The 72,089-nt window shown below is 32.9% G+C and overlaps 2 protein-coding genes across 2 annotated transcripts; both read left to right on the top strand.

Moving 5' to 3' along the window:
- The first annotated feature begins 1,363 nt into the window (after nt 1–1,363).
- On the top strand, nt 1,364–1,890 carry LOC125831842 (agamous-like MADS-box protein AGL29). Its single transcript, XM_049510977.1, has 2 exons — nt 1,364–1,562; nt 1,607–1,890. Exons 1-2 carry the CDS (start codon nt 1,364–1,366, stop codon nt 1,888–1,890), a joined length of 483 nt encoding a protein of 160 aa, XP_049366934.1.
- Nucleotides 1,891–16,320: 14,430 nt separating this feature from the next.
- LOC125831841 (protein fluG-like) lies at nt 16,321–39,208 on the top strand. Its single transcript, XM_049510976.1, has 19 exons — nt 16,321–16,500; nt 20,729–20,839; nt 21,024–21,287; nt 22,485–22,549; nt 22,656–22,771; nt 22,846–22,951; nt 23,163–23,319; nt 23,496–23,591; nt 23,724–23,772; nt 25,158–25,513; nt 26,792–26,964; nt 31,678–31,798; nt 31,867–31,919; nt 32,033–32,162; nt 33,368–33,513; nt 34,256–34,444; nt 35,407–35,633; nt 36,602–36,747; nt 39,077–39,208. Exons 1-19 carry the CDS (start codon nt 16,321–16,323, stop codon nt 39,137–39,139), a joined length of 2,748 nt encoding a protein of 915 aa, XP_049366933.1. The 3' UTR covers nt 39,140–39,208.
- The last annotated feature ends 32,881 nt before the right edge of the window (nt 39,209–72,089 follow it).

Below are 72,089 nucleotides of genomic sequence, written 5' to 3'. Positions count from 1 at the left end.
TGACGATCAAGATTGGGAGAGGGAGGAGAGAGACGAGTACGATTGGGAGACGGAGGAGAGAGGCGAGCGAGAGAGAGCAATAATTTGTATAATTCATATCTTGTTTGTATAATTTGCGGGTATGTTTGAATAATTTGCATATTTTTGTATAATTGAGTAATATAAAGTTTGAAATTATACAAATATGATAAAACTCAAAATAGCGAATCGATACAAACAGAAACATAGGATCTTTAAACAGTTATACAAATTCTATTACACAAATTACATTATATAAATTATATTATACAAAATACGAAAACTACACGTTTATACAAACTTTAAAAAGTTATATACAAAAAGATTGAATGTATATGGTGATAAAACTGAAATATCAGTGGAAATCATCATATACAAATACAAATCATCGTATACAAATATAAATTAAACAAAAAATGGCTAGTTGTGAATTATACAAATGTGGTGAATTATACAAACGTGACTAATTATTAAAACTCAAAGTCAGCTCATGTAATTAATGGTTAATGTTAGTCGCGAGTGATAATTATAGCAAACTATACTATACTGACTAATTAAGTAATATAAGTTTTCTTAATGATGTAATTTTCTCTTTTTAAAATAACTAACATCATGTGTTAGTGGAGTCCAACACAAGGACTGCACCTAAGAGGTAGAAGGTAGGCAACCTATCTTAATGCAAGTATTAGTGCCTACTTCGAAGATCCGAATCTGTGTCCTATAGGTCACATAGAAAACCATACCAATGATTCAAGACTCCCGTTCTGAATGAACATTTAAATTAAATCATTGTTATTTTTTATTTTTCTTTAGATTTAATTTGACATTATTACTTTGCAGTTCCAGTGAAAAAAATGAGTAGGCAACTTTAGTTAGAAATCATGGTAATCATGTAATTGACTCATAAACGTGAAACTCTAAATAAACGTGAAAAAATACTTGACAAATTGACTCATAATATGAAAATAATAAATAAATATCACAATACACGTGACGAAATATACTCATAATATGAAAATATTAAATAAAAATAACAAAAAAAAATTCCTTTAGATTCAATTAAACATTATAAATAAGAAGACAACATTTGTTAGAAACCATGATAATCACATAATATATTCATATAATACAATAACACCGAATAAACGTGACAATACACTTGAAATAGAGTCATAATATAAAATTGATAATACATGTGACAACAATAAGACTTATGGTATGAACATATCAAATGAATGTTACAATACTCGTGACAAATGCACTTACACACCTACTATAAATTATACAATTGCTCCTCTTAGAATTGCTCAACCTTATACAAAAAAATATCTTATTTTCTTCTGTGATGGAAAATGAGCCCAAAAAAGGTAAGCAAAAGATTGAGATGCAGTTAATTAAGTATGAGAGAGCACGCGTTATAAGTTTTTCCAAAAGGAAAAAAACCTTGTTTCAAGATGCAGAAAAGCTTGCAACTCGGAGCGGAGATGAAGTTGGTGCTATGCTCTTTTCACCAATTGGAAAACCATTTTCTTATGGTTCCACAAGTATAGAAGAAATAATTGATAAATTTTTAAAAGTGAAACTAGAGCACGTGATCATGTTGAGGGAAAATCTGTTGGATTTGAGGCATTTGAAGATCTTCGCAAAGAATTGCAAGAACTTAACGAGAAAGAAAGAAGACGAATATTAATGTATAAGATTATGCACCCTGGCTCAGAAATACCTTCGGATAAACACATGGAGGAGAAGAAGGTGGCAATGTTGTTGCAGGTAAAGGAAATTTTAAATGAAACAAAAAGTGCTATTTTGGGCAAGCATTTCAAGTTTGATTTAAATGTTGTCCCTGAGCCAGAAGAAGACGAGAGTTCTTGAACTCATAATTCTCATGGAGTTGGTAACTGAAAATCTTGATATTTGAGCTATACTTGTAGAAGTTCTTATCAGTGATCGAGTATGCTAATATGATTTTCTCTATTATTAAGTCACTTTTTAGTCTTCAAATATCCATTTATATGAGGTTTTAGGCCACCAAATAGAAGGTCATGGAGCTTTCATATTATTAAGTCAAATATTTTTTTGTTTGTTTTATCTGTAGACTTTAATGATGCTTTGTGTTGTCTAGAATGGTAAATCAATTGAAATATTTTATTGAAGTCGTAAATAGTGTAAAATTGATGGATCAAAGAAAACTCTAGTATACTCATTTTTTTTTTTATGTTTCCATCTTTGTCAAGTTTAGTGCATTTACATTTACATCAAGAGTAGCATTGTGAGATGGTGAGTCTCTATAATATGAGCTTCTCGAATATTTATTGATTTTATTAGTATATTCAATATGTCAAGAGGGATTGCACTTGAATTTTCAACTCAATACAAGTAACAGAAAAGAGTTTTTATTTATTTATTTTGGAGCACATTAGCACCCAATACAAGTATGTAAGGCACCCGAAACTATTACATATGCCATAGAGAATGTGTTTTCAATTACACTTTTTTTTCAAGGCTTAAATTTCATATAAATTAATTTACTAAATTAGTGTCCTGACTCAACACTACCCCCTAATGGTAACTCGGTGCTTAGAGTCACAAGAGACCCCAAGCTAAATCATGGTCTGGCATGAAACTAAAAAACGCTAAAGTAACAACTGAAAATAATTGAATGCCGATGCTAAACTGAAATAGTCTATTAAAGCTCACACATCTTCAAGTAGACAAGTATCTGAATAAACATAAACGGAAGCTAATTGACTGTCTGATAGTCTCTACTAAAGTTACTTGCTAGGACATGCCCCTAGCTAACTCTAATTGTCTGAAAACTGAAAATGTAATAGCGAATAGGAGATAGAGGTCGTCCTCGAATGATGAGGACTTACCGAAAGTTCTACTAAGCAGATTGAAAATCGTAATAACAACAACCTGAATCCTAAACGTCCAAACCTATATTATTAAATAATAGAGAAAGAAAGTATGCAGTTAGTACTGATACTACATCCTCAGCCTAAGCTCCACCTCTGGCGGGTGTTTCCCTTCCTCTGCCCCTGTCCCTATGTCTACCTTTGCCACGTTATCTCACTACGGGCTCAGTTGCTTGCTCTACCTCTAGAGCTGCTATCCTTGGAAATGGCTCAAAAATAATAGCTCATCTCAAAATATATAAAATATTTATGTCTAATGTAAAATAAAATGAAAATGTATTAATTAATAATAAAGAATAAAATTTTATTCTTATTATTATAATAACACAATAAATTCTTATCCTTCATTTTTCACACAGTAAATTATTTATCTTATTTTATATTTTATACACTATTATTTTATATTTTGATTTGTTGAATGATTTTTTAATTATTTGGATTGTTTTTTAATTATATTTAAATTATCATGCTGAAATTTAATTATATCAATACTTCAATATTTTTCTTAATTTTCATTTTGATAAATAACATATAATAATAATAATAATAATAATAATAATAATAATAAACTATTTGATAAAATTATTTTGTTAAGTATCTCTGAGTCCCACTCCATGATGGGAGCAAAGGAGGTTCGTTTCTCGTGGAAATTTTTGACAATTGTGATGCAGTTTGCTTATCCAAAGGGAAGGTAATTAGACGTGAGAAATTTATATAGATTGAGAGTCATTTTTTTAGAAGTGGGAAAATTGTTGTGTTATTGCAATAACAAGAATAAGAATTTTATTCTTTATTTTTAAATAATAAAAAAATTATTTTATTTTATATTAAATTTAAATATTTTAATTATTTTGAGATGATCTAATATTAAGAATTTGAATAAATAAAAAAATTCTTATAAAAAATATAAGAATTAACTAATGACTAAAGAATTTATTTAAATCAAATTTGGATTGAGAGTTTTTTTAGACCAAAAGGTGGAAGGAGGGGTATCTTTGAAGCACAAACAAAGGTGGAGGATATTCTTAGACCAACTCGTGGAAGGAGGGTATTTTTGAGTCATTTCCAGTAGGTTAGGAGTATTCTTGGCCCTTTTCCCATCATTATAAACAGAAACACAATTTAGACAACTAAGGAATTGAATTTCGATAAACTCAACCCAATAGTGAAAATAATTATGTAAAATAACCCCCAAAGGATTCAGTTGTCACTAAACACTTAACATACCTCAACCATGAAAAGTAACACATAGCCGGACTCTAGTCCTTATCCTGACTCACCTTAATATGGTCCATATCCCACATGATCACATACAAGTAACCAAGACTACTCAGAGATCCAACATGCAACAATTACATTGATAAAAAGTAAACTAGGTTCACTTATGAAACCATAAACACATACTTGGTCCTCTCAAGGGACCTAAACTTAAAATATTAGCGTACCAACGTGGTACTCGAGCCATCCGTAGTTAGTGTACCAGCATAGAACCCGAGCCAACCATATGTGGATATCCTCGTTCCAAGCGTGGTAACCAAGCCAACCATTAGTATATACCAGACATGGTATTTGAGCCAACTATGAAGATATCTTGTACAAAGCGTGATACCCGAGCCAACAATCAAACATGGACAATAATGCACAATCCCAAACATGACGAACCATAACACTTGAAACCATAAGTCAAATAACTAGTTCATTGCATGAGATTATCAACATGCTTAGCTACATATGTTTCCTATGTATTTCTTACCATGACTTGCACAATGATAGTACAAACCGTGGACATGCATACACACATAATCAGAAACGTACAACCATCCTAATAAAGAACTCAAGGCAATCAAGAACGGGAGAACCATTCTCTAGTAATTACTTCATCTCCACCCTAACAACACATAACAACATTTCTAACCATATATATTATGTAACCAAAATCCTTTTACATGCCATTTCTGAACATCTACATGATATAATATAGTAATACGGGTCTATACAACGCAATTGAAAGAAACCTAGCCTACCTGGTTGTCAAGTAACAATTGGTGAATCTTGCCCATGAATTTGACTCCACGGATATCACGACCTAACCCACCAGGCCATGCAGGCACCTAATATAACACCTAACTAGGAGAACCCTTATCATCCAAACCAGTTAAAACATACAAAAAATAAATAATTTGCTATTAAAGGCTCATTAAACATATTTTTTTAAAATCAAACTTTAAATGACTTCTTATATGAAAGACTAAAAAACACCACGCAAGGAACTAGTCTAAACGGTACAAAAGCTACAAAGGAGGTATAACTTGTACAAGAAAATAAGACACAACTCCCACCATAATAAAAAAAAATGAGCATGGAAGCTATTGGAGATCATAATCTTCTATACCTATGATACATCACTGAACCTACAACCAGACTATGTCAAGTGAGTATCAGTACAACCGCACGTACTGGTAGGCGTCATCGGTCTATCTAAATCTATCACATAATATAATATAGAAAATCAGAACAGATATGTCATATGAAAGTATACAATCTCACTTCTCTATTCATATACTCTTACCCTTCACAAGTAAATGTCATGACTAAGTGCTTTAATTACATCACCCTAAGGCTTTCCCAGCCTACCTAGAACATCACAATATTACACAATTGTAGCTTAACCCTTATACCACATTATTGTTAACAAATTATATTTGTATTTATGTTACATTTTCTCCTAACAATTTTTTCCAGACTTTTCAATATACAAAGTGCACTACGTCAAAATAGGATGCAACACAACGTGGGACTTTTTCTTAGCAGCGAACAGGAATATAGTCCAAAAAGGAATATCAACCTCCTAGGAAGCAAGTTAAGGAACGACTTCCACCACAATCAAACCCCATCCCTATCATAAGGTGTGTGGGTATTTTTTGGGGTTTAATAGTTTTAGGTTTGCCTTTAGTGAAAATTTCAATTCTCACAAGAGGTAAATATTCAAATTCGAGTGATAATACACCTAGAGCTTTGGAAGATATTTCCAAGTAAGTTCTTACCTATGGGTGTGAAAGACCCCACATTCATAGTTGAGATGTTTGCTTGCCGCTTTTCCACGTTCAATTTCTTTGTCACTCACCCTTAAGCTAAAGGTTATTTCCGCATAAGAGATTTCCTTTTCAACCGATTGAGTCGAACTACAAACAATCTGATTCACAAAGTTTAGGGATATGTAGGCAAGCTCGAAAACTTGACTGTACTCCAACAAATATGTTCTCACTCCATTCTCGAGCTTTTTGATGTCCCCATACTTCCACACCTGAATAGCTTTTGAATTCTTTCAAAATTGTGCGCTAAATAAAGTATCTTTCTAACTCCTAGTGGACGGAGTTCTCATATAACTTGAGATAAGTTGGAAACCCAATACTAGAGTCCGACCATAATTTCTCAAAATCCTTGCCATTCTACTTCCAAAAAGATGAATTATTGGACGGAGAAAATTGGATTCGTCAATTTCATTTGCCTCGGATCTCTTTCATCCATCTCAGACAAACGAGGGGCAGTTGTTGACACCTAGATTTGACCCTCCACTTCATGGATTAATTATCGAGCTTCTTTAATTTCAAACGTTTTGAAGTAGTCAGCTTTTAATAAAGTTCACAATGTTTCTCAAGTTATTTTTAAATAGTTTTGTCACTTTTTATATTTTTAAATAATATCTCTCTCTCTCTCTCTCTCTCTATATATATATATATATATATATATCTACCTTTTATAAATTTCCAAAATCATCTTAAAAAATGTAGTTATACTTATATATTTTGTTAATTAGTTAAGTTTAGTTTATAGTTTATATTTTTAGTTAATTAATTTATAATTAGGTTAAGATTAGAAGCTTGTTAGCTAATTATTAATTCTTCTTATTTAAGTTTTAGCCGAATTTGCTAATTAAACTCAAGTTGACTAAAATCTTAACTTCAATTGACTATAATTGTAACACATATGGTCATTTCCTATCTGCAAGATTTAGCCAATTTTCATCCAATTTTAGACCAAAATAGGCGCAAAATTCAGCATCCCACCCAACATCCAAATTATAACACCAAAGACCCAACCTCTACAATACATCAGTCCACCAAAGTGACTCAATAAAAAAATATGTATACCAACAACCCGACCCTTGTACTTCGCCTTCTTCACTACGAATACCCAGTTATCAGCAAACCCAAGTGAGTCCATTTGTGGGTCAGTCGTGTCCCTCCCCTTACCCTTTCCATATGATTTCCGTAGAAATAACATTCTCAAATGAGTCGGGTGGAAGTATCTCCTTTTTCATTCGTCTTTCGCCCTAAATCTGACGTCTCAATTCGAATTTCTCTAAGAATATGTTTGAATCATACTGGAATCATACCTTTCCAGTTGTGTAGCCTAATCCACTCAAGGATATTTGAATAATCTTGAATTCCCACATTAAATTACATCTCCAAATTACCCTATAATTAATCCTTTAAATAACCCTCTCATCATTGTTCATGGACACATTTTTTTGTCACGCCTTGAGGCTATCTCCTTGACGTAACACGAGACCTAGGATCATGAGTGACCCCAAGCTAACCCTGTGTCTGGTATATATCAAGCATACTGAGAATAAATGAATAAAACATGTACTATGCGGAAGCTAAAACAATGGATAATTGAAAGTGGGGAATACCCAACTAGTCTGAATGTATAAAACATACTAAGAGTTTAATAAAAACTGAAAGATTAAACTTAACAATTAAAGTTGATTCTACTACTATGTCTAAAAAGCCTCTAACTGAGTTGAGTTGCTGGGACATGCCCCCCAGCTAACTCTAACAAAAATGAAAACCTGAATAAAAAGACTAAAATTAAAAGCATGTCTATTTTCCTTGAAGTATGAGGACTCACTACTGAATCTGCTAAAATGCAGACCGAGAATCGATCTAAGCGCGATTTGGATGTTGAGTACCTGAACCTACATCATGAAAGGATGTAGCACAGAGTATGCATCAGTACTTGAAATGTATTGAGCATGCATGATATATATACTAAGCTGAACAAAGCATAACTGAGCAAGAATGTAAAAACTGAAACATAACTGAAAAGCTAAGCTGAATGCTGAAGTATATACTGAAAACATGGTCAAATACACTAAGAGTCTGACTGTGGGAGCTACTATTAAATGACATATACCATGTGATCCAACGTGGAGTCTGATGTATACGCCCCATCGAGAGGACCCAATATACCTTGCAGGGGTATAAAGGCATGTCTAACGTGATCACTAAATCTGATGCCTAACAGAGGGAACTTATACTCTTATAGGGGCACGTAGTTCTGGCACTATGAGGGTACGCTGAACCCTAGTCCAACTCGGTGCTAACTCTACTCCCAACTGAATATGTATATGACACAAATGTAACTAAAATGCTGAATTTGTGAATAGCTCAAAATACTGACATGCAATATGAGAATGCAACATTTATAGACTGATAATGTATCATTCAAACTCTAGAGCATGATTATCTGTTCAAATAACCTAGCAAGTATAATTCACGGACTAAGAGAATATATACAACTAGAATTCTGAGTTTCATACAAGGAATTAAGAAGACTTTCTAAGAACAAGTTATTTTGATTTAGGATACTACAACAGCTAAATCACATTAAATATCCAAGGTTTTACAAACCCTAAGTCTAAATAAGATATGTAGAATCAAGGAACTGACTGAATTCTAGGGACCTAGTGGATGAAAGGAACCCACTAGTGAAATCCCACATACCTAGTGACGAATCTACAGAGAAATCCTTCAATTTCGGGGCTGAAGCTTGAAGCAAACCTTCTAGTTGTTTCTTGGGAAACTGGCTCCTCTTTCTTCTGCTTTTTGCTCTAAGTTTGGATATTTTTTGGTGAATAAAGGTTTTGAGTATGTCTGACTAAGTTATTAGGCTTAAACTGAGTAAAATGGCGTAGTTTAGGCATCAAATTGCGTAGTTTAAGTGCCCAAAGCATAGAGAAAAGGACCAAAACGACCCTGACTTAAATCTGACGAGTGCCACCTACTATAAGACTGACGGGCAATCGTTTGACCTACCAACCGTCGTTAGGAGCCGTCGTTCATGCTCTGCCCGACATGGCTTCACTAAAATGAGTATAACTTTTTACTCTAAGCTTGGATTTTAGCAAACTTGGTGGCGTTGGAAAAAGGATTCAATTATCTTTCATTTGATAGGTCACGGGCCACCTAATTCATTTTGTGCTAAAAGATATGGTTATTTGATTTTGACCCAACAACAATTTTCCTCTAATTGGCTGATGAACCTCACCTACAGTCTTTAGGTCCAACCACGGACTGTACTGGTTGACCGTGGGTGGGATCAGAGACCATCAAAATTTTGACCCCAACGATGGACCCCACCTATGATCTGTGGGTCCATCGACTGAGCGTGGACCACGACCGTAGGTCTTATGTTTAGATTCTGAAATTCCCCTGGGACTGAACCACAGGACCCCACCAACGGTTCGTAATTCTACCTACGGTCCATGGGTTGTTTTCATTTGTTCTGACACCATGTTTTGGAAAGCTGCATTTTTCTAGTTTCCCGAGTTGAGGTGTTACAATATCTCCCTCTTGGAAACATTCATCATCAAATGAAGTCTAAACAAGCTTAGTAAGGTGGGAATGAGATGCAATCCCTACCACTAAGTACTAGAAGTTGATATATGAATGATAAAAAGACTAAAATGCAAGGATAACTGAAGGAACATGATACTGAGACTGAATTACACAAGAGTAGACTGAGAGACTGAAGAGGAACTATTACCTCAAGCTAAAATGGAATCGGAAGGAAAGAGATGATGATTGGCCATCATGGCTACTTCTGCTTTTCGAGTAGCTCCATGTACTGACTGACTCCTCCACAAAACCTTTACTGAAACGACTTCCTTATTTCTCAACCTACGAACCTGGCGATCAAGGATCTCAACTGGCACATCTTCATAAGTGAAACTATCCTTAACAGCCACTCTCTAATGGTACTATTGATGCTGGATCACCCACACATTTCTTCAACAAGGAAATGTGAAAGACTGGATGGACCGCTGCTAGTTCTGCTGGCAACTCCAACTCATATACCACATTACCAACCCTTTTCAGGATTCTGTAAAGACCTACATATCTAGGACTGAGCTTCCCTTTCTTGCCAAATCTCACTACCCCCTTCATAGGTGATACCTTCAGAAAAACCCAATCATCGATTTCAAACTCTAAGTCCCTTCTCCTCACATCTGCATAGGACTTCTGACGACTTTGGGTTGTCTTTAATTTATTTTTGATGAGATAATCTTTCTCCATAGCCTCATGAACCGAATCTGGCCCAATCAAGGTTGGTTCACCTACTTCAAACCAACCAACCAGAGATCTACATCTACAACCATATAGAGCCTCATACGAGGCCATCTGAATACTGGAATGGAAGCTATTATTATAGAAAAACTCTATCAGAGGTAGGTGATCATCCCAACCACCCATGAAATTGATCACGCAAGCTTTAAACATGTCCTTTAAGGTCTAAATAGTATGCTCTGCCTAACCATACGTCTGTGGATGAAATGTTGTACTGAGATTTACCTGAGTATCAAGACCTTTCTGAAATGATTTCAAAAAATGAGAGGTAAACTGAGGACCTTTATCTGAGATGATAGACAAGGGAATGCCATGTAGCCTGACTATCTCATTGATGTAGGGTTTTGCGTAGTCCTCCATTGAATCTGTAGTCTAGACAGCCAAGAAGTGAGCGCACTTAGTGATTCTGTCTACTATCACCCAAATGGAGTCATGTTGTCTGCGAGTACGAGGTAAACCCGTAATAAAGTACATGTTTATCACTTTCCACTACCATATAGGAATGTTAATCTCTTGAGTCATACCTCCTGGTTTTTTATGTTCTACCTTAACATGTTGGCAGTTAGGATACTTAGCCACAAAGTCTGCTATGTCCCTCTTCATGTCATTCCACCAAAAGACTTCTCGTAGGTCACGGTACATCTTAGTGGCACCTGGATGAATAGAATATCTAGAATTATGGGCTTTTGTAAGGATCTGCTGCCTCAACTCACCCACATTAGGAACACATAAGTAACTGTGGTAACAAAGCACACCATCTCCCCCTTGGGAGAAAACCTCAACTTTTTGCTGATGAACTACACCTTTCAACTGAAGTAATATAGGATCACTGTCCTATTTTTCCTTAACCTCCTCTACCAATGAAGATTCTGATCCATTCTAAACTATCACACCACCATCTGATGTGTCTGTAAGGCGAACATCTAAGCGAGCAAGCCGATGAACATCCTTGGCTAACTATTTCTTTTCTTCCTCAACATGTGGTACACTACCCATAGACAGTCTGCTGAGAACATCAACCACTATATTGGCCTTACCAGGATGGTAAAGCACATTCATGTCATAGTCTTTGAGGAATTCAAGCAATAAGATTCAACTCTTGGGTGAACACATATTTGAGGCTCTTATGGTCTGTGAACACATAAACATGAACACCATACAAGTAGTGTCTCCAAATCTTTAGGGCAAATACTACGGCTGCAAGATCGAGGTCATGAGTCGTTAGTTCTTCTCATGGACCTTAAGTTGTCTATAAGCATAAGTTATGACCTTACCTCTCTGCATCAGCACACAACCTAGGCAGACCCTGGATGCATCACAATAAATTACATAACCATCTGAACTATCTGGTAGAGTCAAGATCGGAGTTATAGTCAACCTAGTCTTCAGTTCTGAGAAGCTTTTCTCACACTCATCTAACCACTAACAAATTCTTTAACAAATCTCTTGTAATAATCAGCCAAACCTAAGAAGCTTCTAATATCTGTTGGAGTGGTGGGTTTGGGCCAGTGTTTCACTGCCTCAATTTTCTAAGAATCCACTCGGATTCCTTCGGTATATAACACATGACCAAGGAAAGCAACTGACTGTAACTAGAATTCACATTTGCTTAACTTAGCAAATAACTGTGATCTTTGAGTATTTGCAAGACAACTCTCAGATGAGTCACATTCTCCTCTTCACTCTGAGAATAAATGAGGATATCATCGATAAAGATGATGATGAACAAGTTCAAATACTGTTTGAACACCATGTTCATTAATTCCATGAAAGCTGAAGGAGTATTTGTTAATCTAAAAGACATAACTACAAATTCATAGTGACCATACCGAGTCCTGAAGGTTGTCTTTGGAATGTCACTATCTTTGACTTTGAGATGATGATAGCCAGATCTAAGGTTTATCCTAGAAAAGCAACTCGCACCATGAAGTTGGTCGAACAAGTCATAAATCCTAGGGATGGGATATTTATTCTTGATGGTGACTTTGTTCAATTGATGATAGTCAATGCACATTCTGAGAGAACCATCTTTCTTTTTCACAGACAACACTGGAGCACCCCATGGAGAGATAGTAAGTCTGATGAAGCCCTTATCTAGAAGGTATTTCAATTGCTCCTTCAATTCCTCAAGCTCGGCTGGAGCCATTTTGTAAGCAGGAATCGAAATGGGCTAGGTATATGGAAGGAGATCTATTCCTAAGTCAATTTTCCTTTCGCGAGGAACTCCGAGAAGATCTTTTGGGAACACTTCTGAAAACTCATTTACTACTGGGACTGACTCAAGAGTTAGGGTTTCGGAGCTTCAATCCTTAACCCGAACAAGATGATAGATATACCCTTTGGAAATCATTTTTTTGGCCTTAAGGTAAGATATAAATCGACATATAGGCATTGAGCTACTACCCTTCCATTCTAAGACTGGCTCGTTTGGAAACTGAAACCGAACGATTCTAGTTCTACAATCGACTGAGGCATAACAAGAATGTAACCAATCCATGCCTAGAATGATATCAAAATCTACCATTTCTAACTCTACAAGATCTGCTGAGGTAACTTTCTGAGAGACTGTGATAGGGCAATTTCTGTATACCCGTCTAGTTATAACTGGGTCACCAACTGGAGACTAAGAAGGGTTCTGAGAGAGTTTCTGAACAAACATCGAAGTTTACTGCTATATTGGGAGTTACAAAAGACAATGTAGCCCCTGGATCTAACAATGCGTAAATGTCTAAATGAAAGACTCGTAATGTACCAATGACCACATCAGGAGAATCTTCCTAGTCCTGGAGAGCTTGGAGAGCATACAACCTATTCTGGCACTGACTGCCACCTGTACCAAATGAAGCGCCTTATTGAGTTGGGCGATCTGCTGGTGCTGCTGGAGCTATAGACTGAGCCTTATTGTTGTTACCTCTTTGCCCCAGCTTGGCAGAAGGGAAATCCTTCAACCTATGGACATACTGACCACACCCAAAGCACCATTCCTCGCTTGCAAAACACTCCCCCAGATGGTTCTTACCACACTTTGGACAAGTTGGAAAGGTCCTGTTACCTGAAGCACTCCCCTGAGACTTAGAGCCTAATGCCCTACCTTTTTTATCCTGTCAAAACCTGGGAGATGGAGCACTAGCTGATGAATGTGCTGGGGCTGTAGATCTCTGTTGAAACTGTGAGCGATTTCCACCATCCAACTTTTGTTGTGAGTATTCATAGTTTCCTGTTCTGGCCTTTTTGTTATCCTTAGCCAATCCCCTAAGCTTATCTCCCTTAACCTGTTGAGCATGAGTCATTAGTCTGGAGATATCCCTATTCCTTAGAAGCATAGCCTTCCTACACTCATTTTTCACCCGATCGGATACCCCAAACAAGAACTTACTAATTTGTGCCCTTATGCATAATGAGGATGTGCTCTACATTGAACCTTCACCTAGTAAAACAATAACCTTTACTCATGAGTCAGTAGCAGTTTTAGAGTTGAACTATGAATTCTTAAGGAAATAAAGTATCACTATTTACACACAATAATATAGGTATTGACATACACTTTCACAGCAGTACTTTACGGTCATGAGTTATCCCGATTTTCATGAGCATTTTTTAGAACAAGTCCATTCTCATAGAAAACGACCTACTTTCACACTCATATAGACGAATTTGTCAAGGGTGCTCTTATAATTTGACACCCCACTATACTAGATACAAAATTTCATTAAGAGTTCAAAGACTTAACCTCGACAAATCATTATAGGATAAATTCACTCAAATCACAGGGATTGAAAAAAAATATTAGGGCATTTCACAACAAGTGATCATATGATTCGTTTTTCCTATTGAACCTAGTTATGGAATCTCTAGTCTTCAGGTTGTATTTCCTCATATATGACTTAGAATTTTATGAGCTTCAATCTCATCCCCCTCTATCTGCTTCAAACTCTTATCTTGCTAAGGTCTTAGTTTATGAATATGCATGATTTAAAACAATTAATTAATATTGATGGTATACCAACGATCAATATATCTAAAAATATTGTGTTTTCTTCTCATGAGTCTAAATATATTGTTATAATAACGATTATGTATTCTACCAATAATGTTGATACTATCACAATTAATAAAAATTAGAAAAATTAATTTGTCAAAATAAAGTGTTTGATATAGTAAAATCAGTTCACTTTTCCACTAGTTGAAGCTTAATTTCTTCTGTTACATTAAACTCCATAGTAGAGTTAGCAAACAATCCAATTTGCTTTTCTCATTTTCAACAAATAGCACCAAATTTTCTCATTTGAATTACTCATACTTGCTAAGTACTTTTACTGCAAACGCAATATCAACTGTACTTGTCAGTCACAAATCTCATGTTTTTATTAGGCTAGCAAACTCCTTCTTTCTTTGTCACACCATTTTCACAATTGAATCAAAAGGAGTTGCAAGACTTGACAAGGAAATTTCCATCACATATTTTGTGGTATTTTTTCATTCCAAGAACAAAATTATCTCACCAAACAGTTCATGTTAAATGGCTACCCGACATGTTTTTCATAAATTATTTACAACTCTCAGGTTAGATTCAAAAATCATCCCATTATAGCCAAATTACAACATGTGATTTATTCCATAATAAATATATGTGTTTCTAATACTCTTTTCTAAGAGCATTTCTCAAAGATGCACAAATCACAATTTCATAAATATTTTTTCATCATTTCATGAACCCCAACTATTTTAAGAATTCAGATATCATTTTTTTCATTAAAAGTAATATCACTTTATTCATGAAAATATTAGGTAATTTTTTTTTCGTTACATCTTCTACAATTGAATTGATCAAGTAGAAAAATACTTTACCGTACACCTCTTCTCTTCCATCTCTTGAAGAGAGTGACGTTTGAGCGGAATGATGTTGAGACCTCTATCTTGATATCCGCACTTTTTCAAACTGTAACAAAACATGAGTCTCCTTAAAATTGTAGGTGTAATATACTACAAACACAATAAATTACAGCTAAAAATAAAATAATAAAAATGAATAAAATATCATTCAGGCTGAGGCGCTGATATCTCACTCTCTTCAAGGAGATTCAAGTCCAATGCAGCATAATCTACACTGATCCAGCAATATCACACTTGACTCGTCCCCTCCAGGATACAACAGCCCAACAACGTCGTATAACTCAAACAACTCCAAATTTAGTTGAGGAGTCTGAAGCGCTACATAAGAACACACATTCCTTCAACATATAAATATTCTCTTTTATATAGTGAATATAGTTGAAGTTAAGAATACTTTCTTTGTCTCAACTCTCTTTCACTACACTTACCTCACTGCACACTAAAATATTTTTTCAGACTTCTCATCTTTTTTGACATACACTTCACAAATGAAGAAACACCACTATTTATAGGGGAGGAATTATTATTTGTATTGAATAAGAATAATGTGGATAATAATGTAAGTAAATGAATGGTCTAAAGGTTACATAAGTTATAACATATAATGAGGTAAAATAATGGGTGAAATTAGTGATAGATCATGGCAATAGTGATTACAAGAGTTACACTGAAACAATGACCACATTCTTATCAACTTATACCCACTAACATAGGCACTTAATATTTTAATTTTAATATTAAAATGCATAAACACCAACAAATATATAACTAATATGCATGTTTACTACTTTAAATTACTTAACCATAATAATTATTATATTAATTTAATATAAAAGTTTTTACCCCTCATCTAGCAAACTTTACGCATTGCAAAGGCTGAGCTTCCAAGTTGAAGTAGTCATCACCACAAAAAAAAATTAGATACATTGAGACGATTTCAACTAACTACCAATTTTTTCATAATATAACACGATTTTCAAGCTTATCCAAACAAAGATAAATAAGTAAATAATTGCATGGACAAATTCACGTGCATTTTTTCAAACTAAACAAATTTAGAGTTTGAAGATTATTAGGAAATCATGAAGATGAAAACAGACAAATTACTTATTGAACTCAAAAAAGCAGTGGATGCTGTGGAAATTGTCGATGCTCACGCTCACAACATTGTTCCCATCGACACAGATTACCCTTTTCTCAAATTGTTCTCCGATGCTACTGGTGATGCTTTGTATAACACGCCCCACACTCTTAACTTCAAGGTTTGTTCCTATTCCACTTGATTAAAAAATTATGTGGTGTACATTATTAGGTTGAATAAATCCTTCTGAAATCGCATATCTTTTAGATCCTCGCATGCATTCTATAGATATATGAGTATATAGACAAATTCAAGTTTTAAAGTTTACAACAAATCTCAAATTAATATACCGTAAATAAGGATAAATTTATTTTATTTTCCTAATTTCACGAAAGGAAGACCTCATTGTTATTGATAACTGGGTTTACTGTCAAATATTTACATCATTTAGTAAAATTTTATTACACATATATAAAATATAGGTAAAATTTATTGGTGCCCATGAACCCACATATTAATATTGCATCGAAGAAATTAAATAAAATGTGAATGTATTTTTAACACGATGAAACTTGTTTCACAGTACATTACATTTGAAGCATGTTCTACGGTGTCTTTGTTATCTGATGTTCAAAATAGGTGTAATATATATTACTCCGTCGTCTCATTTTATGTGGCACCATTTGACTTGACAGAATATTTAGAAAACAAAAAAAAGATTTTTAAAACTTGTGGTCTAACACAATCCATATATATTTGTTTGGTTATAAATAATTTAATTAAGGATAAAAAGAGAACCTTGAAGTTAAATTACTTCTAATTATAGTAAGGTGACATTTTTTTTTAAAACGGTCAAAAGGAAAGAATACCACATAAAATAGGACAGAAGTAGTATAATTTTTCTATGGATTTTTGTATACTAAAATTAATTGATTTTTCTTTTATAAAAAATAAAAATTCAGTGTCTAAATTTTATGATACTTATTTGGTAAATCTGAATACTATTTTCGTTACAAAAAATAATTTAATGATTTAGGTACAAATAATACAATTGGTTCTACATTATTGAGTTTGGGTCATGTATTTCAAGTTGTGGTCATCTCATTATTTGTCGTATATGACTAGTAACTTTAGTGTACTTTTTTTTAATACTCATATTAAATTATATTAATTTAATGTGATTAAATAATAAATTGAAGGTAAGAGTGTGCATTAACTACTTTAGTTAAGTGATAAAAGTATAGTTTTTTTATTTAACAGTCCAACGTGTAGATATATCAAACAAAAGTAATACAATCAGAAGACATAAATCATAGCCTCAGTACAAAAAAAGAGAAGTGTAGCTAATTACTACAAAAAATAAATGAGAGTTGTTAGAATGCATATAAATATCCAGATTGAAATGAGAATTTTCATCTATACAAAATGAGGCTATATAAGTAGTCAAGACTACTAGAAGTACATTATCATCTAGCATTAATAACAAAATTATTCCTCCTAGGTTTTGACTCTGAAGTTTGGTGTGCCTTCTCTATCCATTGTGATAAGAGTTTTAACCATACTAGGCAGAGAAACGACATAATTGAACTTCATGAATATTTTGTTTCTTTCTCCAATGTCTACAAGATAATATGCAATCATGCTACCTTCTCTATAAATATGGACAAAAGAGCAGTTGAGATTCTTAGAGAAGTTTTCGATATGAGTAATAATTTGTTGCATTTCTCAAAAAATCTTCATTTTGTTGTTAATCATGTTGATGATAACTTGAAGGTCAGACTGAACAATCACAGAACTATATCCTTCATCAAGACATATTTTCAATCCTTGGGGCAAGGCCTTAGCCTCAATCATATTATTACTGTTAGCATATGCAATGAGGAAATTTCCATTGTGGTCTCTGATAATATCATTACCACCAAAACTTTCAGAATTTCCTTTGCAACAATCATCAAAGTTAAGTTTAACTCAATCAGAATCTGGCTTTATCCATATAACCAAGCTACAAGAAAAGCATTGTTTAGCACTTTCAATGGTTTTGCACATGTCTTTTCATCCCATCGGTAACTAAAGATCGTGAAATTGGGAACTGATTCATATAGATGTTAACGTATCCACTTGTTGGATAATTTGTCTACTAGACGTGTGGATGTTGTCATATCTAGATGCACATCTACTTTTTCATATTTTTCAACATGTGAGGATAGGAACAACTTGGAGGAGAGAAATTTTTGGTCTTGATTAACCACCATTGTTTGCCTAGTGTTACCCTCTTTTATAAAAATATCACATGCATGATTGTTCATAAAATGACCAAACACTTCTTGCACAAAATAAATGTTTGATACTCTCTTCCTTATATGTCGTGCAACAACAACATCTAGAAGGAATGACAATTTTAAATGTCTTAAGTCCATCACCAGTAGGAATGTTTTTGTGAAGCATTCCGTAAACAAAGAAGGATATCTTATAAGGAATCTTCTTGTGTCAAATCATGTTACAAGGGTATTAGGCTTTCGCTTCCTGAGGCCATGCCAAGCACTTTTACAAGATAACTTGTCAGTCTGGACTAAATAGGAGTATTAATCTTATTATTAGAGACCCCAATATTTCTAATATCAACAATCAATTAATTAGGAATATGATTCCTCAACCTAGCAACATTTCAATTTTTATTTTTAATAAAACTATTAACAAAAATTTGGGAGCATTATGAAACTGATCATTAATTTTAGCAAGTGCATCCTTTCCCGACAAATTATATATTCATTCCACCAGAAGGAAATTAATTTGGAACCAATTTTACATATCAAATGCTTTTCATCATCTTCTTTAATATCCATCAATCTTCTCCAATAATGAGATTGTCCAGAATACCATTTTTTGGACATGATGCTTCCTTTTACAATATTTAGCTTCTAAAAAATCTCTTAGAAGACTATTATTAATTCTAAAGTTTCACCATGTCTTGACAGAAAAGATTCTAGAATAATCAACAAGAATTTTGAAGCCAGCTCCACTTTCAAAAGTAGGATAACACAAGTCCTTACATCTAATCCAATGTTTTTTCTATTCTTGAGATTCTCCTTTCCCTCCAAAAAAAAGGTTGGAGATGATCATCTCAATTTGACTGAGGATTGTTTTGAGGGATAAAAATTATACATAATATGAAGAGGAAGGGAGAACTGATTTGATAAGAACAAATTTACCTTGAAAAGAGAGTAATTATCCTTGCCATCCTGGCATACCGTTGTAAATCTTGGCCATCATAGTGTTGAAATAAACAAATTTTTTTTTCCAGTGTATATAGGACAACCTAAATATTGCATTGAAAACTGGAGGTGGCTTAATTTTCTGATGGAAATTTTCTCCCTAATTCGATCATCAGTTAAATTTGAAGAAGCATATATAAAAACTACATTTGTTCTTGTTCACCATTTGTCATAGATATGCTCATAGACTTCTAATTTATGCATCATCTTCTTAATAAAAAATGAAACCCCAGAAGAAAATACAACTTTGTCATCGACATAATATAGATGATTTATGAAGGGACCTATCTTCTCAATAGAATATGAAATAAATCCATCTTCTTGGAGATTGTTTATCAATATAGACATCAATTCAACACTAATAACAATAAGAGATGGTGACAAAGGGTCTTTATGTTTAATGCCCCTAGTAGATTGGAAAATAGATGTCTTGAACCATTTAAATTCACAGAATACCACACATTAAAAAAGCAACCTCCATATTATGTTGAGCCACAGTTCAACAAAGTCCATTCTTCTCAACACCATGCATAAATATTTCCAATCGAGTATATCATATACTTTAGCTATGTCGAGTGATAAAAGTATATGTAAAGAATAAAGACACAAATCTTTCATGTTTTCACATTTCTCGGACAAAAATATTTCGAAGAATGTCATTTCTCTCTATTTACACAATGCTTCAAGAACAACAAATAAGGAGGTGGTGACAAATGTGTGAATTGTATTAAATATAAGGAGATAAAAAATGATTAAAGTACTCATAGTTCAATCTGTTCAATATTTTCTTAGATCAAAATAAGTTAAATCAACTAACTGTCATAATCTGACCTTCATTTTTTATGTGTTAAAAATGTGAAAGCTGATATTAGTATATACGTCCTAAATCATTAGCATAAGCTCTTCCAAACTTACATAATTCTTAATCTCAAAATTTAGTTTTGTATGTTTAAAACTTCAAATTTTAGTTACATTTTAACCCAAAAAATTGATGAGTTATTTTGAGTTTAGCTTGTTAAGTCAAGTCAACAAATGGATGACAAATCAATTAGTTTAAACTTGGATGAATTGGGGGATATTAAATGGAATATTTGGTATGTCTAATCAACAATTGCTAATACTATTTGAATATATTAGGGAGGGAATATCAATTCAGGAAAATTTCACACTAGCAAAGCCAGATCCACTTGCAAGACTCATTGGAGAAATATGTCGAACAGCTTTAGTGCAAAATTATGTTCCCAATCAGTAGGCTCAATGGACACTAATTGTTTTGGGATTGCAATTAGTTTCACCAGTTTTTTGGTGCAATAACGTGGATAAATGTGTTGCAGGCATTTCCCTTTTACTTATGTTGCTTCATGTACTCTAATTCTTGGACATTTATATTTTGTTCTTTGCAATTCTTCTTACAGCAATTTTTTTTTGGCAGAGAGGGCTGAGGGAATTAACAGAACTATATGGCCCAAGTTTAAGCTTAAGTTTAGGTTTGCATACTGTTCAAGAAACTCGCCGGAGTTTAGGGTTGGAGCAGAGTGCTATTACTTGCTTCAGGGCTGCAAGAATTTATACAGTACTAATTGATGATGGAATTGAATTGGATAAAATGGTTGACATTGAATGGCACAAAAAAGTTGTACCAATGGTTGGTAGAATACTACGAGTTGAGCATCTAGCTGAGAAGATTCTTGACAAGGTAATATAATATTCATTGCTCGCTTTATTAACATCTTAAACTGTAAAATCAACTTCTTGATGGCACTACCACATGGGAGAGTGCAACTGGAAAAAGAATTTAATGGGAGACTATTGCCACTTAGATAAACATGATTTTGATAAGGTACTCAAGGAAAAATAGAACAGAGAGTCATCATGGAATCTGCTGAAGCTAAACCCTTCATACATTTCCAGTGAGTAAGATTCTCCTATTGTTCACAAAATATGAGTCAGGTCTTACACCAAACATCCTTTATCTAATTTTACCAACTTTAATTTTGTCCCCATCTTATAGAGCTCTTGCATTGTCTATTTATTTGGCCATTGTTGCTGGAAGGAAATAACATTTTCTCTTATGTTTTCACATATTACAAGTTCTTAAGATAATAGTAACAGAAAAAGGTACATATTATATAAATATATAATCTAAATTAAGAAAGCAAACTCATGGCATTATAGGATATATAACTTGATTATTGGAGCTATTTTTGTCAGTTCAATGAATTGTTTACTTCAGACCCAAAACCTTGAACTTATTGGATTGCTTGTTGCACAAAACTTGCATGTCAGTGGAACTGCTAGTTGCCTGTTAGCAATGTGGTACAATTTTACTGTCAAGAAAAGTAGATACTCTTGTTTTCAACCTGAAGGTGCCGTAAAAAATTCCCCTATGAATACCAAAAGAAATTGGTCGGACATACGGAAGAAACTAAAATGCGAGCTAATCAGAAAAATAAATGAACAAGTCAATGAACCAATGTGACAAATATAAGTGAAAACTTGAAATTCTTTTTAATCTGTTGTCATTGCTCGACTTGAACCTCAGATCCATCAGGAAAAGAACTTGAATTTGTAGGCTGACATATATAAAGAGCTAGGATATTATATCATCATTTATGTAAAACTGCTGCTACTGCACAGTTTGTTCTCCAATTATTTTACAGTATTAAATTATTGACAGATCTTTTACTTTTATTGACTATGGTAAAGTGGAGGGGCTTGAAGTCCTTTAATAGTTGGATGTTGGTTGTTTTGTAACTATTGTTATCAGTGACACCAGGGAGTGGAAGCTCATTTTCTTGTCATGCTAATCATCTCAAGAATATTCTGTCTTTGTCATCTCCTTATACCCCTATTAGATCTATTTATCTCTTTATCCTATCCTATTCTATTCTAGGGTTCAGATGGAGCAACATGGACACTGGATTCATTCATGGAGATTTTCACTAAGGAGTTGAAGTTATATCCTTTGGATTTTCAGTCAACATATTCCAGAATAGTACAAAACATGTTTCATTTGATGTGTAAAAAGTTATGGTTCCAAAAGTTTTTCCTATTTGTTCCACACAGTAGCTGATAAGGTTGTTGCCTTTAAAAGTATGGTTGCATGTCGTAGCGGCCTTGCAATTAATACAGAAGTCACCAAAAGTGAGGCTGAAGAGGGCCTGAGTGATGTTTTATGCGGTGAGTCCTGCACGATGTGGGGTTGTAATGCACCATGATTGAGCAGCTGATTCTGATAGTTCCTCTCTTTCCAGCTGGGAGTCCCCTGCGGATCTCGAACAAGAGCTTCATTGATTATATCTTTATGCATGCTTTGGAGGTGGCTCAGAGTTATGACTTGCCCATGCAGATCCACATGGGGTAACAAAACTAATGTTTTGGTGTAATTGCTTGACCTCATTTTATTCTAGCTTCTCCAGAATTGAATCAAGTCTATAGTTTTTCTGCCCTTTGTTGCATGTTAATTTTCTTACTAACATTAGAAACCCAACGAGGGAGATGCATTTGGTTTTACTTTTTATAGTATTTTCCCATTTCTTATAAGAAAGATTGTTTTATTTCTTCATTTCAGTTTTGGGGACAAGGATTTTGATATGATGCTGGCTAATCCCCTTTATCTTCACAATCTCCTTGAGGACAAGAGATTCACTGATAGCCGATTAGTGCTTTTGCATGCGTCCTACCCATTCTCAAAGGAAGCTTCACATCTGGCTTCTGCTTACCCTCAAGTAAGATCATTAATCCTCTATCTGAAACTATTAACATGTTGCTCTGATGTTAAGACATGGATTTTACTTGTGCAGTAGGAATTACCTGCCAAATTTGAGACTTTTTCACATCTATTGTTAGTGATGAAGTATCTTTTCCCGTGTTTCCCTAACACGGTGATTGTCTTCTAATATAGGTATATCTTGATTTTGGGTTTGCAATTCCTAAACTTAGCTTCCATGGGATGATATCATCAGTGAAAGAACTCCTGAAGCTTGCTCCAATGAATAAGGTTGTTCATGTACTTACAGATACATTATGTTCTCCAGTTCAGGCTTAGGATTTCCATTTATTCGTAGTTGACTACTCTTTGAGGCCCCATTTAAAGAGAATATCTTCCTAAATAATGTTCGGATTTCAACAGGTTATGTTCAGCACTGACGCCATCGCATTTGCTGAAGCCTTCTATCTAGGTTTGGCCAAACTTGAACTTATCTTGTATCGTTGAAGTATGACATGACAAGTATTTGCACTGTTGGTTTTGAAAATATATATATAACAAGGTTTTGCTTCAACGAATCTAAAATACCTATTTAATCTAGCCAGCTAAGAAAATAGAAACACTCATCACGCTACACACGATGATGTCATGTCCTTCTCCCACACTTTGTCAAACATAATTTTATTAGAGTTTCAACAATTGAGGATGTTTGATACATATTTTTGACTGTTTCCATATGTTTTTCTGGTATTTCACTGTCAACATGTATCTTTTCTTATTATGAATGTGTAATGCATTTTAGGATATTTATATTAAGATTGCATAGTTGGATTACCCAATAAAATAGGATAGGAAGTGGAAGGAAGAAAGAGGAAACCAAATACCGTCTATCTATGACATCCTAGGAAAATCCCACATTGGCAAAATATGAGACAAATGTTGGGTATATAAGGAAACAAGTCTTGGACCCTAGTGACATGTTTTAAAGCCGTGTAGACCTTGGCCCAAAGCGGATAATATCACTAAGGATGGTCTGGTAACAAAGCCACTCCATTTGCAGCATTGGGTGATGGTGGGGCAAACCTCACCATTCAACCGAGTTTAGGTGAATCCTACATCTTTGAGGTGACAGTGAGGCAAACCTCAACAATGACGCTGAGTCCCTAAAGGAGTGTATGTGAGACCCCTAGGTAAATCCCCACAAAATACGGGAGAAATGTTTGGTAAATAAGAAAACAAGCCTTAGATCCTAGTGAGGTGTTTAAAAACGGTGTGGGCCTAGGCTCAAAGCGGATATTATCTCTAGTGTGCTGAGTTGTTACACTATTGCAAAATATTGTATATAGACTATTGGTGATAGATGATGTTAGAAAAAATTATAAATGTGTCTGCAAATGTAGAGTATATCTCAGATGTAGACACTGATATGCTCCTTAAATTATGTAAATGCATTCATTTCTGCTTGTGTCTTGCCATCAGCCAGTTTACTAGCAGTATTCTGTCCAGTTCATTCCATGACCTAACTGGATTGTTTTACGCATTGAAAATTGAATTTATATTTTTAGTTTGTTAAACGATTTTCTTAAATAATTAAAAGGAATTGTTTATCTTATTGCTGGTCTTAAATGGGATGCAAATATTCCTTAAGGCGCATTATTACTTTGATCAAGTAAATTATCATTAGAAGTTGTAAGGTAAAGAGGATTATTGCCAAACAATAATTTACAGCTTGAGTTACATCGTAGCTAAATACGTTATTCCTTTTGTATCTTCTTCCCAATTTGGTATGAGTAATGATTTAAACTTGGTTCTAATACCTTTCAAAATAAATATAATCTAAACTTGGTTCTAATGCAGGTGCAAAGAGAGCACGTGAAGTGATATTCTCTGTTCTACGAGATGCGATGGTTGAGGGTGATCTTTCAATTACAAAAGCTGTCGCAGCCGTTAAAGATATTTTTGCAGAAAATGCAAAGAAGTTGTACAAATTACACAAACTTGATGACTCTTCAAAAGATTCTGACGAACCTCATATATCATCTCCCTTCATGAAGGAAGAGTTACATGGCTCAGTAAAGGATTCTTCAACAGAGTCTGATGTAGAACCTCATGTATCATCTTCCTTCCAGAATGAAGAGTTAAATGGTTCATCAAAGGATGTTACCCTTGTTCGCTTGATTTGGATAGATGCTTCTGGCCAGCATAGATGCCGTGTAAGCTTTACCTTTATTTTTAAGTTACTGATTTTTCCTTATGATAATGAATTATTTAATGATAATCTTTACAATGCCCGCGACAGCCCAAATATGATAGGCAGTTGGATGATAAAGCACATTTCTGCACTCAAATTAGTAAGAAACTTGGTCTTCCCGTGCCCTGTGTGTAAGCAGGGACAAGAGTGTCTTTATTCCATAACGAGACAGGAAAGGAGTTTGAACCTCAAATGATGAATTGCCCAAGTTATTTTTAATATACATTTACCTGGATATCTCTTTTAAAGCAATTGGTTTAGAAGCCTGTTATGGTTAATTGCAATTTGCACTGACATACTTGACCATGGGACTACTTATTGGGCTCAAGCAGAACATCAAAAAATTAGTGTAAAGAATGTGATCATCGTCTTATAACAGATAAATATGTCTGTTATTTAATTATAAGGCAGGGATAAACTATAATATTAAATTCCAAATTTGTGTAATCTGAATAGTAAACCAGAAAGTGTTTTTTCAAGAGCACTCTGGATACAAGGAGAAAGCATTATTTACCACTGAAATTTTTGCTATGCCTAGTGTGTTTCTTGGATAAGCAGCATACTTGCCTCTTTCTGTTCAATTAAGAGCATATGTGGAGATTAGGCCATTCAAACCAACAAATGATCACACATTTAGCTTAGCACAAATGATTGGACTTGAACTAGAATTATTCTTCCAACTTATCAAGCCTCATATGGCTTTGATGTCAGTCTTTGGCTCTTTGCTTTGTTGTTGATAGATTTTCCTTCATCATGAGAAAAAAATAGGCAGTCCTAATGGCAGTTGTTCCATCGGTTTATAATTCATTTTCTGATTCAAAATCGGAAACGTTAAATTTTTTGTTAGGATCGCATTTGGGAAGGTTAAGAACCACTTGAATTGAGCTCAATCTGACCTAGCTCCTTATTTTATTGGATCAATGCTCTCAGACATACTGCTAAGAGAACTTTGAATGAAGAATGATGAATCAGGTGAAAGGTTGTTTCACCATAAGAACATTTTACCTCAAATAGGAAGTTGTTGTCAGCTAAAAGTAAGATGATTCTTTATTTGGTGAAATTTGAGAACTTGACTTTGTGAAACATTCATATTGTGATACGACAAGGTAGTTCATCAGTATAATTTTCAGCCATTTTGATTACCTTCACTACATGATGTGAGATAATGATAGGTGCTCTCTTAGTCTGGTGGAAAAAGTGTACTCATTGAATTTGATGCTTTCTTCTGCATCACTTGCAGGGTGTCCCACGACAGCGTTTCTATAGCTTTGTGAAAAAGCATGGTATAGGCTTACCTCGTGCGTGTATGGGGATAAGTTCAGTATCTGATTCACCAGTAGAGGACACTAATCTCACCTGTTCGGGTTTGATAACAATTGTTCCAAATTTATCAACCAAATGCAGAATTCCATGGTACTGCTTGTGTACTTGTCTATTATTTTTAACCTCATGAATTTATGTTTTATTATTTGCATATGGACTGTAGGTTGTCTATATTAATTTCCCTGAGAAACCATGTATTATACAATTAGGGAAGAGTCTCTTTTGTTTGTTCAATTTTTGACAATAGGGAGTTCTCAACTTTGTTTATATTGCCTCTTAGAAACAATACAAAACCTTTTCAAATTTATCCAATATCTAGTTAACCAGTGAGAAATTAGAAGAAGAAGATGAAGAGGAGATATTGGGAATTGAATTGATTGATCATTCCCTTGAGTTGATGAGATTAAATAGCTGTTAATGTAAATAAGGAAAGAAGATAATAAAATATTACACAATCTTCTAACTGCCTAATTAAAGGGATTATGAAATATTCTCGTATCTAGACTATTTAACCATACCATATTTAAATATTCTCATATCTACACTATCCAAATATACCATAATTAACACTCCCCCTCAAGCTAGAGCGTATAAGTCGTATGCTCCTAGTTTGCCACAGATTTAGTCAATTCTGGATCCTCGGAGTGATTTTGTGAAAATTTCTGCCAATTGATCTTTTGAGTTGACAAAACTTGTGGTGATATATCCAGACTCAATCTTCTCTCGAATGAAGTGATAATCTTTCTCAATGTGGTTCGTTGTTTCATGGAACACTGCATTAGAAGCAATATGTAGTGCAACTTTGTTATCACAAATTAATGTCATCGGTTCAACTCCTCCCATCTTCAATTCTTGGAGAGGTTTTCTCAACCATATAAGCTCACACGTAGCTAGTGCCATAGCTCGATATTCGTCCTCGCTTGATCTAGCTACGACAGCTTGCTTTTTACTTTTCCAAGATATTAGATTGCCTCCAATTAGAACACAATAACCTGAAGTGGACCGCCTATCAGAAGGAGATCCTGCCCAATCTGCATCAAGATATCTGACAATGTTGGTGTGTCCTTTATCTTCATATAGTAAACCTTGTCCGGGAGAGCTTTTGATATATTGCAGGATGTGAATCACTGCATTAGAGTGACTATCACAAGGTGATTGCAAAAACGGGCAAACTACACTAACAACAAATGAGATGTCTGGTCGCATGATCGTTAGATTGTTGAGTATGCCAACAGGTCTCTGGTATCTCTGCTAGGATCTTTTAGAGGCTCCCCCTATCCTGGAATAAGCTTAGTATTTGGATCCATTGGACTGTCCACATGTTTGCAATCCAACATACCAACATCTTTCAAAATGTCTAAGGCATATTTTCTTTGAGTAATAGCAATACCATGGCCAGACTGTGCCACTTCAATGCCTAGAAAGCATTTCAACTTGCCCAAATGCTTAGTCTGAAAGTGACTTGAGAGGTGTTGTTTGAGTTGAGCAATACCTTCATGATCATCTCCTGTGATAACAATACCATCAACATAAACAATTAAAAAGATATGTTTGCCATGAGATGAATGCCTATAGAATACAGAATTATCAACTTCTGTTCAGATCATTCCAAACTATTGGACAACCACTTGAAAACTACCAAACCATGCTCGGGGAGATTTCTTGAGACCATAGAGGGATCAACGATGTTTACAAACTAGTCTAGACTCCCCCTGAGCAACAAACCCTGGTGGTTGCTCCATATATACCTCTTCAGCAAGTTCTCTATGTAGGAATGCATTTTTGATGTCCAGCTGAAAAAGGGGCCAAGAGATGAGAAGACGAACAAAAGCCTTCTTGGCAACTGGTGAGAAAACATCTCCATAATTGATGCCATAAACTTGAGTATATCCCTTAGCAACCAGTCTTGCTTTGAGACGATCAATAGCTCCATCCAAACCTACCTTAACTACGAATACCCAATGGCAACCAACTGTGGTTTTGCCTTCAGGTAAAGGAACAAGCTCCCAAGTATCATTATCATGCAAAGCAGTCATCTCCTCAAGCATAGCTTGATGCTAACCTGGATGAACCAGTGCTTCTACCACGGTCTTAGGAACTTTGGCTGATGATAAACTAGTTAGGAAGGCATGATATCAAGGTGGCAAACGATGATAACTTAAATAAGAATGAACAGGAGTTTGATTGGCAGTAGTTCTAATACCTCTGCGAAGAGCAATGGGAAGATCATCAGATAAGTGCTCAACCGAAGCAGAAGACGTTGTTGGAGCCTATGTTACTCGAAATCTTCAAAAGTGTCGACGGGTGCGTGTCAGATCCTCCAAAGATAGTGTAATTTTGTAGGATCCGACACGGGCGTGGCAACATTTTTGGAGAGTTTGAGCAACTTAGGTTGGAGCAAGTAATGAGTTACCAAGATTGCTTTGTTCACCTGTATCAGAGTTAGAAATACCAATTGGATTAGCAAGTTTAGTAGGAGGTTGAGTTTGTCGGGAATAGACCTTAAGAGTTGGAGGTGGAGCTGGGGTTGGAATAGTTGGAATGGGAAGGACTGCTATGGCCTTCTGATTTTCTGTATTAGGAGAAAAATACGGAGAAGTCTCGAAAAATGTAACATCTGCAGAAATCAAGTACTTATTGGTAGAGGAATCAAAGCATTTGTAACCTTTTTGTAGACGAAAATACTCGAGAAATACACATTTAAAAGCCTTGTGCTGAAGTTTATCTTTTTCGGGGGTAAGGTTATGAACAAAACACGTGCAACCAAATACACGTGGAGGAAGGGGAAACAATTTTTTGTCCGAATAGAGGACTGAGTGAGGACTCTGGTATTTCAAAACAGATGAAGGCCTGCGATTGATTAAATAACAAACAGTAATAACGATATCACCCCAAAATGTAAAGGGACATGATTGTGAATAAGCAATGTTCAAGCTGTTTTAATTAGATGTCTGTTCTTTCGCTCAACAACTTCATTTTGTTGAGGAGTATGTGCACAAGAAGACAAGTGCAATATGCCCTGGGATGACATAAAGGTAGAGAGAGAAGTAGAGAAGTATTCTCGAGCATTATCACTGATTAACTTCTTAATGGAAATACCAAATTGATTGTGAATTTCAGCATGAAATTTTTGAAAGATAGAGAATAACTCAGATCTATTTTTTATTAAAAATAACCATGTGCACCGAGAATAATCATCAATAAAAGTAACAAAACAATGAAAGCCTAAGGAAGAACTGACACGACTTGGATTCCATATATCCGAATGAACGATTTCAAACATAGGTGGCCTTATTATTGACGTGTTTTGAGAAAGAAGCACGAGTGTGCTTACCAAGCTGACACGACTCACATTCTAACGAAGATAATCTAGATAAACCGAGGACCATCTTTTGCAATTTGAAGAGACTTGGATGACCCAATTGACTATGGAGCAATTCAGAAGAAACAACGAAAGTGAAAGCAACATGTGGTGTTAGGATAGAGAGTAGGTACAATCCCTGTGATTCATGTCCTTTTCCGATCACTTGTTCAGTACTCCGATCCTGCACAATAACATAATCAAAAGAAGGTTAAAACGCATTTCAGATTTTTTATTAAGTTGCTAATGAAATAAGATTATATGGACATTCAGGTGCAAAAATGACTGATTTTAAAGGTATGGAAGGCAGAGGATGAGCTATACATATCCCTTTTACAATCGTCTTTCACCCATTCGCCAAAGTAACAGTAGAGAGGATAGAAGGGGTAGTAAGAGTAGAGGAAGTGTTTTTGTTACCAGAAATATGGTCAGAAGAACCAGAATCAAGAATTCATTATTCCTGAGACGAAGACTGTGCGACATAAGCAAAGGAGTTACCAGGTTGTATTGTGCAAGCAGTTGATGATTGTTGCATTGATGTTTGATACTGAAAGTAGTCATTATAATCTGCTCAAGTTAAAGTGATAGATTGAGATGATCCATCCATTATGAGCCGTTTTTTTCACGAAAAGAAGTACTGAAGAAAAAGAGAGATGAGACTCAACAATTTTCTGATATGGTTGATTTAGCAACCAGTTGATCAATCCCTCTATTTCTTTTTGTTTTTTTTTTGTTTTTTTCCTTTCAGTTTCTATTACTGAAATAGAAGAACTTTTAGAGAGGGGGCTAAAAAACCAATGGCTCTAATACCTTGAGAAATTAGAAAAAGAAACGGAGATATTGGAAATTGAATTGATTGATCATTCCCTCAAGTTGATGGGATTAAATAGCTGTTACAGATAATCTAAATAAGGAAAAAAAATAATAAAATATTACACAATTTCCTAACTGCCTAATTAAAGGAATTCTGAAATATTCTTATATCTAGACTATTTAATCATACCATATTAAAATATTCTCATACCTGCACTATCCAAATATACCATAATTAACAACCAGATCTAAAGGGAAGAACTCCATTAGGTGCACTGCTAATCATGGAGGAGAGGATATCTGCTATTGGATCGGCATATACTTTGAGAACGCAATAGGAAACTGAAGGAACACTTCCTAAGTGATTTGTTTAAGATTGTACACACACGGGTGTCTAATCCTATAGTGTTTTTGCTTGTCTGCAGAAGCAGATTTAGGATTTTATTTGAGGTGTTCAATCTTATTTTTTCCAGTTGAAACCATTGTACTGCTGAAATTGTGGGTTCACATATGAAGTGTATGGACCTCTGCATGACAACCAGGCAGTGGGCTTAATACTTTTTCTGTAACTTGGTCATCATATTGAAAAACATTTGCAATCATGTTCTAATGTGCACTTTTTGGTCCAGGGCAAAACAACAAGAAATGGTATTGGCTGACATGTGTACTAAATCGGGTGAAGCATGGGACTATTGTCCAAGAGAAGCTTTGCGCAGAGTCTCTCAAATTTTAAAAGATGAATTTGGCTTGGTATGGTTAATTTCTTGTGCAGCAAAGAGTTGAAAATTTATCGATCTAACGTGTATCTACATTTTTAGGTCATGACTGCAGGCTTTGAAGTTGAATTTTATCTTCTGGAGAGTGTAATAAAGTATGTGAGAGAATGCTTCCTATAATAGTTTTGTTTATAGTCTTCCATCATATATGTTTTTGGAGCTCTTTTCTAGACATGTTACGCTAAATATGCATAATTAAGTCACACAGGAACGACAAAGAAGAGTTTGAATCATCGGATAAGTGGAGGAAGTGCCATACAACAGCATTTGATATGGCATCCCCGATGCTTGAGGAGATGCTCACTTATCTTCAGTCCTTGAATATTTCAGTAGATTATGTAAGTCTTTATTTTCTTGAAAGTTTGCTTGCAAATTTGATGTTTCTCATGTTGTTGCAAATGGTCTTGTAGCTAAGTAGGAGATTTTAGCATGTATATCCATTTATTCCGCTTGAATTGGAGCTTCGGACTCTAGGAATTTTGCTCTTGCCCTATCGATAGTATCTTGCATTCCCATATTCATTGAGAGAATGGGTTGTTTCCTTCTTTGGGTCGATCCCCATCTCATAAGCTAACTTATGAGGTGAATTAAACACAGGATCCTTTTTCGTTATAAGTACTATTTATGAATTAAATAGCCTCATAAATATGTAATATAACACCACTACTCCCACACAGTGATGGTTACTTATTATTTTGTTTCTTGATGAAAATATGTTTATTTTTACTTTAGTTAATTTATGAAGATATGTTTATCTTACTTTTGTTAGTGTCATGAGAGTTCTTTTCCTCGATTAGTTTCAAAACTGTTTTTAACTTTCTAAAGTCAAATCTGTGTCATTATCCTTCATACACTGAAGAACTATTTCTTGTCAGATCATCATGCTATAGGAGAAGCATTGAAAGTGAAATATCGGGATCTGTCTGTTTTTCATTCACATACAAAGTAGTCTTCGGGAAAAAGATAACATGTTGTTCGATGGCATGATTTACATGGATAATTTCTTCATGAACAACATCAAACACCTCTGGCCTAAATCCCAGATCTCAGGGGATAATGAGAGAAAAAACAGAAGAGAATATAAAAGGAAAAAGAGTTATAAGCCTCACATGACAAGTTTTTTTTTCCACACTTTTACACATATAATAGTATCATGGCATTTAACTGTCCTGATATAGTATCTTTCTTTACCTACAATAAGTGAGATATATCCAACATATTTAATCATATACTTCATCTGTCTCATTTTTATGGTGGTATTTATTGGACACGTAGTCTTTTAAAGAAGTGCAGACTTTTGGCACATATCGGAAAATGCTCATAGAACTTGTGGTCCTAAACATGTCATGATATTCCTATTGCTATAAGAGTGTGTCATTAAGGGTAAAATGAAAAAGTTAACATAAAAGAGTTTCTAAATATAGAAAAATATTATTCTTCTCGGGACAGACTAAAAAGGGAAGAGTGCGATGGAATAGAGGAGTAATATTTTTCAGTTTCATGAAGATTACTCCCCTTTATGTTGTCTCTTTCAAATATGCAGCTACATAAAGAAGCTGGGAAAGGTCAATTTGAGATTGGACTGGAATACACAGATTGTTTTGGAGCAGCTGATAGATTAATTTATACACGTGAAGTCATAAGAACAGTAGGAAGGAAATATGGATATCATCCAACTTTTTTGCCAAAGTAAGTACCATTATTTCCACGGTATTTTTAGGTGCCATATTCTTTTCTACTTACTAGTTAGTGCAGATATGCTTTTGCTTCTTTTGAAGTTCTACCAAACCATGTTTTCCAGAAAATGTTTTCCTTCATACCAAACATGAGAAAATTGAAAAACATTTTCCATTCATACCAAACACACTCTTACTTTTCTCTCCCTATGCAATTCTTTATAGTTCTTTTTTCTCTTTCTCTACTTGCTTTTTGCTAAATCTTCCTAGATTGCTTTTCTAAAAAATAAAAAAAAATCTTTATCCAAAATAATATTTATTGTAGTTCTTTATTTATTTTTATTTATTTTGGCTATTATGTTTAGATATGATTGTCTTTATTATGACAAGTCATAAATTTGTTTATTCTATTTTGTGATTGGTAGTTGAGGGAGCACCCAAGGCCTTAAAATTTTGGATTCGCCACTGTTTTAATATACACCCCAATTAGTTCCAATTAATTCTACCAACTTAATTCTTCCTCCCTTTACAACCCTATTAACCACAGATCGAGATAAAATTGTGATGAGAGAGTTATATCTACATTGGAAAACGCAAAAAAGGAAATATAATTTTCTTTCCCATTAGCACAGGAGGGGTATAGGTTAAAGATATGCCAAGCTTTCAGACAAAAATAAAATAAAATTTTGAACTGAGTCCCATCTCAAAACCTTATTTCCCTTTCAATTTTCTAACCTTATTTCCCTTTTGTTTAGGTATTCATTAGATGAATATGGCTGTGGATCTAGTGTGCATATTAGTTTGTCCACGAATGGAATTAACGTCTTTAAGGCATCTGATGGATCAAGTCAGTATGGTATTTCCAAGATTGGAGAAGCATTCATGAGTGGGGTGTTAGATCATCTTCCTTCCGTACTTGCTTTTACTGCACCACATCCTACAAGGTTAGAGCTTTCTATACTTGTTAACGTTTAACTTAAATGAACCGACAGTGTAAATAATATTTTTTTTCACTCTCAATATGATTTAGTTCCCTATTTTCTTTGTATATATGTATTGGAGATTGATTTATGATTTCCTTGAGCCAATTGTTTGAAATGAGCATAGTTCCATGATGGTAAAATCCCATTGTCGTCCAACTATTATATTCCAAGAACGACCTTATATTGTAAAATGGCGCTTTATATTTATTTTGTTATCACTTTTGTCATCCCAATAAATGTCATCCTCAACCAAAATAATAGGAAAATTAGTTTTTCATAATATCTTTAAATATTATGATAAGATTTTTACGTAGTAAGATGTCTTCTAAAGGCATTTTACATTATGTTTTGTTTTATCAGAGTAGGTAGAATGCAACTAGTTCCATTTTATATTTTATGAAAGGGTTATGCAGAGAGGTTTCCAATTAATATATTGAATTACTCAAGTGTTGAATAATAAGAAAACACGAAATCTAAGAACTAAGCAAAATTGACACTTTTTGCACTCCTTGGTTGTAGTAAATAAGTTTGTTTTGAGCTAAGTGGACTTACTAGTGACAAAATCAAGTGAAGAACATTCCTCTTTTGAAATTTCTGTCAAAACACCCGATATCTTTTGCTTTTATATCTCGCATTTTCTTTTCCTCGTGATTGTTTGACTTTGAAGTCTCTCTTTTGCTCAAACTTGTCTGGTCTTTCCAATAATTAAACAACATTTTCTATCTAAAGTTTCTGCATTATGGATTATTGCACAGAGAGATGAAAATCTGTTCTCTTTGGGTTCGGTCTCCTCTTACAAAAAAGATTCGTCATTTGAGTATGTCTATGCAAAATTGCACTTCCCATCAACCCTGAACTACCTGACCTGATCCTTGATTCTATGTTTCCCTTATTTTAGTTACCATTCGAAATTTATTTTGTAGTTATGAGCGCCTATATTCTAAGGAATGGAATGGACGATTCGTCACCTGGCAGAAAGAAAACACATATGCAAAAATTAGTACTTGTACACTTCCTGGAGCTGTTGTTGTAAGCCATTTCGTATGTCCTGCATTTGATGCGTGTACGAACCCATACTTAGGACTTGCTTCTATAATGACTGCTGGGATTGATGGCTTGCGGAAAAAGTTGAACCTTCCTGCACCAGTAGGTAAGTTAGACAATTATTTAGCAGTTTTCCGTCTACTGTATAAATTACCTTTTTCAAGTATTATTTTGCCCTGAATTTTATGGTTAAGCCTGGAATGCATATCATTTCTGTTGGGATCAGCTACTTTCATCAATAGTATAGGACAAGGTTATCTTCTCTTTTGATAGCACCAAAATATGTCTTGGCAGGATTGAGCTGCTCTCGTATATATTCAAAACTCAGTGAATGATGGGACCGCCCTTTTATTTTTTTCCACTGAAATATCATGCTTTTGCCTACAGCAGGAGTTCAAACCTGTGATGTGCGCGTAACCTACACATCACGCTGGTTCATCAATTTACTTGATAGTTGTGCTTATATTCAGTATTCACTTACCTTTAGACAGAAGATATGAAAAATGGAAATAGAAACAAGAACCAAAAGTATGTGCAATGTCATGAAAAAAAGAAATATAATGAACCTGTACCAGAAGTTGAGTTTTCCTAGTTTGGATAGAAAGGAATAGAGGATGAAGTTATTTTTTTTCGTCTACAAGTATTCTTGCACTCTCAGAATAACATGGCTTAAAACTTCCTCGAATGACTTTATAATATAATGTTGGACTTAACTTATATACACTAAAATAGTATTAATAATTTCACACTATCAATTCACTTTAACCCAGGCTACATGCCATTTTATTTTCATGTTACTAAACCACCTTTTATAGAAGGTTACTTGAAGTTATCGCTTATGTGGTCTGGCAATTCTTTTACAGTGTATAGAAGTTAAGCTCTACAATACGTAGTCAAAATAAGTGCATGCTGTTTGTGAAAAACTAATTTTGGGCATTATCAGTGATTTTCTTGCTATGATTTATCACTTATCAAAGAGGAGTACATGAAAACTGATAACAAGATCTCTTTGTCCATAAGTGAGATATTCATATTATGTTATCAGACATTCTACTTGTGTTTTTTGTGAAACAGATAGAGAGACTCGTGATGTCAATCAAGAGGATTATCGAAGATTACCTGATTGTCTTACTGATTCTTTAAACGCTTTGGAGGAAGATACGCTGTTTAACGATATGATGGGTGAAAATCTTGTGGTTTGCCTAAAAGCAATTCGCAAGGTACGTTTCAAATCATGCTTTCTTCAGTATATGAAGGTGTATATGTTTGCAGAATTCCTCTTTCTGCTGAACAGCTGATTACTCTAGAAAAGGTTTATCAGGTATAATGAAATAAGAATGAATTGGCTCATTAGTGTTCATAGTAAAATTCTTCCATGCAATGTCAGTGTAAGAGCAAATTATAAACTATCAGAATCAGTTGACTTTAACATGTCTTAGCAGGTTACTTGTCTTATTTCTAGATTATGAATTTCTCTTTTCACTGACAGTCGCCTGATATTATCTTTAATTAGGTTATCGGATAGTGCAAAAAATTCTTGACTGTAGTGTATAGAAGTTGAATGAATTCTTAGAATTATCCTAGGACTTGTATTTTCCTTATATGTAGTCAATAGGTTATGATTCCTGTTAACCAGTCAAACGCTCTACGATTTAAAGAATGATATAGGAATAGGAAAGGCATAGGAGTAGGTTATGCAGCTAAATCGTGCCTAAGTATTCAAGATTATCATATTATGCATGTTCAATTGCCTTTTTACGTAGTTGATACATAACTGGTATAACAACAACAACATATACAATATAATCCCTCAAATGGGGTCTGGAGAGGCCGGAGGGTAGGATGTACACAAATCTTATCCCGGCCTTTGTTGGGTAGAAACAATGTTTTCGAAATACCCTCAGCTCAATAGAGAAGAGTAGAGAAGAGAAGAAAAGAGAAGGAAAGAAGAGAGAAAAGAATCGAAGCATGGATGCAAGGAGAAAATAATATAACAACAAATAGCAAGATACACAGCAAATGAGAAACATATAGTACAGCACATCAAAAATAAGAAGTATGTGAATACTAAATAATACTATTAGTATGGAGAAGTGTAGAGGAGGCTAGTCCCAGCCTATCCCAGATAAAGTACGACACCACTCGACTACCTACTAATCTTCTCTACCCTAATGACCTCCATACCTTTCTATTAAGGGTCATGTCCTCAGTAAGTTGAAGTTGTGTCATATCATGTCCTGTCTAATCATCTCCCGCTAGTTTTTCTTCGGCCTACCTCTAGCTCTCCTAACTCCTTGAATAACCAACCCCTCACACCTCCTTAGTGGCACATTCATGCACCTCCTCTTCACATGTCCGAACCATCTTAGGTCGCTTTCCTCATTTTGTCCGCCACAGAAGTCACTCCCACCTTATCTCGTTTACTTCATTCCTAATCATATCTCTCCTAGTATGCCCATACATCCATTTGAGCATCATCATCTCTGCTACATTCATCTTTTGGACATGGGTGTACTTGACTAACACTTTGCCCCATACAACAAATTTGGTCTAACAACCACTCTATAAAACTTATCCTTAAGCTTTGTCGACACATTCTTATCACACAATACCCCCCGAAGCGAGGCTTCATTCTACCCACCTACTCCACTAGATGCGCGACATCCTCATCAATCTCTATGACTCCTTGGATTATGGACCCAAGATACTTGAAACTTCTTCTCTTGGATATGACTTGCAGATGGTCTTCATTTCCACCTCCGCCTCATGCATTACATCACTAACCTACACTCCAAATAATCTGTGTCTCTTCTACCAACACTTTGCCATTCTCATCCTTAATGCACTTCACTTGGTCCAGGTTGTGGGCCCCTTTTATCTTGCCTTGGTGAGCTTATACAACTTCCATTCCCCGCATTTGCACTTGAGTTCTTGTATAAGTACTCAAAAACTGATGTATTAGCCACCATGACCACTAGCTTCGCTTCCTTCTTCGCCACCTTGTACCTCTCCCAATTCCTCCTAGAATTGAAGAAAAACGGAGGAAACAACAGGCGCAAAAACACGAAATACAGCACTCCAAAAATATTAAGAATAGACGTAACTGATTTAAGTAGCTAATAACTTTGTTTCTTTGTAAACTTATCGCCTAAGTATTACAAATAGTAATGTCTAGCAAAGTGGATAATATCATATATTGTTAGTATGACTTTTCATTGCATGAGTATCTACAAACTTTTGACAATAGCTATTACGCCTCAATCCCAAGTTAGTGGTAAACTTGGGTTGACCTGAATACTCACTATCCAGTTTCCTCCTCAGCCCGTATCATTCCAATGTTTGGGTTCTGTAGCATTAATCTTTTAGCAACAGGAAAAACATGCTTTAACGTTTCGTTTTCTTCATGTCTCTTAAGTATTTGAATTAGTCATTGGCGTAATGAAGTATACAGAACTTTGAAGAAAGGGACAATTTTGACCTTTCTTTGTAGTTATAAAAGTCTTTTTGATTTCTTGTGGACATTCTGAGCTTGATTTCATGAGTTTGCAGGCTGAGATCGATCACTATTGTGAAGACGAGGAACCATACAAGGACCTTATCTACAAATTTTAGGTTGATCAAATATATCAGTGAGGTTAGGATAGTCTATATTGTTAATCATCAAACATATTCTTATTTTTTCAGTGCCCTTCTTTTGCTTCATTAATGCACTTAATAAAACATCATAGAAATTTCAGTTCCTCACATGTGATGTGTAAGTTGCTTCTGGCGGCAACATGCTTGTCCCACTGAGTGCTTCTAGGTTAAAGGGAAGCACTAGACTCACTCCACGGAAACTCGCTTTTCGGTTTCCGCTTATGGGGTCAAATCAATACATTCTAAGAAGAAAGATTGGAATATCAATCTCACGTCGTATAGCACTGGCCTGGACTAGTATTATGCGTATTGTCAACAGAGGTGTATAAGAAATTAATCATTTCTAGCATCTTTTTACATCCTTTTGGTAGACCAAATTCTGAGTTTTTTTAAGATTTAGAATTTTGAGTTCCAAGTCAAAATATTTAATCCTCCAAATAACATTGAAAGCTTTGCAAAAAGTTTTTTTTGTTTATATTACATATTTACATTTTTTGTCTCCACTTTATGATTGGATAGGTTGTTGTGTTCCAACCAACTTTCCCTTGAAACAAACTTGTAAAGATTTTATCTCTGAAAAATCATAGGTTGGAAAACTAAAAAGAGAACATATCGTGAATTTATTTACTTATTTGTGTGCGTTGACTTTTGAGCAATAATATCGTTTTGTTGGATTTACTTATGGAATAATTTCATAAATACTCAATTTAAGATATCATTAAAAAAAATTATAAGAATCTTCTCTCGGATATATTCTCATTCCATCTTAGATACATCCCTATCCCTTATTCTCTGATACATCTCTCCTCTCTTGGCTACATCTTTTCATTTTGCAATGTATAGGAAAATCAAGAATGTATCCGAGAGTAACGAAAAAATTGAGATTTTTGTAATTGGTGGAACTTCTGAATATGATGTAATTAACCCCAAATATATGAGATTTATGTACTTTATACTATACTTATCTTTAAGTTTTAACCAAAATTTTGAAGCCTATAGTACAACCTCAATTTTATTTATTTTTGAAGATGTAATCTTAACCCTCCCACCCCCTCCTATCCCTTCTACCAAAAAATATGGGATATTTTCAAATATATATATATATATATATATAACTAGTAAATTACTCGCACCTCGTGCGGAAATGTAATATCATTGAATTTATAAAATAATACTTAAAATCTATTAGTCATTAAAACTAAAACACTGTATTATCTTACATACAAGATTACATAGTAACGAACATTAATAATGTAAAGGAAAATGATAATTATAATATCTTATTATTTATCCTTCAATCAATCATCTTTAATTTGATTTTATAATTTATCCTTTTGCTTCTAGGAAGTGTTACTATTTGATATTTTGGGGAATGAAATGAACATCAACCTGAGATATTAAATATTCTAATAAAAAAATAATCGTTGATGAAGGGATAAATAAATTTAAAAGGCTGGAAAAAGTGAACAAATATCCTACTTCTAACGTGTAGAAAGTTCAGCCCTAGCTTTTGCTTTACATATAGCATTTTAAAGTTTCGCATTTAAATGTATCATAAGTATTATTAAAATGGAAAATTATGGTGAAAATGTATCATATTGGACAACAATTAAACTTATTTTATATACTTGAAAAGGAAAAATATTACATAAAACTATTCAGTTTGTTTGGGTGTTTTTTTAAAATCAACATACCAAAGTGATGAAGTTCAATTTGAAACTACACTTCTATTCCAATTGCAGTGTCGAGAAACACATTGATTACTTCAAGAAAAGTATTTACCACTTGCAGTAAACTTGAGAATCTGTCCATACTTCATTTTGAATATGGGCAATTAATTTATTGTGTAGTTATTTATGTCTTTGGGATTAAAAAAGGCTTCAGTCTAGTCATACTCCTCTATAGGTCATCCGGCACATCCTTAAACCCAAAAGTTTATTAATTCTTGTTTTCTTTTCTTGGTTCACTTCGCGCAAAGTTTATTAATTCTTGTTTTCTTTTTCTGGTTCACTCCGCACATCAAGGTGCGATAAAGTTTTTAAGGTCTTTATGTCCTTACAATGACATTCCAAATTTGAATTTTCTCTTCAAAGATGGTAGCATAGATCTTTAAGGAATTCTTTTATTGTACCTTCAACAGTTTCAATAGAAAAAATTTGTGTAACACCCCGCTACTCGAAAGAACTAGAAAAAACTAAAATTTGAAAGAAATATTTTTGGAAATAATCAAATTTGAAAAGTTTGACAAAGTTAAGCTAAGTATGAGTTTTGGGTCAACCTCAAACAACCATAACTCCTAGATCAGGATGATTTAGGTGTGCTACATGATACCGTAGGAATGATCTTTGAATCATCTTTCCAAAGGCGCTGAGTTTGCTCGATTTCAAGTTTGTATGAAGGAGATATGCCCATTTGAAGTTGGGCTATCTAGATAAGGAAAGTCGAAACCGGATTTTAGAAGGGTATTATGGTCTTTTCCTTACCCAATTATTTAATTTCATTTTTGGTAATTAAGTTGGGGTCTAAACTGATTCGTTTCAGTTTACGCTTCATCAAAAAGAGTTAGGGTTTTCAGAGAAGAGAAAAGAAGGGGAGAAAAGAGGAGAATAAGCAATCATTCGTCGATTTCTTGAGGAATTGAGTGCGAATTTCGCCAAGGATTCAATCCTACGAGGTATGTGAGTTCACACAACATTGGGTTCATTCACCCATGCGCCAAACATGTTTAATTCAGCGTGAATTCGTCCTAAAAAGTTGAAAGTTTGAATGTTCTTGATGTGTGTTCTTGAATTTACTTTCGTTCTTGAATTGGGATGAGATTGAGGAGTTTCTTGAGATTATAGTGTCGATTATTAGAGTTGTTTGAGTTAGATTTTGTGTACATATACTGTGTATCTGAATCTAAAGAGAATTTGAGAAAAAGAATCAAATTTAGGTGAATTGGGGTTAGAAATGAAGAAGGAAAAAGTCGGACAAAACAGGTGTCCCAGTTCGCGTCGCAGACTTTCACCACCTTTTCCCAAAAAATTTCTCTGCGTCACGGATCCTTCTGCCTCAAAATTTATTTCGCAACCAAATATGTAAATGTATCTCCACGTCGCAAATTTGCTTCCAGATAGTGATTTCTTGATCGTTTCTCATGTTTAACTATCTAAAAACACTCCTAAACATCATGAGATCTTTCATATCACAAATTCTAATCCTTGAATCCATAAATTCAAATTCAAGGAAAGTTAAGAGCCAAGTTAAGAGAAGTTCATAGAGTCTTCCAAAAGTCTTTTACAAATATTTTTACTTTGTTTTAAGACTTAAGTTTTTAGTTGAGTAAAGAATAAAGATTGAAGTTTCATTTCTTCAAAAGAGTATATCGGGACTATGAATTTCCAAAGAGTAAAATATTTTCACATTTAATCAAGAAAGGAAACTTTGATTTCCACAGAGCCTTTGAGCAAGTTTTCAGTAAAGAGTAAATGCTTTCACATTTAAGCAAGAGAGGAAACTTTGTTTTTCAAGAGAGCCTTTGAGCTAAGTTTTGAGCAATTATCTCAAAACACAGAAAGAAGTTATGTTTTTAAACATATAAGCTAGTATATTTTGGGAGTAGTATTGAGCATCGATATGGGGGAGAGTTCAGACAACTCCCAGCCCCCATAACCCATGTAGCCATCATGGGTTGAAAAAGGGTCATACTTTTTAGATGATTCCTTAGTACTTTTTAGCATAGCTTAGTGGATCTACTTATTAGTCAGGTTCTATGCCCTTGGCAAGGTATATGACAGCCCTGGCAGCGTGAGGCAAGATGATATATCATCACATAGCTCTAAAGTGATGGTTGTCGGCTAGAGAAACTCCCACAGCAGTATTTTATATTCTTATATACACAAAATTAATTATATTTTTATATACATTCATAGTTTATATTGTATCTTTGCATACATTCAGAGTTACTAATGTATTTCTAAATACACAGCGTTGTTATCCATGTTTTAAAAGCTTTTCTTTATATTGCATTTATATTATTGTTTTATATTGAAATGAGTCAGTTGAGTTGAGTTGAGGCTAGGCATGTTCTTTCAATTCCTTTTAAGCTTATGTCTTGTTTTAGAATTCCCCTCGCAAGCTCATACATTCAATGTACTGATGTCAGTCCGCCTGCATCTTACTATGATGCAGATACAGGTAACCAGGATCAACATCCAGTGCTTCGTTGATCCAGTTGAGCATTCATAGTCTTGTGGTGATCCTCCTTGCTTTTTGGAGGACCCTTTTTTATTGCTTTATTAGTTAGTTCATTAGGATGTCGTAGGTCTTGTCCCGACATCCATCTCAGTTGTTAGAGGTTTCATAGACAGTTAGTTAGTTCTTTTGTCATTATCTTGTTATTGGCTTATGTTGAGACTTCAGTTTCCCTTATTGGTCAGTTGAATGTTCCTTTATAGCATTCTAGTTTTATTACATGGATTTATCTTTGTTAAGTAAAGTCTTCTGCTGAGTAGGTAAGCCAGGCAAGGGTTCGCTTGGGCCAGCAATGGTTTTCGAGTGTCAGTCCACCCGGGGTGTAGGCTCGGGGAGTGACAACTTGCGTAAATACTCAATTAACGTGTGTTATTTAATTTTTACTAACAAATACTTATAATAATAACTTTGCAGAAATATTAACAACAGAGTTTAAAACATGTACTCAAAAAAAATAATTAATATCATAAGCATAAATTAACGATTGTATAACAACAGAATGAAATAGAAAGGAAAAAACCGAGTCCAATGAATGCATAGTGTTCCCTTAAGGAAATTATTCCTCTCTACCCGAGGTTTAAAGGAATAGATCCTCTCAGGATGGAGCGATTCTATTCACCAGTGCATTTACAAAAATAATGATGTCAGTGAGCCGCTCAATAGGAGCAAAGTACACCCTTTTTCCCTAATTACTTGTCCACTTTTGAATTGGCACACCTATTAAGAAAACAATTATTGACATAGTGAGTTTACCATTTTACCCCTATTAATTAGGAAGTGGATGAATTAAAAACTTAAAATTTTCAAAAGTTCTACTTTTTTCAAAGTAATTAATTGAGGGTATACTAGGTAAAATAAATTTGTCCCTTCTTGATTTGTCAAAATGGACAAGTAATTAGGGACAACTAAAAAAGGAAAAGTGGACAAGTAATTAGGGACAAAGAGAGTATTTAATTGTGCAGAAGAAGAAGTTCAGAATTTTCGTTGTTTTAAAATGAGAGGAAATACCTCTATTTATAGACAACAAAAGGTAGTGTGAACAAATGTTTATTATGCCTTATTGGAAAGGTCACATTGGAAAAGTTACAACCTTTCGAAAAGGTCACAATCTTTCATAAAAGTCACAATTTTTCATAAAAGACAACTCTTTATAAAAGTCACAACTTTTCATAAAAGACACAACTCTTTACAAAAGTCACACATTTTCATAAAAGTCACAACTTTTCATGAAAGGGAAAGGTTAATTTTAACAATAAATAAATTAAAAGAGAATCCTGATTTGTGTTGGCGCCACGTAGGCGGGCCTAGGGTTCTCTTATATATATATATATATATAATATGATGAAGTAATTAATTTACAATAAATATAGCCATATTTGTATTTGCATAAAAAAAATAGTTAAAAGTATGAGAAAGTATACACTGACTATACATTATGGTACATTTAAAAAGCTAAATATAGCTTATCTATGATGAGTTATACACTAACTATACATTATGATACATTTCAAAAGCTGAAGATAATTTAACTATATATAAAGTATGCATTGACTATTCAATGTTGATCAACTCAAAATCACCTCTAAATTGTCTCAAGTGAAATATGTAATTCTCTCGATGTTTCGAGTCTGGACAAAAAAAAAAAGAATATGGCCAAATGACCATTTTCAGTAATTTATATAAATTGGGATAAATAGATGATAAGTAAAAGGACTTTGAGAGGTAGCTGCTTTTCATGTGATTGCTCTTCTTATTCTATATTCGAGGCTTGTGAAAGGCCTTTGAGAGGTAGCTGTTTTTCATTCCCTCTTCTTCTTTTATGTTTATGTTTTGTTCTATTTGAGAATAAAGACATTGAGACTCGTAATTATCTTTCAATTACACACTTTATACTTTAGTGGCTTGTACACGTGACAATCAGGTTTTGGGGTAATATTAGAATGACTATGATTTCTGCTTTTATGTTATTATTGCTTTACTTTTTACATTTCTTTTGTGTCGTTGGATTGAGACTGACTTATCTTGATGAAAATAGATAATTGTCATCACGTTCATTTTTGGACCGTGATAAGAAGGGGGCCTTAGCATTTCTCTCCACCTTAAAATGATATAAAGTTGTAATAGTGTCAGTATAGAATCCAACAAATTGGAATGAAGTCTCACGAAGAATACAATATAGAAATATATGAGTTATGTGCAGTACCAAACTTAAAGTTTAAATTTCTAGGAAAATGGAGATAATAATTTGGAGATTAAGCTATCATTTAACCATATATTTCTAAATATTTTTTGTGGAGTTTCCCATATGTTTTGGTCATACTTTTTGAAAAAAATAATATTATTTTTTGAAAAGAATATTTAATTTACACCTATAAATTTAAAAAACTATTAAAAATATTCATAAATTTATATTATATTTTATTTTATAATGAACATTTTCCGTAATAAAATCTAAACTAATAGATTATAAATTTGAACTTGCTTATAAACAATTTCTAATTTTTATATTTATATTATTTTTAACAAGTTTTATGGAGCAATATCATTACATAGTTGAGAGTCAAATAATAACAAATACATCATAAATAAGAATACAATATATAAATTGAGTGAGTGTCTTCACGATGCGCATCTCAAGACATCATCTCAAGCTTGTTGGGATTAATAAATAATGAGATATTTTTATAAAATATAAAAAATTTAAATAAATTTTAAATTCTAAGTTTTGGAAATTTAAACTTTTAACCAAAAATATTTTTCAAAAAGACAAATTATATGATCAAATTACTTCAACATAAAAAAGAAAAAAAGTCCTAATTATATTTATGACCAGACAAAAGTATCTAGCACAAGCTCAATATCTGTTATTTTTTTTCGTCTCACTTCATGTGACATAGATTAAATTTAGAGAGTCAATTAAATTTTAATAATATTTTTAAATATTTTAAGTTGTTAATTATTGTAATTTATAGTACTCCTTAAGTAATTTTTAAATGATATATGTTACTTCTCTTGTCCCAATAAATGTAGCACATATAGAATTTTAAGAGTCAATAAAATGTTGTTAATTATTGAGACTTACAATACTTTTACTGTAGTTTCTAAATTAAATAATATATGTTACTTCTTTTGTCCCATTTTATGTGACACATATAGATTAATTTTATGAATCAATCGAATTGCTTATAAGCAATCGAATTTTTCATATGTTTTTTTAAAAATACTTTAAGTTGTCAATTATCATGATTTATAATATTTTTTACACAATTTTTAAATATACAAAAATAAAAATAAAAAATAAGACAAACAAATTAAAACGGAAGAACCACCAAAAATTATAGAAATACCCTTAAAGTACTAAGTAGGCAGTTATATATAAAAACGCACAGGAGATGGAGACATGTTGACAATCAACTCTGTGGTTATCCACACTTATATACTAGTAGTAGACATTTACTTACCAAATCTTCTCTTACAAGCAATCAACTTTTTCACATGGTTCGTTAAAATAATTTAAGTTGTCAATTATCATGATTTATAATATTTTTTACACAATTTTTAAATATATTAAAAAATTTAAAAAATAAGACAAACAAATTAAAACGGAAGAACCACCAGAAATGATAGAAATACCCTTCAAGTAGTCAAGTAGGGAGTTATATATAAAAACGCACATGTGATGTAGACATGTGTCAAATCACATGTGTGGTTATCCACACTTATATATTAGTAGTAGACATTTACTTACCAAATCTTCTCTTCAAAATTAAGTAATCTCTATGTTCCTTTTTATTTGTCTAATTTTAATTTTTACTTGTCACTTTTTACTTGTCATTTTTGACCAATCAAGAAAAAATAATATGTTTTTACTTATTATGCCCTCAATTTATTTAGAGAGTTACACCATGTTTAGATTATTAGTACCCATTATTTTATAATGTATTGTACTGTATTGTGTTGTACTGTATCGTAGATAAAATATTTGGTTAGAGTATATTGTTTGGTTTGACTGTATCACACTATATTGTAATTTATAAATTTACTAAAATGTCCTTAATTATTTAAATACTAAATTTATCAATAATTACTAATAAAATAACAATACTATCATGCATAGGTTTTTATGTCATGTGATAACATAAAATTATATCATCAGCTATAATTATATTATCAAACAGTATCATCACGTTTGTATCTAGATTAATTTAATTAAAAATTGATAAAATCAAAATTTATAGATTCAATTCTAAAAATTATCATGTACCACATATATTAAGAAACTTTGAAAAATTATGAAAAGGTAAGAAGATATTGCTTTGTATGAACTGCCTAATTAATATATTTATTCGTTCACCAATTGTCAACTCTAAATCGTTAACCATAAATTTTAATTTATACTTTTGTATTTGTATAATGTATAAATCCGCAACAAAAAACATATAAAGTAATATGTTGAAAGAGACAAAAGTATGAAAAAAAGGAAGAATCAAGAATGTATGCTTAAAAAAAAAAGGAAGGACAAACAACCAAACCTAGAAGGAACAAAACAACGCAGTTGTTATTGGGTAGGAGGTTTGATTAGGATTAAATAATATAGGGTGAAGGGTAAAATAGTATTATGAAATATTAAATAAGGCTATAATTGTGATGGAATATTAAGGGCAAAACAACAACAAGATGTGTACCTTATAACTTGCAGCGGAAATAATTGTTGTTGATTTTGTTGTCGAAAGGAATAGCTCCAGATCTCTCTTTGAATCACAAGGAAACAAAAGATCATTTTTGTTCACAAACTAAGAGTCTCCTTAGTGTGTAGATTTATTTGTGTAAGAAACTTTTTTCTCTGTTGCTTTACTGATCTTTTGTTTTTTCTTATCTTTCTCACGTTCTTTCCCCTCTCCTTTTTTACGTTTCCACGTCTGAAAAAAGTTACTCCCACTAGGAGCCTTTTAAAGGGAGGTTGAGTAACTGTTCTCTCTAATCCTTTAAAAAGGATTATATATTTGATTAATTTAATTAAATTAGATAGGACAAAAGCGGATTGGGTCGGGTAGAACAGGGTTGAGTCGGGTCGGTCCACATGGGTGACCCACGACCCAAAACTTACATCCCACTTCACACATGGTGGACAAGATCCAAGCTAACACAACATCAATCATACACACAATTCATGCGACAAATAGTTCGTGCGACCTGTGAGCATGAAGAGCTTACCTTTAAGGTTTTACAAGCCCTACATAGGATTCCAATCACATGTGGAATGAATTCACTACAATTTTAAGGACACTATTACTCATGATACCCTATATGTCATTCACTACTTCAATAGTTACTTATTTGATCCCTCAACCTCTTAAAAAGGTGAACTTGAGTTCATGTTTTAACTTTATATACACAATTACACTCGAGTGTAATAGTCGGCTTATGTATACAAGTTGAATTGTTCATTTTAATAATCTTCCCTTTCTACTCGAATCTATATGTTCCATATCAACTGCTTTCTTAGACATGCATTGTATTGCCGAATCACTCATGGCTATTAGTAACATACTAAAGTAGCAACACCGATCAAAATTTTAAGAAACAGTAAAAGGTCAAAGGGTATTTCATTGAAAAGTCATTTTAACCTTTCGGGGTCTCACACAATGAAGAAGCAGGAACCATTCTTTCATTGACCCATTGATCGCTTGACACACGTGGTATGAAACACGTGCTACGATGTTTACACCTTATATTGGTGTATGTGTCTCATTCTTTCGATTATCCAACATCGTACAGACCTTGGGCTAAACACCTCCAGATGTTTAACCCTAGTTTCTCTCTTAAGTGATCCTTAAACTCATTTTCTTAGAGAAAATTTTGACTAGCTCATAAAACAAGTCATAATATGGTGGTGAAATTTATCTCTTCACGTTCCTCAACGTAAAAGGCGATTGCTCGTCTGAGAGAGCTAATCTTGCGACTTGTTCAACACACTTTATTTCTTACAAAATATCACATGCATATTATATTTGAATATAAATCCAATACTATTATATATAAGAGAATATTATAACAATCAAGTTATTTTACAATACTGAAATATCATCAAATTCTACACAAACCTAGAGCCTTAACATGTTTTTCAAATAAGTCTCTAGAGATGACCTTTGTAAAAAGATCAACTATCATTTCACATGTAGGAATGTATTGTAAAGTTATTTCTCCACTTGCCACTACGTCTCTTACAAAGTTATACTTGATGCATGTCAATATGTTTGGTCTTACTGTGATGCTTAGGATCCTTCGTGTATGCGATAGTCGCTTGACTATCACAATATAGAATCATGGGACCCTTAGAATTCTTTGCAATACTCAAATGTTCAAAGAACCTCTTTAACCAAACAATTTCTTGTACTGTAGACGCACAAGCCACAAATTTAGATTCCATGGTTGAAATAGTTGTGCAAGTTTGCTTCTTATTTTTCCAAGAAATAACACTACCATTTAGTAAGAAAGCATAATCGGATGTTGATTTTCTATCATTCCGATCACCAGCCCAATCAACATTTGTATAACCTTTTCTGAACAAATCAGATCCACTATAACAAAGTGTATGATCTGCAGTTCCCTTCAAGTATTGAAATATTCTCTTTATTGCTTTCCAATGATCTCTTCCAAAATTGGATTGATACCTGCTAACTAGACTCATAGCATAATAAATATCGGGGCGAGTACACATCATAGCATACATCAAACTCCTGACACCACTAGAATAAGGAACTCGAGACATGTCTTTCTTTTCTTTTTCATTCTTTGGACACTTTTCAAGGCTTAAATTTTCACCCCTTGCTACAGGAGTATCCATAGATTCGCAACTATTCATTCGAAAAAAATTCAATATTTTCTTTTTATAAGATTTTTGAGATAAACTCAGAAATTTCTTGGATCGATCTCTTTGGATCTCAACACCCAATATATAGTTTTCATATCAAATAATTTTGAAAGCCATGACTCGACAATTTTCACGTACTCCAAATTATTTCAAGCTAATAAATATCATCTACGTAGAGAGAGAGAATTACAAAATTTTCATTGGACTTTTTCACATAGATGCAATGGTCTTCATTGATCATGGTGAAATCAAATGACATCACCTCCTTATGAAATCTCAGGTACCACTGTCTTGAAGATTGCTTTAGGCCATAAATTAATCTTTTCAATTTACAAACTTTCTTTTCTTGGCCTTTAACAACAAAACCTAATGGTTGTTCCATGTAGATTTCCTTGTTTAATTCTCCATTGAGAAAAGTGATCTTCACATCCATTTGATGTAATTCAAGATCTAAACGTGCAATAACAGTTAAAAGTAATCATATGGAGGTAAACTTTACAACTGGTGAAAAAAATTCCTCATAGTCTATTCCAACTTCTTGAGTAAAACTTTTTGCCACCATTCATGCTATGTGTCTTTCTATCAATGGATTCGATTTGCGTTTAACTTTGAGAATCCATTTATTCCCAATAATTTTATATTCCTTAGGAAAGTCAACTAGATCCCAAACTTTGCTGGTATTCATGGACTCTAATTCTTCTTTCATCGCTTTTAATCATTCATCCCCTTTTAGGGCTTAATAAGGCCTTAATTACAGAATTATGTTCATCCAATTCTGTAGGAGATACCAATAAAAAATAATCTTCAATCTCATAAGATCGTTTAGGTACACCTTTTCTTGTACTCTTACGTATTTGAAGTTCAGATTCCTCTATAAGATTTTTGGATTCATAACTCCCACTTGGACCAGGAATCATTTCTTAATCCTCAAGTATGTCATACAACATTACCTGATCTTTTGAATTCAACATTTCCTAGAGAGGCTCAACTTCATCTATTTCATTCTTTTGGGAAAATCATTTTTCAAAAATCTGACATCTCGTGATACGATTTCAGTAATACTTTCATCCACCACTTTATCCATGAACACATACCCTTTGGGGCGTTCAGAGTACCTTATAAAGATACATTTCTTTCCTTTTGGACTTAGTTTATCAACTCACCAAAATGATCTTTAGTATATATTGCACAACCCCACGATCGTAGATCATTCAGTTTGTTTGATGACCAGTCCAAAGTTCTAAGGAGTGGAAGACACTAATTTAGAAGGCATTTGTTCAATATGTAAGCTGCAGTCAATAATGCATCTCTCCAGAAAGAGATAGACAATTTTCATGTGCCATCATTGATCTTGTCATGTCCAATAATGTTATATTCCTTCTTTCAGCTACACCATTTTGTGGTGATGTATAAGGAGTAGTTAATTGTATGATAATACTCTTTTTCAATACATAATTGTTCAAATTGTTTTGACAAATATCCACGTCATTGGTCAGTTCTTAGAGCCTTTATACTTTTATCGAATTGATTTTCAACTTCATTCATATATCTTTTAAACCATTCAAGTGCTTCAGATTTATGAGAAATCAAATAGACATGACCAAAATGCATGAAATCATCAATAAATGTAATGAAGTATGTAGCACCAGACCTTGCCCTCACATTCATTAGACCACAAATATCAAATTGAATTAATTGAAGTGGTAACTCAACTCTCTTAGCTTTTCCAAATGGTTTAGGCGTAATCATTTCAGCAAGACAATTTTCACAAGTTGGCATATCAATTTTGGTGAAAGAACCAAAATGTCCTTCTTCTGCCAACCTATTTATTTGATCTTGCCCTATGTGACCTAATCTTGTATGACATATAATAACATCAACATCATTGTTACTTGAATAACATGTCATTACTCAATGGTCAACATAATAGTCATAAGTTGAAGGATTACAATCTAATACGACAAAACAGTCAAAACGAAGTCCCAAACCATATAAAAAATTATCTAGATTTATTCTAACACCATTATGACTGATAAACAAATCAAAACCAACGTCTAAAAGAACATACACATAAACTAAGTTACGTCAAATCTCTAGAGCATACAGGACATCTTGCAACATCAAAGAACGGCCACCACACAAGTCTACTTTGCAAGTGACTATTCCTTTGACTTCCAGTTTTGCATTATTTTCCACGTGGATCCACCTTGATTTAGATGAAACTTGACGAAACTCCACATATGCTTCTCGATCTCGACTCACATGATCGGTGGATCCTGAGTCCACAATCCACACAAGATGAGATTCAGTTAGTAAAGAAGGGCTAGAAACATGTGTAGCACTTAGAGATGCATTTGGAAATGCTATATTTTTCAACACGTTACATTCACGAGCAAAGCGCCACAACACTTTACAATTATAGAACTTCATTTTTCTCTTGTTTCTCTTCTTGAAGATTCATTTTCCTTTCTTGGAATTAGGCTTTTTCTTTTTCTTAGAGGATACTTCTCCAGTCTCTTTGTCTTTCCTATTTCTTTTTCAATTCTTCTAGCGCGTTTGAAGCCTGGAAATTTTGTACCACTTAGACTCTGTCACAAAGGCATTAGAAGCAGCATTAGCAACACCAAGTCGCTCATTTTCAAGTTCAGCATGACGAGCAACATTAGAAAAGGTTTTGATGCTATCATTATGGGTCAAGTTTAACCTTCAAATATTCCCAATTATTTGGGAAGGACCGAATCACTGCCTGAACTTGTTGCTTACTTGAAAAAACATGGTCAACACTCTTGAGCTGAACTATCATGTTTGACATCACCCTTAGGTGTTGTTTGACATTTTGATCATCTTATAAGTGTCAAATTTGATAGTTACTATCGGAGACGGGTTACAGACTACCCCCGTACATTTCTCACAGATGTGCCCACATAGCATGAGGAGTAGAAAATTCCTCATATTCATGTACGAGGTCATCAACTTTAGAACTAACTATTATTCCATGTGCAGTGGAATTAACCTTTTTCCTAGTTTTATAAGCTTTAAGGTATCTTCTGTCTTGTACAGTGTTCCCCTCTTCTGGTTGATTTAAAATATGATTTATACCTACAAGCACATTTTGCTCTTCCAGTACATACCATATTTTACTACTCCAAATGTTGTAATTGTCACTGTTCAATTTTTCACCTTTGTTTAAGTCAGTAATGATAACTTTTATGCCATGACTGTATTTGAGAAGCAATTAGGCAAGTATTTTTTTTAATTAATTAACTATGCATGTGATATACACATTCAAGCAAATCAATTCTTATAAAGGTTTCATATTTAATATAAAATCGAAAATACGTGTACGTATCCAATCATCATTTACAAACTAAATATTTAACCAATATTCAAAACTGATTTATTAATGTGTATAGTATATTTTAGACCATAATAACGAAGATTTACATGTCTAATAATCAAACACCATATGATAATGCACAGTAGAATAACAATCCACTAATCCATAAAAGAGGATAAAACTCAAATATTCATATTAAAGCATAATCAAAGATGTTCATCACATAATTTGTAAAGAATAAATAAAAAAATCAATACTAAATTATGTTTATGTTGTGAAGTTTTACCCACTTAACTCTTATATTTACCACATACTTCCATAATGATTCATTATCCCCACTTTCGAAATAAGTTTCATTCAATTCAATCTTCCAGTATTCTAGTAAGAAATGATACAAAACATCGTATGCATCCCACTCTTCAACTTGAATGACACTTTCATTAACCTTATCAAATTTCATGACAAAGGATCTGAAGAAGTCTAATAAAAAGTCAAGAGGTTCCATCTTCAAAGACATAAACTCTTTAAGATTTTTATCTTTTTTCCTTCGAATGATCCTTTGATTCCTTAACAGATTATGTGTCGCCCTCAAAACACCAATCCGTATGATTTCTTGCCCTCGAAAATATGTCCTACGACGACGTGCTCTTCTACATTGTCCTTTTGCTCTTCGAGAACTCCTACTTGGAATAATACGAATTTGTACATGTTCAGCCATGTCTAAAATAGGAACAAGAAAACAATAAGAATGGTTGAACCATTCAATGTGACAGCATATGTCACTTTCATTTAAGAAGACACAAAAAAATATTTAAGGAACATAAAGGACTAAACGAATAAACAAGACCAATATATTTGAAAAAACATAATATATATAAACACATATATTTAAAAAAATCCTAAGAGGACAGACATATTCCTTTTCCAAAAGAATAATCCTAAAAGAACACAAAACTTTCTCAAAAGAAAACTTTAAAAAAAAAACATTTTTTTTCAGCCCAACTTTAAAAATTCATCTCACTCGTTTAAAATTTGTTTTTCTATTATAGTATATTTTCGAAAAGCTACAAATGAGTAGATCATGAAAAATCATGTTGTGAATCAAAAATCTGTAACCCAATTTTCTGATCACAACCAACAACAGCAGTTTTTCAGAAAAAAATAGTCAAAAACATCCAACTTTCAAAAATTCATATCTCACTCATTTTAAATTCGTTTTTTCATTTTTGGAGAATTAGAGAAAATTGGAGATTTCTATTCAAAGTTATGGAGAAAATGGGTTTAAACAATTTTGTGGAGATTGGTGGTAAATAACTGGTATTCAGTCCTTATTAATGGACAAGCTCATGGTTTCTTTCACTCTTCTAGAGAGGACTTTACAAGATATGGAATGCCTTAGTGGGTGATGATACTAATCATCTTGCATATGCAGATGATACCATTATCTTTGTTAGTGCAGAGAAGAAGTCGCTTGATTTGGTTATGAAAAGACTAGGCTTATATGAAGATCAATCAGGGCAGATGATTAATAAAGAGAAGATTTGCTTCTATGTGTATAACAAAACTAGCCATTCTATAGTTCATACTATTGAGGATTGCACTGGTTTTATTAGGGGGAAGTTTCCATTGACGTATCTTGGTTGTCCTATTGGTCATGCAAGGAAGCGGAAAAGTCATTTTTCTGATATCACAAAGAAAGTTCAAAGCAAATACAAGCTTGGAAGGGTAAACTTTTATATTTTGGTGATTGTTTGCTAAATTTCTATGGAACTCTAAGGAAGAGGGAAGAAGCAAACATTGGATATCATGGTATGATATTTGTAGGCCTAAGGAGGAAGGTGGGTTGGGCTTTAGATCTCTTTTTGATGTATCCAAAGCAATGTTTGCCAAGCTTTGGTGGACTTTCCGAACTAAAAAGTCAATGTGGACTATATACATGTGGAACAAATATTGTAAGAGACATAAATCTCAATTGGTGGAATGGAATGTAGGTTCTCATACTTGGAAGTTTATGTAAGAAGCCAGAGATTGTATTCACCAACAGATTTGGTGGGAACCAAAGTGTGGTCATTCTAGTGTATGGTTTGATAACTGGACACAATTGGATGCTCTTTACTATTATTTACCTATTTCTCATTCTAAAATTTTTGATTTTGATGAGGTAAATCAGTTGATGATTCAGGGACATTGGAATGAAGATCTCATGCTCCAATTACTACCAGAAGATGTCTGTAAACATGTCCAAAATGTAAACGGAGTAGTAGAGGATACTGAAGAATGGACTCACCAAGATGGATGTGTACTAGCTTTGGAAAATTTATGGTTGGAAGTGCCTCGAAGGTGTTGAGATAAGAAAATGATGAACAAGAAATTGCTAAGAAGATTTGGGTGAAAGGAGTTCCCTTCAAATTTTCTTTCTTTCTTTGGAGATTGTGGGAAAAAAATACCCATTGGGGAAGTTCTTATCAAGATTAAAGTGGTGGATGAAGTTAAGTGTTGTTGTTGTAATAGTTCAGAAGATGAAACTTTTGAACATTTTTGTGTGACGTGCTTTATCACTAATAAGTTGTGGAATACTTTTGCTAGTATTGCTGATGTGCAGTGACCTTTTTTCCAGCTTAACGATACTATACATAAATGGTGGAGTAAGGACTGCTCGTCAAAGCTTAGACCTCTCTTCAAAGCTGTCCCGTCATTTATCACATGGTAAATGTGGAAAAGGAGAAATATAATTTCTCATGGAGGTAATATATCATTTTATGGTATGGTTATGGAGGTCAACAAAAATTTATATCATCTAGCTACTTTTAGCTATCCTTGGTTGCAAAACATTCCTAATACTTGGCATCTGATGGTTCTTTTTTTTTTTACTGAATATGCACCCCTTATTGATGGTAAGATGGTGTACTGGAGATTGCCTAGATTAGGGTCCTACAAGTGTAACTCAAATGGTGCAGTAAAAGGGGTTGGTGGCCCTAGTGCTTGGGCCTTTTGTATTAGAAATGATGAAGGAAATTTGATACATGCTAAGTCTTTTGGTTTGGGAATAACTTCAATTCTAATGTCTGAGGCAATGGCTTTGCGAAGAGGACTGGAGTATTGTATAATGCATCAATACTTACCAGTAATATTGGAGACAGACTCATTAATGCTCCAAAAGATTTTGAATGGAATTTGGGAGGTTTCTTGGAATAGTCGGGTGGAGGTGAAAAGGATCAATGGTATGAGAATTAATGTTGATGCAAGAGTGGAGCACATCCTTAGAGAAGGCAACATTTTTGTAGATTATATAGCTAACCAGTGTTTTCTTTTTGCAGGTACAACATATATCATCTGTTCAGATTTTCAAGAGTTACCACCAAAAGGGAAAGCAATATTACACCTAGATAAAATACAAACTCCCAATCTTAGAATTAGAAACATCCAAAACAGGGGTTTCAATACACAAACATAATTGAGCCAAACAAGAACAATCAGACATGGATGACAAAGAAATATCAAAAGGTGATGGTCGTACCTGCATACTTGCATAAGTGGATGTAATTGCAATATATTGTTTATGCGGAGATGGAACTCATATGTGGCCTCCTTATGCAGTGGTATCAACTTCTTTGGGGCTCAACCTGCAAACACTACTAAAAAACGACGGACGGCGTCGCTCCAAAAAGCGACGCCATTAGACACACTGTCCGTCACTTTTTAATTAAAATAATTATTTTTTATTTTATTTTTAAAGCGAGGGACGGCATCGCTTAGTCCGTCACTTTTTTTCGCGAATTTTTGCTAATTAATTATTTTATATAGATAGCGACGCAGTCTGTCGCTTTTTATTAATTTTAATTGTTTAATTATTTTTTAAATTAGCGACGGACAACATCTTTATGTCCGTCGCTTCTTGGTCAAAATATCTGGTCAAATATTTTAAGAAAGCGACGGACAATGTCTCTTAGTCCGTCGCTTTTTGGTCAAAATGTTGGTCAAACATTTTTAAAAAAAAGTGACGGACATAGAGACGCTGTCCGTCGCTTTTTTTAAAATATCTGCACTAGCAGACGGGATTTTCCCCATTTCTCCATATAAAAAACAAAATTGAGAAATATTTTGATTTAATTTTATTTAAATCGTCTTCCGGAGGACGGTTTTGTGTAAAATAAATAAATAAAAAATTATAATACCGACTTCCGGATGTCGGTAAAATTAAATAGTATGTAATAAATTAATATTTTCAATTAACTTTAAATAAATCATCCTCCGAATGACAGTTTTATATAAGTTAAAAAATAATTTAATATAAAATACCGACCTCCCGATGTCAATATTATTTAATTAACATGATTACTTTTTATTTATCTTAAAATTTAATGTGATACCGACCTCATGAGGTCGGTATTTTTTATTATATCTAATTACTTTTAATAAAAGCGACATCCAGAAGTCGGTTTGTTTAAAATATTCCTATTAATCATAATTCTGCTGTTGTACACAATATTAAAATTTCATTTTACACCTACAATTAATTGTTCAAAAAGTGTAACAATTTTGTATATTTTTATAAATAAAAAGTTAGAGTTCGTGGAATAAATAAAAAAATATCTATAATCCATATTTAGAGTATGAAACTACGTTGATATGAATTAGGAGATAATTATACTTATATTTATAGAGTAATGTACAAATTCTATCAGTCTGTCGTCTAATCATGAACTTAATATCTCATGTCATGATGTTGTAGAGGTGAAGAGCTAACATATAATCCATTCGAGTATGAAATGAGAGATAGTATTATTATATACATTCGATCTTGAATGGATGTCAAGTGTAGTGATCACCTCCTAATTATGATGACATGTAAAGGATACTTCATCGGAGTATGAAATACGTTGATTAATTATATATTCCTCAAGTAGTTTAACAAATTAAGTCTTATATACTAGTGGTTCAGATATGAAATACATTATCAATTAAAGAAATACCGATGATCAATTCAAGGAGATTTATATATTAAATTTGATATTAATAAACTTTTGTTGATCAATAAAATTAAATTTATATAATTAGAAGGTATATAATTTAAATTTATAAAATTAACTTGATCGATAAATTAAATTTATTAAATTAAACTTTTGTTGATGTGTAGTTAAATTATATATATATAATTTTAATTAATAAAATCAACCTCAAGAGGTGAGTTTATATTAAAATAAATTAATAAATACCGACCTAAAGAGGTTGGTATATTTAAATAATTATTTTATTTAAATAATATCGACTTCACAATGTCGGTATGTTGACACCCAATTTTGACCGACCTATAACCCTTTCGGTAGTGCTATTCGGTTAAATACATATTTTTTTAAAAATATTTCGAGTTTAAATTTTTAATCAATTTTGTCTAAAAATTATATATTTTAGTATGCATGCTTTATAAAATTATCGTAAATATTATTAAATATTTTTAAAATTATAAGTAAAACTCGAAATAATTATTTTATTCAAATGTTTTAAAATTTAAGTGATTTTTATTATATAAAATGTTATAATATTTGTAGTATTTTAATTGGATAGCATTTCTTTAATTCTTCTCGAAATCATTTAATTTTTAGCTCATTCTGATCTAATTCCTTTCAATTCTAGCTTTTTCCTTATCCAATTCATTGCAATTCTAGCCATCTCAATCCAATTTTGTTTTTCAATTATAGGCTCTTAAATCAATTTTAGTTGCAATTTTAGCCATTCATTCACTGCAATTATAACCCTTTTGTCCAAATCTTGAAACATTAGTTTAAATCTGAACCGTCCATCCCTTAAGTGAATCCTAGATCAAATCCTAGCCGCTCATCTTAACTAATCCAATGGCTCGGATTAAATCTACCTAACCTTCCTATTTTTGGCCTAAAAAAAGACCAAACCCTTTTTTGAAAACTCATTCTTTTCTTCTCTAGTAGCGCCGCAGCCCCCTCCATCAGTGAGAACTGACGAGAGCTCCACCATCGCCGGTGAGCTCTCCCTCTCGCTCCTCCCGTCGCCCTCCTCCCTTCGCTTTCCTCTTCTCATCTCTTCTCTACTTGCTCCCTCCAGTATCTTCTCTCTGGTGAGAATGGCGAGACAAATCGACGCCTCCCTCTCGTCTCTCCAATCAGCGAAAGCTCGCTGCTCTCTCTCTCTTTCTCAACTGCTCCGGCCAGCGAGCTCCAAGCAATCAACATTAGCAGCCGGCGAGGAGAGTAACAACATCTCCGGCCAACATCAACCAGCGCAAGAGACAGCTCCGACGAGCTACCGGCGAAACTCAGCGCACCAGCATCAATGACAACAACGTACCAACGAGATCCTCGCATCTCCATTCCTCTCATCTCCTATGAAATTCAAGTTCAAAGACAGATCTCAACAGATCCGTCCTAGTAAGTTTTAATCAAAAAGTTTTTTCTAGCTTTTCATTACATCTATGGCTATTATGAGATGAATATTTTGAGAATTTGAGTTTTTATGTTCTGTTTGATCTCGTTACATCATTATTGCATATTTCGATAAAATTTTAATGTTTGGATTAGTTTGAATTAGGGTATCTTTGGATTTGTTTGAAATTTGGTATTTCTTGACTTAATTAGTTTGATTTGGAATTGTAAGATTAGATTGAACTAGGGTATTTAAGGAGTTGTTTGAATGTAGGATTTTAGCACTAGTTAGATTTTGGGATTTTAGGATTAGTTTGAATTTGTGATTTTAAGACTAGTTTGAATTTTGAATTTAGGACTAGTTTGAATTATTATTGAGATTTTAGGAGTACTAATAGTTTGAATTTGGAATTTTAGCACTATAGTTTGATTTTTGAATTCTTGGAGTACTTTCAATTTGTGATTTTAAGACTAGTTTGAATTTGGAATTTAGGACTAATAGTTTGAATTATATTTGATATTTTAGGACTAATTAAAAGTTTGAATTTGGGACACTAGCTAGCTAGTTTGAATTTGGAATTTTAGGGGTTTGAATTACAACTTAATTAGAACTTATAATTAATTATAACTTGAATTTACTATAAATTGAACTTAATTAGGAATATGAACTTGAAGTTAGAACTTGAACTTGAAACTAATTAGCTTGAATATATAACTAATTAAGTTTAGAAATTAGATATGAACTTGAATTGAAACTTGAACTTATTAAAACTTGAATATATATAACTAATATTCTTGGATTTGAAGTTTATATTTAACTAATTTAAGAACTTTTCGTGCTAGGCAACTAAGGAAGCTCAACATCTAAAAAAGTTGATGCAAGACTTATATTGCTTCTTTCATCAAAGTTGGAGATAAGGTTGGTGCTTCTAAATTTCTCAAGTTTAAGTACAATTGTTTTCAATGATGTGTTTGTGTCCATCTAGTATTAATACTTAGCTTTAATTTTGTGATAATTTTTTTGTGTCCATCGAGTGTTTGTTAAACATAAGTACCAACACTAGTTGATCCTATTGATGACACAATTGATCTTCTTGAAAGATCGATTTGTGTCCATCTAGTGTTGACACTAGCTTTAATTTAGAAATAATATATTTGTTAAGCATAAGTACCAACACTAGTTGATCATATTGATGACAAAATTGATTTTCTTGCAAGATCGATTTGTGTCCATCTAGTGTTGATATTAAGCTTTAATTTAGGAATAATGTGTTTGTTAAGCATAAGTACCAACACTAGTTGATCCTATTGATGACAAAATTGATTTTCTTGCAAGATCGATTTGTGTCCATCTAGTGTTGACACTTAGCTTTAATTTGTTAGATTTTGGGATTTTAGGACTAGTTTGAATTTGGGATTTTAGGACTAGTTTGAATTTGTGATTTTAAGACTAGTTTGAATTTTGAATATAGGACTAGTTTGAATTATTATTGAGATTTTAGGACTACTAATAGTTTAAATTTGAAATTTTAGCACTATAGTTTGATTTTTGAATTCTAGGAGTACTTTCAATTTGTGATTTTAAGACTCGTTTGAATTTGGAATTTAGGACTAATAGTTTGAATTATATTTGATATTTTAGGACTAATTAATAGTTTGAATTTGGGACACTAGCTAGCTAGTTTGAATTTGGAATTTTAGGGATTTAAATTACAAATTAATTAGAACTTATAATTAATTATAACTTGTATTTACTATAAATTGAACTTAATTAGGAATATGAACTTGAAATTAGAACTTGAACTTGGAACTAATTAGCTTGAATATATAACTAATTAAGTTTAGAAATTAGATATGAACTTGAATTGAAACTTGAACTTATTAAAACTTGAATATATATAACTAATATTCTTGGATTTGAAGTTTATATTTAACTAATTTAAGAACTTTTCGTGCTAGGCAACTGAGGTAGCTCAACATCTAAAAAAGTTGATACAAGACTTATATTGCTTCTTTCATCAAAGTTGGAGATAAGGTTGGTGCTTTCAAATTTCTCAAGTTTAAGTACAATTGTTCTCAATGATGTGTTTGTGTCCATCTAGTATTAATACTTAGCTTTAATTTTGTGATAATTTCTTTGTGTTCATCGAGTGTTTGTTAAGCATAAGTACCAACACTAGTTGATCCTATTGATGACAAAATTGATTTTCTTGCAAGATTGATTTGTGTCCATCTAGTGTTGACACTTAGCTTTAATTTGTTAGATTTTGGGATTTTAGGACTAGTTTGAATTTGTGATTTTAAGACTAGTTTGAATTTTGAATGTAGGACTAGTTTGAATTATTATTGAGATTTTAGGACTACTAATAGTTTGAATTTGGAATTTAGCACTGTAGTTTAATTTTTGAATTCTAGGAGTACTTCCAATTTGTGATTTTAAGACTAGTTTGAATTCAGAATTTAGGACTAAAAGTTTGAATTATATTTGAATTTTAGATCTAATTAATAGTTTGAATTTGGGACACTAGCTAGCTAGTTTGAATTTGGAATTTTAGGGATTTAAATTACAAATTAATTAGAACTTATAATTAATTATAACTTGAATTTACTCTAAATTGAACTTAATTAGGAATATGAACTTGAAATTAGAACTTGAACTTGGAACTAATTAGCTTGAATATATAACTAATTAAGTTTAGAAATTAGATGTGAACTTGAATTGAAACTTGAACTTACTAAAACTTGATTTTATATATATATATATATATATATATATATATAACTAATATTCTTGGATTTGAAGTTTATATTTAACTAATTTAAGAACTTTTCGTGTTAGGCAACTGAGGTAGCTCAACATCTAAAAAAGTTGATACAAGACTTATATTGCTTCTTTCATCAAAGTTGGAGATAAGGTTGGTGCTTTCAAATTTCTCAAGTTTAAGTACAATTGTTTTCAATGATGTGTTTGTGTCCATCTAGTATTAATACTTAGCTTTAATTTTGTGATGATTTATTTGTGTCCATCGAGTGTTTGTTAAGCATAAGTACCAACACTAGTTGATCCTATTGATGACAAAATTGATTTTCTTGCAAGATCGATTTGTGTCCATCTAGTGTTGACACTTAGCTTTAAATTTAAAAATAATATATTTGTTAAGCATAAGTACCAACACTAGTTGATCCTATTGATGACAAAATTGATTTTTTTGCAAGATTGATTTGTATCCATCTAGTGTTGATATTAAACTTTAATTTAGGAATAATGTGTTTGTTAAGCATAAGTACCAACACTAGTTGATCCTATTGATGACAATTGATTTTCTTGCAAGATTGATTTGTATCCATCTAGTGTTGACACTTAGCTTTAAAAAGTTGTTAAAATTATAAAGTTGTTTAAATAAGTTAAATTAAATAATGTGGTTTTGTTGATGGATTTAGTTGTTGGAATTAATTCAAAACTAAACTAGTTCAAGTTTAAAAGTTGCTAAGTTGTTTAAATAAATAATGTGGTTTAGCTAGTGAATTTAGTTGTTGTATTAAGTCAAACTAAACTAGTTAAAGTTGTTATGTTGTTTAAATAAGTTAAAATAAATAATGTGAATAGTTGGTGGATTTAATTGTTGGAATTAAATCAATACTAAACTAGTTAAAGTTATAAAGTTGTTAAGTTGTTTAAATAAGTTAAATTAAATAATGTGGTTTTGTTGATGGATTTAGTTGTTGGAATTAATTCAAAACTAAACTAGTTCAAGTTAAAAAGTTGTTTAGTTGTTTAAATAAGTTAAAATAAATAATGTGGTTTAGTTGGTGGATTTAGTTGTTGTATTAAGTCATAACTAAACTTGTTAAAGTTGTTATGTTGTTTAAATAAATTAAAATAAATAATGTGATTTAGTTATTGAAATTAAGTCAACACTAAACTAGTTAAAGTTGTTAAGTTGTTTAAATAAGTTAAATTAAATAATGTGATTTTGTTGATGGATTTAGTTGTTGGAATTAATTCAAAACTAAACTAGTTCAAGTTAAAAAGTAGTTTAAATAAGTTAAAATAAATAATGTGGTTTAGTTGGTGGTAAGTTCAAATTCAAACTTTTAAATAAATAATTAGTTGATTCATATATATCGTTATAAATTTTAGTTTTTATTTATAGGAAAAAGAATTGGAACACACTCCCATTGAACCGGAGGTTTTCAAGAAGACTCATGTCAGGAAGAAAGAAAATGAGATCATGTGTGGGTGGAGGAAAGGACCGAACGAACATTTGTAAGTTATTTAATATGAATAATATATATTAATAGTGAATATATTTATGATATGTATATATACTGATGTCAATTTTTATATTTAATATGCAGAATGACTTTCATCAGTACGTCGCTGAGAATCTAGATAGTTCGGTCCAATTGACACCTGAACTTTCCACCCAGATTTGGAAAGAAAAAGTGGTAGGGGGACACACAAGGGTAGAGTATATGGTCTAGGCTCTCGAAACGATGTAAGATGACTCCAGACAGGCTTAGAAGGAATTGGATCGTCACGTCAAGCCGAGGCATTTGACGGTGTTTAGATTGCTGCTATGTCATCTCAAATAACTAAGCTTATAGTGGCACTGGCAGATTCGAAGCGGAGAAGAGTAGCTGAGCAAGAAAGCATGAGTGAGACCGTTCAGTAAATCAAAGAACAAGTGATGAACCTCTCTCGTCGACCTACTACTTCGGCTCCCGATGACACCGACAACGAGAGTGATGATGATGATTATGTAGAACTCACTCCCTAATTTAGATCTCTAGATATTTATGAACTTTTTGTAATTTTGAAATGAAATTTGAAAGACTTTATCAGTCTTTAATTTGTGATTTAGATGCTTTTTAATGTTATTTTAAGTTTGTTGTTTTATGTCTTGTTTAGATTGTATATAATTGTGTGTTTGATTGGGCTGAATAGTGTAGAATTGAATTGAATTGCATTTGCAGGTGGGCAGCAGAAACTGCCAAGTTCTACTTTCAAAAATATTGCAGGAAAAGCGACGGACAGTGTGGTTTGTCCGTCGCTTTTCTGGGTTTTATTTTTTTTTAAATCCCAGAAAAGCGACGGACAACATGATTTTATCCGTCGCTTTTTTGGGTTTTATTTTTTTTAAAATCTCAGAAAAGTGACGGACAACATGGTTTTATCTGTGGCTTTTTAGGAATTTTCAAAAATAAAATTTTCAGAAAAGCGACGGACAGGGTCCTTTTGTCCGTTGCTTTTTTAGGATTTTCAAAAATAAAATTTTCAGAAAAGCGACGGACTGCGTTGCTTTTTAGAAATTAAAAAAATGAAAATTAAAATAAAGCAATGGAGTCCGTCGCTTTTGTTTAAAAAAATAAAAAAAAAAGTCAAAAAGTGACTGTTAGCGTCACTTTTTTAGCGACGTTGTTCGTCGCTTTTAAGCGACGTAGTCCGTCGCTTTTTGAAAAGCGTCGGGCTAAAAAGCGACGGAGGTGACTGCATTGCTTTTCCGTCGATTTTGACCAAAAAAGTGATGCAGTCCGTCGTTTTTTGACATTTTTTTAGTAGTGAGAGATGGTCATGGATGAATTAAATCTAATTATAACAGTGCACAAACATGACAGAGGAGAAAGCATTGTTTATTCAACTTCATTTTGTGGTTTTGATCAGATCAATCCAAGTTGAAGAGGTCTTCAAAGGACCTAATTTCATGGTACTTGTGAGAGTTTTTGAGTTTCTTCAGGGAAATTTTTCCAAATTCGGATCCATTTCAATCTATGTCTATATATTGGAGGCATTTGAACTATCTTCTATCCTCTTCTCACTGCTACCTTCATCGGAGAGGTCGATTTCTCCGACCATGGAGGATATTGGAGTCATACAAGTAATTGCAAACTTGAGAATCAGAAAAATACAAAACAGAAAATATGGCTACAGTGATAATTATACTAATGCACAATGCGGCAAGCAACAATAGTATTTCAGGTGAAAACACAAAGAAAAGGAAAGAATATTGGGTTTATCAAGATATATAAATCTAAACATCAGTGAAGTAGTGTACTTAAAGGAACGGTCTTTAGCAAAATCAATAAGAATTACCTAGCCTATGCAGTGGTATTAGTTAGGGTTTTTGGCTCAATCTGCTGGAAAGAGTAAAACTTAGAAATGAAGCTCAAGGATCGTTTACAACATCAAAAGTGATTTAGGGAGTAGATCAATTCTTACCTAAGTTGTTCGAGCTGTGTGGATTCAGTGGGATGGAAATGAACCGAACGCAGCTGGTTGCAGCAGGTGATGACTCAATTTCACTCCAAGGCAGTACCTCATCTTCATCCTCTATGGAAGCTCAAGCTTGAAGATGACCAACTCTTTTTTCCTTTCTTTGGTTGTTCATTCCTGTATTTTATTTTTAAACAGAGTAGTTTTTGTTCCTTTTTAGTTTCTAATAAATGACCCCTGAGACCCGCTTTGATTAAAAAAATATATATATATTTTCCAAAATCTACAAACGAGCAGATCATGAAAAAATAAGTTTCGATAAAAAATATTGTACAACCAATTTCAAGATTGCTACAAACAGAAGCAGTTTTTTCAAAGAAAAATGACAGAATTTCTTTCTTTGTAGGATAAGGAATCTTCTCTACAATATGAGTCAGAATCAAATAGGATTTTGAATCCTATTTACCATATAATTAATCCACATTCAAAAAGAATAACAAAAAAACTTTAACTCCTTCCAAAAAATTTCTTTTCATTGATTTTCAAGGAAAAATTAGACACAATATATTTGCTTTCAACAACATAGTGAATACACAAGGAAGCAGCGCATAATGTGATCAAGTAACGATAGCTTTGATACCAATGATGGAATATTAAGGGCAAAACAACAATAAGATGTGCCCTTATAACTTGCAGCGAAAATATTTATTGTTGATTTTGTTGTCGAAAGGAATTGCTCCAGTCTCTCTTTGAATCACAAGGAAGCAAAAGATCATTTTTGTTCACAAACTAAGAGTCTCCTTAGTGTGTAGATTGATTTGTGTAAGAAATTTTCTTCTCTGTTTCTTTACTGATCTTTTGTTTTTTTTTTATCTTTCTCACGTTCTTCCCCTTTTCTTTTTTACGTTCCCACGTCTGAAAAAAGTTACTCCCACTAGGAACCTTTTAAGGGGAGGTTGAACAGTTACTTTGTAATTGTTCTCTCTTATCCTTTAAAAAAGATTATCTATTTAATCAATTAATTAATTAAATCAGATAGGACAAAACAGATTGGGTCGAGTAGAACTGGGTTGAGTTGGGTCGGTCCACATGGGCGACCCACGACCCAAAACTTACAAATTGAAAAAAGAAATTAAGTAACGGATGTTGAAGAAGAAGGAAGTTGATGATTGGAACATGTCAAAGGAACAGGTCTAACGAATCTGACTGATGTGTCTACAACGAAGTGTTGAAGATGAAGGAAGCTGATGATTGAAACATATCAAAGGAACATGTCCAACGAAGCTGATTACGAGTTTACAACACTGATGTAGAATTAGAGTCGCATTAGGATTAGACTACTTATATCTATTAGGATTATATTATGACTAGGATTAGATTATTTATAATTGTATTATTATTATTATTATAGTAGTAATAGGTATTGTAGTAGGACTCTAAGTATAATTAACTTAGGACTCTACAATTCTCTCTCTTATAAGGAGTAAGTATCAACAATTTTAATCATCAATACAATCCTTAATTTCTATAATCCTAAACGTGAGATTTCTACATGGTATCAGAGCATAAAAGCTCTTCCGCTCTCTGAGTATTGATCAAAAACAAAAAAACAACCACACGTTAAATTGCAATGACCACTTCTACCAACACTATGTCGACCTCCTCACTTCATCAAATCATTGCCGCTTGCTCCATTAAATCTAAGCCAACAAACTACATCATATGGAGGACACAAATATCGCAATTGATTCAGGTGATGAAACTAACATATCTCATCTATGAACCAAGTAAAAGTAGTTGTTTCACTGGACTAGCTGCTAGGGAAGTTGTAGCGACTGAGAATGATGCAAACGATAGTGGCACCATTGATGATTGGAAGGAGAAATATGTGTTACTAAGGAGTTGGATCTCAAGCACATTGACCGAAGAAAGCATGCACCTAATTGTGGGATGCTCAACTGCCAAGGAGATGTGAGAATGCTTGGGAAAAACTTATATTCAAGCAACAAAAGTAATTAATTTTGCTAGAGATTTAGGTATCAAATACAAGACCTTTAGGACTGTCATATTATGCAGGGAAGAGGAAACAACAACATCAACTCCAGAGAAACAAGTTTCAAGCTTGCTAGACAAGGAACAGGTTCTCAGAACAGTCAATATGGACCAGGTTCTCCTAACAATAAAAGTTTCCAAAGTGAAAATAAGGAGAATAATAGTATTGAGTCATGTCAAATATGTGGTAGGAATAATCAAACTGCTCTTAAGTGTTTTTACTGGTGGAACTACTCGTATCAATCTGCAGATGAACTATCACAAGCAACGAGACGTCACATTCATACCGAAGCATTGACAAAATAAGTTTTTGCTGGGTATTCAAAGTTTTTTTTTGCTAGGTATTCAAAGCAAACTAGGGTAACCATTCCTCTACTCACTAGCTTGAGGGGAAGTGTTGAAGAAGAAGGAAGCTGATGATTGGAACATGCCAAAGGAACAGATCGAACGAAGCTGACTGACGTGTCTACAACGAAGTGTTGAAGATGAAGGAGTTGATGATTGGAACGTGTCAAAGGAACAGGTCCAGCGAAGCTGACTACGAGTTTACAGCACTACTATATAATTAGAGTCGCGTTAATATTAGACTACTTATATCTATTAGGATTATATTACGACTAGGATTAGATTACTATTAAAATTATAGTACAACTAGGGTTTGATTATTTATAATTGCATTATTATTATTATTATTATAGTAGTAATATGTATTGTAGTAGGACTCTAAGTATAGTTAATTTATGACTCTACAATTCCTCTACATTTCTCTCCCTATATAAGGAGTATGTACTCAACAATTTTAATTATCAATACAATTCTTGATTTCTCTAATCTTAGACGTGAGATTTCTACAACGGAAACACATCAAATCGGTTGTTCCATAAAATATGTATTTTCATTGTTACAGAACAACAAAATTTAACAAAAGAATACAATACAATACAATATATTTTAAGTAACAATCAAAACAACATTATATGTATTGTAATAATATAATACAATCTAATACAATAGGTAACAATAATCCAAACAAAGTGTTTATGTTTTTGAAAAAATACAAAATTTTCTTTTTGAAGTTCTATATTAATAAGAATAAAATTAATTATGTCATTTTTAGACAAGTAAATAGAAAAATGAAAGGACCAGATTTTAACAGTGACGTGGCGTTGAATGAAAATTAGAGCACAAGTTTCAATATATAGCTAACAGTGAATCTCTTATCACTGTCTGTTAGGTCAACATTATCTGCTAAAGGAAGAAAAGAAAAACTTTGCTGCTAATAGTACACTATTTAATTGCTTTCACAAACTCTAAGAAGATCTATAAAATCTTTGTTATTGTCCTTTTATTTATCATATCAACATATCAATTTTGATTAATATTTTTTAGATATATATTAATATAAAAAAAATTATAATTTATATTATTTTCTGTAAGTTTTTAAATATTTAAAATTTTATTTTAGAATATCAAAGTAACGTAATCAATTTAGCTCTAAAAAATAATCAAATTATTATTCGAAAAATGCAACATGATAACTATAAAAACGGAGGGAGTATAATCATTTTTTTTTGGACGGGGGGTGATTTTTTATTAAAACAATTGGAATAAAATATGTATTAAAAAATTAAGGAATTTATCATATATTGTATTTAAACATAATTTTATTTTTTCTACAAAAGAGCTACTACATCACTTGACCAAAGTAATTTCCACCACTTACCACATACTGTATTATTTTACCGTTTTAACTTATGTATAATACTTCTTGAATAATTTTTTCAAATTTTACAAAGTGGACAAATATTGTTCAACGTCTCAAAATAATATAATGGATAATAATTATTGGATCAAGGGTGTTAAATTAATTGTAAAAATGGAATAATTGCAATTGATACGTGTTGGACGTTAAAACTTCGAAGGAATAAATAAGTCATGACAGGTGGCGGTTCAACAATGGTTTATTGGTTGGTCGGTTATATACTACTCCAAATATAATGGCTTTTCCATACCCGTGCTCTAATTACTTGTCTACTTTTCCTTTTATAGTTGTTCCTAATTACTTGTCAATTTTGACAAATCAAGAAATGATAAAAATTTTTACCTATTATACCTTCAATTAAATAACTAATTACTTTGAAAAATATAGAACTTTTCATCCACTTCATAATTAATAGAGGTAAAATGATAAATTCACTATGTCATTAATTGTTTTCTTAATATGTGTGTCAATTCAAAAGTGGACAAGTAATTAGGGACATAGAGAGTACTTGTTAAATCTTTCTTTTTTATACAATAAAGAAATATTGTACTCCCTCCGTCCACAATTGTTTGTCAGGGTAAGGTCATGCACACCCCTCAAGGAAAATTTAATAAAAGATGTAATTTGACTAATATAACCCTATTATACCATGAATACCAAAAGTCTACATAACTTTTTAATTGAACTACACTATCATTAAGGGCAGAATTGGAAAAAAGTAATTAATTGTTTCTTGATTGTTTAAATTGACAATTAATCTTGGATATCTATTTTTAGTATACCTGTCAAATAATTGTGGACGGAGGGAGTAGATTACAATCACTACGTACCTCCGCCACTTTAATTGTCATAATTTTCCTTTTTAAAGTCAAACGATAATAATTTTGACTAATATTTTACGATGTAATTTTTCATCATACGATATGTAAAAAATTACAATTTATAATACTTTTCATATAATTTTTTTAATAACTAATTTTTTTGTTTAACATATCAAATTAATATATCTAATATAACTTTGAACATTAGTAAAATTGATTTTTGAAAAACGCCATATGAATTAAAAGTGGACAGGGATCGGAGAGTATTAATAATAGTCAGAGATTGATGTAAATAAATGATTTTTTGTTCAATATTTCCGAGCTATATATCCATGTTTAATTCTGATCATTGGAATAAATGAACCTAGCCAAAGAAGTTTGGGGAAGAAAGATTCTTTTTTCTTGTGCTTGACGTATAAATAAATTGATTTTATTTTTCTGTTTTTTAATTCATAGAAAAGAACATCTCTAGGAGGCTTTTCAGAAATTACTCGTAAAGGCTTGATTTATTTAAGATTATTTACTTGTGTTATTTTTATTTATTTATCTAATTATAATAAAAATAGATGACTATTTTTACTTGTTAAATTTTAAAAATTAACAAACAATTTGTCACCTAGTTCCTTAGTCATTTTTAATGCATTTTTCAAAATATTAAATTTAATAAATATTCAAAAGATACTATGATAAAATTGTCATTCAAAAGATACATCATTTTTGGTTGTTGCATATGCCTAGCGAATAGTGATATGGCTAACTAAGTAGTGGCATGCGCAATTTTGTTCATAACACTTTTCAGCTTTTGAATGAGCCTTAAAAAACTCGATCAACTTTCTTTTTTTATTATTATAATATATATGATTTTAAATATCCAATAGGCGTTTGGTTATAAATTTCAATATTTTTCTCTTATCTAAAATTATAAAATTAGAATTAAAAATGGATTTTTTTTAATTATACAATTATACAAAGAATCGAAGATAATATTTTGTTTGACATTTACAAGGTGAAGCTGAAAAACAGAAATGAAGTATTTAAAAAAAAAAAATTAAAATCCAACTTCAAGTTGGATTTCTAAATTTCATAACCAAACACTATTTTTTAAATAAACTGAATAATTATTCCAAATAGTTCTTTAGTAACTCTTCAACTCTAACATTTCATATAACATACATTATTACATGTTAAAATTTAAAATGGTAAGATTTTTTTTATAAAAAAAGTCTTTTCTTAAA

The sequence above is a fragment of the Solanum verrucosum genome, unplaced genomic scaffold (genome assembly GCF_900185275.1).
Source record: "Solanum verrucosum unplaced genomic scaffold, falcon-dt-bn FXZP01000192.1, whole genome shotgun sequence".
NCBI classification, from domain to species: domain Eukaryota; kingdom Viridiplantae; phylum Streptophyta; class Magnoliopsida; order Solanales; family Solanaceae; genus Solanum; species Solanum verrucosum.
Note: the sequence above shows the minus strand (reverse complement) of the source record. Positions and strands in the feature narration are given on the sequence as shown.

What these genes read in the sequence shown, in the direction of transcription:
- LOC125831842 (XM_049510977.1), top strand. Translation starts at nt 1,364, where the DNA reads ATGGAAAATGAGCCCAAAAAAGGTAAGCAAAAGATTGAGATGCAGTTA. An exon ending in ATTTTCTTATGGTTCCACAA is followed by an intron (nt 1,563 to 1,606) that starts GTATAGAAGAAA and finishes GTGAAACTAGAG; the next exon opens with CACGTGATCATGTTGAGGGA.
- LOC125831841 (XM_049510976.1), top strand. Translation starts at nt 16,321, where the DNA reads ATGAAGATGAAAACAGACAAATTACTTATTGAACTCAAAAAAGCAGTG. An exon ending in ACCAAATGCAGAATTCCATG is followed by an intron (nt 26,965 to 31,677) that starts GTACTGCTTGTG and finishes TTTTTGGTCCAG; the next exon opens with GGCAAAACAACAAGAAATGG. An exon ending in CTTCTGGAGAGTGTAATAAA is followed by an intron (nt 31,920 to 32,032) that starts GTATGTGAGAGA and finishes TAAGTCACACAG; the next exon opens with GAACGACAAAGAAGAGTTTG.